At 45.3% G+C, this 72,089-nt stretch overlaps 1 protein-coding gene across 1 annotated transcript; it reads right to left on the bottom strand.

The window, feature by feature from the left end:
- Window positions 1–36,421: 36,421 nt before the first annotated feature.
- LOC119402100 (uncharacterized) lies at window positions 36,422–65,137 on the bottom strand. Its single transcript, XM_037669205.2, has 7 exons — window positions 65,062–65,137; window positions 61,817–61,960; window positions 56,759–56,775; window positions 46,787–46,854; window positions 44,069–44,161; window positions 43,860–43,919; window positions 36,422–36,645 (listed from the first exon to the last, which is right to left on the bottom strand). Exons 3-7 carry the CDS (start codon window positions 56,773–56,775, stop codon window positions 36,458–36,460), a joined length of 426 nt encoding a protein of 141 aa, XP_037525133.2. The 5' UTR covers window positions 61,817–61,960; window positions 65,062–65,137; the 3' UTR covers window positions 36,422–36,457.
- Window positions 65,138–72,089: the final 6,952 nt, after the last annotated feature.

The following is a 72,089-nucleotide window of genomic DNA, read 5'->3' as shown; positions in this document are numbered from 1 at the left end:
CCCGCCAAATTATGGCGCATTAATAGCCCAAAAGTAGCCAAACGTAGCCCATAAAAATAGCCCAAAATAGCCAAAGACAATAAATCCAGACAAAACGTTTTTATTTATTATTTACTGACACAGAACGAGTTTGTACATGAAAGAACTGAATGTACAATGTATTAAGAAAGAGATCAAGCATGTAAAACAAGTGCAAGGGAAAAAAATATAGCTTAAGAGTATACGTTGTTGGGCTAGTTGGTTCATAATCTTCAAAATTTCTGAATTTTCTGAATAAAGCTTAGTTGCGAGTAGCGCCTGTCCTGTACATCAGTGTTCCTTCTTAGTCCGTGTCGATTTTCGCGCTAGCCAATTTTGAAGGAAAAAAATATGGTTACATGAAAAACTTGTCGAGTGGCATTTAAACGTTGCTTTGGTTAGGACACCCCACCCACACGTCGAAATGGTCTCACTTCCATCCTTTCTGGGTGGCCACACATATGCAAACACTTCTTCCAAGCGCAAGAGAAAGAACCGCGTCGCTTGTGCACTACACAAATGTTTCAATATGTGCGCATGCCTCGTATGCACGCTTTCGGCTAGAAAGGTGGCGCTATCGGAAGACGGTGCGGCCATTGAGAGTCGTTTAATTACAAGCAGAGGTGGTGCGAATATGGAGGCACTTAAACGTTGCTTTAGTTAAGACCCCCCCCCCCATGTGCACACATAGAAATGGTCTCGCTTCTATCCTCTCTGGGTGGCCACACATACGCTAACACTTCTAAGCGCAAGTGAAAGAACCGTCGCTTGTGCACTACACAAATGTTCCAACATGTGTGCATGCCTCGTATGCACGCTTTCGGCTAAAAAGGTGGCGCTATCGGAAGACGGAGCGGCCATTGAGATTCGTTTAATTACAAGCAGAGGCAGACCGCCCCATACACACACATAGAAATGGTCTCGCTTCCATCCTCTGTGGGTGGCCACACATATCCTAACACTTCTTCTAAGCGCAAGTAAAAGAACCGTCGCTTGTGCACTACACAAATGTTCCAACATGTGTGCATGCCTCTAAAGTTGTATGCGTGCTGTCGGCTAGGAAGGTGGCACTTAAGTTTACCCAGCCCGCAACAGGTTGCACGGTCTTGCATTGTCGTCCTTCCGCGGCGTCGGCGATGGTCAAAAGATACAAAAGGCGTGGGCAGAGAAAAGGCGCTCTTTTGCAGTGAGCCGCCCATATGCACGCAATTACACACGCTGCTTGCTTGAGAATGCACGGGTATTCGTGTCTTGTTGTTGGTAGTGTTTGTTGATTTATTTGTTTTCTTTTAACTGGGGCCACAATGTCATAGTCAGTTTCCGGTAAAGAAAGTCCTCCCTTTTTGTTGTCCACAAAACTAGGATTTGACACTCACGCACGCTCGAAAAGGCCCTCTTGTTCCCTCCCCAGCGAGGAGGAAGCTGTGCGCTGTCCCGATGCATCGACAAAAGGACTCACGCTTCCCTCCCTTGCACCCCCACCCCCCGTAACTATATGTCGTGGGGCCGTCGCTACTATGGTTCAGTAAAGATAAGAAAAAAAAGGAAGTGCTTCTCGTTGTGGGGGCACGGCTCAGAGAGACACACAACACGACTACTGAAAGCCCGCGGGTCGCACATTTCGTTCCCGCTTCATCCTTTCCGAGAGAGGGACAAGATGCACAACGACCCCAGCACCCCCCTACCCTCGCCCTTTTCTTCCTTTTTTTCTTTAGGTGTAAAACACGCGTTGCTTTTTTTCTCGCTCTGCCCGGTCAGAAAGAAGGCGCGCGAAATGTCTATTGATGCACATTCACAACAATCTTGAAGCTAAACAACCACCAAGGGGTAGAAAAGACAATGAAATACGAGTTTTTTGAACGAAGCCAGAAAATAGCCCAAATATAGCCAAATAGCCAAAGATGAAAAATCCCGCCAACTCGAAAAAAAAGTAGCCCAATTTGGCTATTTATAGCCCAACCTGGCAACCCTGGGCGCCACAGAACACGTGGTTGCGCCGAGACGCCAGAGAGAAAAAAATGAAAAAAATGCCGCCGGCGCTGACGTCGCCTCCTCGCACCTCCGCCCTCCCCCCCTCCCTTCACGCCGCGCGCAGCTTTGCGCGCGCTCGCTGCGTTGAGTTGAGGGAGAAAGCTGCGGAACGTGATCTCTATAATTTGGTAACACCACTTAGACTTGACGGATTCGAAAAATTTTTGCGGCATATGACCCGTGAAGAGTCATACGTCAATAATGAGACTAAGAAAGGTGTTGCAGGGCCCCTTTAAAGGATGCCACTTTTCACTTAACGAAATAGCAGCCACCGTAGCACCTAGTAATGGTTTCCGGTAGGATATCGCCTTTGGTTGAGCCCGTGATTAGACTGTCATAACAGAAATACAGGAAACACGATTGCAGCAAGAAAATATAGGCAAATACGCTGTGCAGATACAAAAGTGGTAAACAATGAGGCAACTACTCCATAAACATACATATATCCTGAAGTAGAGCCATGAAGCTTACCATTTACTACTTATCATCAACGTTTTCAATGCGACCGATAAAGATATCGAAAATCATTAGCCTTGCATGGGTGCATGCAACGTAGAAAACACCATTTTAGGTAGCAAGGCAGGCATGAGTTTCGATAAAGGTAGCGATGTTCAAATGTTCGCCGAACATGAATGCGTGATTTTCGCTATAAACGGCATGACGTTTGCGAGCATAACGCACTGGGAGAGTTACAGTACGAAGGTACCTGCCATTAGGTGTCCGATGAAAGGGAAAGCTTCCATTTATACATTTTTGGTAACTGGGTAGGTGTAAATGATATTAGTTAATGTATTGGCAGTGTCGGGTTTTGTACCTATGTCCCAACGCTCTGAGAGCGAGTGTCTAATTGACGAGGCTACACATCCACGCTTGCAGAATACGAATGCATCTAAACCACATGGATGCGATGTGCCAGCGTTACAAAACCTTTGCGGAAGAACACCTTTTATGCGGGCTGCGTTGGAATGTGTGGTGCCGATGGAACAAAATTGCTAAGAAAGGAAACACAAAAGGTGAAGGTAGGGAGGTTAACCAGAAAAAATTTCGGCTGGCTACCCTACACTGGGGGATCGAGGAAGGGGAATTGAAAGATGAAAAATAGAGGGGAGAGAGGGGAAGGAGAAAAAAAGAAAAAAGAGAGGCAGAAAATTCACTGTAGCGTGCGGGATTGCATCGCTTGATTTCACCACTGCACAAGCTTGATGTGGGCGAGTTGGTGTAGGATAATTAACAATTATTATTCTGTTTAACGTCCCAAAACCTCGATATGATTAAGAGGGACACGGTAGTGGAGGGCTGCGGACATTTGGACCACCTGGACTTTTTTAATGTGCATCTAAATTTAAGTAAAATGGCGTCTAGAATATTCGTTTCCATCGAAAATGTAGCCTCTGCAGTCGGTCTAACATATTTGATAAATATTAACCGTATGTATACCAGCGTCCACTTATGCGGGCAAACATATCAGGTAAGTGGGATCAGGCTAGTCAAAGCATCGCATTAAAAATCTATTTGTATGTTGGCATTACTTCGGCATTTCATAAAAACATCTATATGTGTCCACGTCTGTGAACAAACACCGGTAAGCGTGCATAGAACAATGGCGTTCTACGCAAGTCGCCTATATATGTGTATGCCTGCATTTTTTCGTTAAGTTTACCCTAAATTCTGAAGGGTTTTTAAAATCTGCGCCTTTATTCGATAAAATGGAGGGTTTATCTTGTTTTTGTGGGAGTTTTGTTGCAGTGTGAGCGACCAAAGTTCTGCAAGTTGAAGTGTCGCTGCAGCGCCCACGTTTGTGGACGCCAGGCATACCGAGTTCGTGTAAATAGCTGACAAAATGCCATGTGATAGTAGCACCTGCTTCGTTGTCGTGCGTCTCGACACAAAGTATTATCTGTAATAAATGCAATACGCCTTTTCGAAGCTATGTCTTCAATTCATTTGCTTTATTTGGTACGTCGATTAAGCGATGAAGACATAAATGCCATATATCCGAGCTGACCAGCGGAGGCGAACTTTCCGGTTTGGCGAGCACGGACACATAGCGCGTTGAAGCAGAACCACTAACCAGCAAAGGCCTCTTGAACAATGCTGCTGATGATAATGAAATCATTCAGTTTGACTGTGACCATGAACGTATTGGTAATGATGATCAGCGCGAATGAAGACAATGACGAACACGTTGGAGTAGAGCTGCGAGGAAGCAAATTGGCCTTGAATGGTGATAATGATGGTGATGATAAAAGCGTTGAACATGAGGATTAATGCGTTGACGATGGCGATAATAAACGATGAATCAGAACCGTTGCTAACGGTTCTGAATAAATCAGAACCGTTAGCAAGCGGCCACGTGTACATTTTCGATGATGATGATAACGATGAACGCGTTGGACTGGTGATAAAGGCGTTGATTATGGCAAGTAGTGATGATGATAATGAATAATGCATTGAAACATATCCACCATGTCATGGACCTACAGTTTAAATGGTGTTCCCAGCGTCCAAATATGTGGACAGTTGTTTTCTTTTGGAACTAGCGCAAAATGTTCGAGGTTTTTGATTTATTACCACTTTCGTATGTACAGTTCTTGCGTACGCGCAAAAAAGTATTTACTTGCGCAACTAGATTGGCTGTGGCATACAAAGGGTTACACTAAGAAGGGATGTGTATGCATTTTCTTTGTATGTACAAGACTTGTGTTATTGATTCCCCTTGAAGGACTGCTCAGTGCTGTTTGGGAAAAGTTTGAATACTTTGCTGAGTGAAAGTTAAGCTGTCCCGCGGGAGTAAATTATGATCAATTTCTAGAAATTCGAGGCTTTCACAGTCCAGCGTGCTTCTTTTCGAAGGACAGAATTATGTACAATGCAAGGGTACCGCTTTTGCGCCGCCGCCCGCTCTCATTCTGTCGGACTTGTATCTCGGCATTCTTGATAAACGTGTAGATAGCGTTGCTGTTCAGTCGTACCCCGCTACGATCCTGAGGTATGTGGACGATTACCTGGTGGTTGTCAGTGAAGTTCCGCATTCAAGGCTAGAGCACACAGTAGAAGCAGTAATTAACACCGTTAGAGGCACGTCGGTTGCTCTTAACTTCACATTTGATTTGAAGCTGAGTTTCTTGAACACGCATGTGGGCTGGGAGTAGCGGCCACGGGCGACGAAGCTGGCGATTTTGCACGACAATGTTCATTTTAGGTTGGTGAAGAGGGGGAGTTGCTATGACGTGTTCAAAACACGCACTAAGTGAGTCCTATTCACCCAAAAGAGAAAGCAGCTTTCACAATCAGATGAACAGGTTCACTCAGGCGGGCTTTCCGTCTTATTTTGTTTGCAACGTTTATGATAAGCTTCTTGGAAAGCCCAAACAGAAAAGGGCGGCTGGTAGCAGATAAAAACTAGCTCATAGGAAGAGGGTGCCCATGATCCGCTATTGACATAGGGTTTCACACAATCGTAAGAATGTTGCGCAAAGACGTAACTTTATTGTTGTTTGCACTGCTTCGTGTCCACGATTAGCTCATTGTTGAACTAAGTAAAACCGGGCTCTTGCTCCAAGAAACACGCGGTCAAGCACACACAGTGCAAAAAAGATGTAGTTTATGAAGTTCCTCTAAGTTGCAACAAGTTCTGTACAGGGCAAACGGGGCGCCGCGACTGACAGGGTGCGAGAACACTAGGTAGTAAACAATATTGCGGGCGGACTAATGGCGGAATATTGTAAGCGTCCTATTCTTCCGTCCTATTCTTAATTGTGCCAAATTTTTTGACACAATGCAGGGTTAGGTTAGCGAGGGAGATACTCGAGGCTTTTTGATGCGAAGCAGCTTATGGCGGGGGCTTTGTCCCTCCCTCCCTCCTTTACGCGGCGTCCACCCGCCACAGCGCAGGCGCGTCCCCTCCTACGCTCCCCCTCTCTCCTCTAGAAATCCTCTACGGAGCGGCGGGCACGTCCACCCCCACTGCGCATGCGCGTCCCCTCCCCCTCTCTCCTGGGGGCGCCACGGTAGTTCCGCGGTAAACTATGGAGCGCGCGCACCTCATTTCCTCTCCTGTGCGCTCGCGCCGCTGCCGCGAAACGGGAACGGCGACGTGGCGATCCCGAACTTCAGGCTCGCGAAGCCTAATGGAAATGTGAACGGCGGCAAGCGGACCCTGAACTCCGGGTTTGGGAAGCCGAATCAAAACGTCAACGTCGAGAGGCGGTTCTCGAGGCGGCGTGGCAATGCGAAGCCCAATCGAAACGTCAACGTCGAGCGGCGCTGCTTCGCATCCACACATGGTTCGCTTTAGCGGGAGATGGTGTAATTTTTTTACATTGCACGCGCAGGAGACACGTGCACTAGCTGCGCGTCAGTGGCACTTGCGGAAAAAGAGATTGCCTTTATGTCGCGCTAGAGGCTTCATGACGACATGATAGGAATATGAGTATTTTCTATGTATTAGTATTCATTTTCTTTCAATAAAATTAATATCTGGACATTTACGTATAATGAGGCACCCCGAAGTGGAGGGCTTCGGAAATTTGGAAAATCTGGCGTTGTGTAAGGTGCACTGACATCACACGGTACACAGGCTTCTAACATTTCGCCTCCATTGAAATGATACCGCCACGGCCGGGATCAAAGCCGCTACTTTCAGGTTAGCATCTTCAAATCAAATTCGATTCATTCACCGGCGAACCCATATATATAGGCCCTGGATCTTCACCTGCAATGTAGTGCCGGTGGATTTCTCTTGTGCATAGATGAACAATAAAGATTGGGAGCATGCAGTTACCTGAAAGCGGACTGTGGGTCTCTGTGTCTAATCTTTCTTCTGTCCGTCATTGCCCATTAGCAGTGATAATGCTGTGGGGAACACCGGCGCACACTGCACGCTTCGCCACTCCACAAGTTCGACGTTAGTTGAACTGAAAAACACTCACCTACATGCTGCGCCTACCCCATTTTTTTATTTTTTTATGAACGTATCTGAAGCCAGCTGTCATATTTTCCGTTACGTGAGGTTCCACAAGGAACGAGACGAAGACGCAGAGTATCGGGACTCTAGGCACGCTATGTTGAGCTCCAGATTTAAGTGCCCCATAACGTCTCTTTAATAAAGCATTGAAACCGTTAATCATACATCTCTCTTTGCCTAGACGGAAGAGGCAGTCAGCTTGGGTACCTGACGGATTTAACGAGTCGACTATACCTCGAGAAGACGCCCACTTCTTCATTCATGTCGGGGCCAACTTTTTCCTTATCATCCCCATATCTAACCACCGCTCCTGGCATTTCTTGCTGTTTTGGGGAGCGGTCTGGTTCCACTAGTTAACAATCTTTAATGTCAGCGTGATCTTCCTGGGTTGCCGGAATTACATTTTATATGTTCTGAACGAGTTGCCTCTGCAGAGTACCGACTGCCCAGGATCCTGGATTGTTGTCGTTGCTTTTCACGAGTCGGTCCGTTGTGCAAGGTATTGTCACCCTTACTGGACATCCTCAGGTCATTTTGCCTCGATCACTGGCGTTGTGCCTCTGGTTGCAACTTTGGGTTTCCTTTGAATAGACGAATGGATTGATGGACTGATGTTCTGGCCTCTGGCTTGAGCTTGATATGCGACACTCCGTGCATTTCCGCTATACCGGCGAACAGATCGGGGGACTTTGCCTAGTATTTTTCTTGTGAATATTCCTTGACCTGCTGCATTAGTTTCACAAGTTATAAGCCTAAACTTGCTTGACATCCCAACAGAGCCTCTTCCAGGCCTTCTACAACATAGAGCTCTTCACGCAAGGTGCCTCCACCACACTTAAGTACTCCGTTTATCTCGCCTACTACTTTTAGTGGTTGTCCCCCTGCGCCATAGAATTTCATCGTGGTTGGAGTCACAGTTTTAATAGCAATCACCTTTGCCGCTGGCACTGCACACACATCTTCTCTAGTGTCTATCGTGAAGCTCATGGATTCTCTACCGGTGTCAATCGTTTTCCTTCGTGCCTCTGCCGCTTTGGTAGTACGCAGGGCTCCCAAAGTACTCACCCACTCGGGGGTAGCACATTCTTTAACTTCTCCGACCATTTCCGTTCGGGACATTTTTTTCAGTACCTCTTTTTTCGACAAGAACGGCATTTCACCTTAGGTTCCGGGCAATTGATTTGGTTCTTTTTCTCATGTCCACCACATATGCTACACTCATTGTGCCCTTTTCTTTGGGTCTGCCAATGCTTTTGTTTGCCCAGCTCCGGAGGAGCTCCATTACACGTCCCTCGCAAGGCGTCAACAGACGCTTCTCCGGATAAGATTTTCTGTCTTACCACAGCTTGTTGCTTTCGAACAGCTTTTGTCGGTCGGGATTTTTGTGCAGCCGTTTCCAACGTGCAATCTGGACAGCTGTGCAGCGTTTCTTGGACATGGGACCCTCCCACTTAGGGTGATCCGAGCTTACGAGCTCGGGAACGCTGTTTCGGTAAATTAAATGTGTATTTCATCATCATCATCTGACAACCTTGCATCCTGAAAGCCCACAACCAGCCTGCCGCGCACTATTTCATCTATAAGTGCTCTGTATCTGCAGTGGGATACCAAGCTGTGCAAATAAGTCACAAAAGCCTTGACTATCTTTCCAGGTTCCTGCCGCCTCTGACTGAACCTTAGCTTTTCATATATTTTATTTCTTTTACCGAGCAAATGATTTTTTAGCAGGTCAATCACTTTGTCAAGGTTCCCGTGTTCTTCTTTGGTTACGTCGACGCTGCTAAATTATCCTCCGCGTTTCGCCCCAGTCAGGAGAGCAGAGTGCCTTCTTGAGCTGCTCTGCCTTGATCTGTCAAACGCGACACTCGCCTGTAATCTACCGGTGCGTCTTGATTTCGCCGTCAATCCAGGCAATGAAACCTACTTCAGCCGGGTCTCTCCTTCGACTGCCATCGTTCCCGATTTCACCACTTGAAGGCCACTTCTGACGCCATGTAGTAACTTGCGTTACATGGGATTCAACAAGGAACGAGGCGATCTATCTATCTATCTATCTATCTATCTATCTATCTATCTATCTATCTATCTATCTATCTATCTATCTATCTATCTATCTATCTATCTATCTATCTATCTATCTATCTATCTATCTATCTATCTATCTATCTATCTATCTATCTATCTATCTATCTATCTATCTATCTATCTATCTATCTACTGAGCCGCCTACATCTGTGTGCTCTCGTGATCGCCTCCTTAACAGGGTGTGGACGAAAAATCGTATGAGAGGGTGAGAGGGCATGACAAATGTGACTGTCTGGTGCTGGCATGAATAACGTGAAAATCCTGTCGTATATGTCGTCAAACCGTTTCCTCCGGACGCGTGGGGCACATGCCCGTAGACCACGGGCCGTGGTGTACGGATAAGCGCCACAGGTGATTTACACTTTATATCTACCCCTGGGCGGGAACAAACATTGCTTATTTAAATGCGAGAGCTGTAAGAAATGTGGATATCTGCGGCGTAGACCTGACGGATGCAAAGACTAAAAATTAGGACCCCAGCAGGAATCGAACCTAAGCATTCTGCGTGGCAGTCAGGTACTTTACCGCAGGGGCACGCCAGGTCTAGAATCCGCTTTAGAAAAAAGCCCTATCCTGGTGTATTCTCGGCGTAACGTCAATTGTGGTTGTAGTGCTCGCTATCTAATTTTATAACAAAGCAATAAACACCACATATGTACTCCTATGATACAGGCGTCAAGTCGGGTGTACGTCAATTGTGGTTCCAGTGTTGGCTTCACTTTTATAGCAATCTAAGAAACATTACAATTGTGTTCCTATGATTCAGCAAGAAGCGTTGCTCGACCCCGGAGGGAGTGAGGAACAACTTTATTCTCGGCCCCGGAAGAATACGCGAGCAAAACTTATGTATAGTATTCATATCATCGCACCGTAACGTAGATTTTGTTTTGATAACACAGACGTCTACACTCTAACGTGAGTGCTGACTTAACCTCAGACCATACGTTACCATTTAAACGTCAGTGTAGTCTGCGCGCCTGGTTACCCTTACAAGTGCACAGAATACCCCATTTACAAAAACACGTCGATCTACCCAGTAACGCTTCGCTCAAAGCCAAACAATTCATCTCAGAACTATTGGCTGGCTTGTTTGCATGAAACCGATTCGCACAACGCGTGGGATCTGCCGAATTTTTATGTAGTGAGCGAGTCTTAGGTGTGAAAAAATATTATGAAGTTATCGTTTTGGAGGAGACGCGCCTTAATAAACATGAAACTTTTTAGTTGTTGCTGGCTCAGCAGCAGATAATGAGGTTTCATGCGTCGAGCGAATAGTGTTGAACATTCTTTCTAATCTAGTCGCAGATTTGGTACGGGTAATCCAAGAGGTTATGTTTTGCACATTGCGAAAGTTTGGGCAGCACAACAAACAACTCTCGACAGTGTTTGACGGCAAGTTTATGCTTTTATGTCGTACATTCACTGAACATAGCTATTTCATCGTGACGCATTGTCACTGTAATGACAGCGCGACAATTTTGTTTTTTTAGAACTTAAGAAATACCGACATTTCTATAAAAGTCCGAAGAAAACTTCCTTTCAAGTAATCACTTCACTCATATTTACGATCAAATGTTGTCAGCTAAGCTGGAAAACAAGCTCGAATTTGGCAACTGTATTGCAATGCGCGCAGGGAAATTCTAAGATAGCGTGCTGAATGAGAATACCATACTCAGTGCTATTCGATAATTATCGCCTTGTTGTTTGATTGCACCTCTGTAAATCCAGAAATACGTACCATGTTTTCCAAATGTACTAGAGGGGAAACAAATAAATTACTTCATCACTTAAATGACAACTCTACATACTTTCGCACTCTAATTTGCACGTAAAATTATGCAATAACGCGGCTGTTGATTACTACAATTATTTTGTCTCGGCAGAAACGCAGGCGCTGTATGGGAAAGGTGAAAAGAAAGTATAATTGTACTCTCTTCCTTATGTATGATGCAGCCCCGCTCAGGCTATGCAGGAAGTAGGAAAAACGTCGTGTCTCATGACCAAATTTGTACTGATTAACGACAAAGAGCAAATATCTCGAGACAATGCGGCCCGAGGTTCACTTTTTAAATTAAAATGAGCGTATACTATTGCTTGAAATGTGATAAATTTTCTTTTGAGTGCCACCATACCTAAATATTCAGAACAGCATTTTGCTTACTGTTATTAAATATATTTTAAGAAGGACAAATATTTAGATGGCGCAGGAAATTCATGTCTTTAATAGAACGACAGACTCAGAGTGGAGTCAAGCTAAACTGGAAAGGTTAGATGAAGGTAAAAAAGTTCGTTGAGGTTTAACTGTACCTTCTTCTAAGGAGAAAAATGTATGTTTGGCTTGGTTTTGCGAAATATACGCAATCCGTGTTTCATTAAGACAGAACATAAGTCTTAAAATTGAAAAAAAAAAACAGCATGAAATTTATTAGACTTACTCAGCTTTTGCTGTGGATTCGAAATATTTAGGTAGGGTTTTTAATATAGCACAACAATATGCAATTTCTGACACATACTCAAGCCTATTTATTGCCTATGTTTTGTCGAACACACAATGCATGTAGGTGAATAGATTGCCAGAAGCTGGCATACATGGTGATCCTATTTATTTTCCTAAAATGTTCTTAAGCAACTTATATTTCTCTATAATTATCAACACTCACATATACAACTTTTCACTCATATATATATATATATATATATATATATATATATATATATATATATATATATATATATATATATATATATATTGCCTTCAAATATCATTGCAAACAATAGTATTAGCGTAACCGTATAAAAAAACTCTTTGGAAGTCTTGCCGCACACATTGCTTTTGTGTTTGACGAAGCGAAATGTCCGAAAGGTTCTAAAATGTGTCATCTTTTCTTTTAATGCAGCTATTAAAAAAGTTCTTAGAGATTTGCACTGTGCGGAAAATACTGCAAAAATTAACTTTTATTCAGTTCATCCAACTAATGAAAAAGTTAAGACCCACGTAGGCACTTAAAGTACCCTTAAGCCACCAACAGACGCCCGCGTGCTGGCCTCCGTGCCTTTCCTGTTTCCCCAGCGTCCGTAGTAACGTCACCTGTCTAATTAGGTGATGTCGCGAGCCTGTTGCTCACATTACCTAATGATGTTCTTCTTCGCCCAACAGTGGGCCAAGAAGAACCTCTTTATCCGCTAGTGGTTGCGCCAGCTCCGTGCTCGTACTCCTCGCATGACGAGGAGGAGCACTCGGAGTGGTGGAGAGACGAGCTGACAAACGCAGAATAATAGGGTGTTTATATGCGCCGGCTGGCTCGTCTGCATAAAAAACTAGAAACAGCTCGAAGCACAGGACAACAGGAGAGGGATGGATCAAGCACTGAATTACAACAGAAGCTTTATTCCGTACAAGGGTGTAGACGCACATTGATCATGAAAAGATGTGATGTAGAGGACAACAGTGACAAGGTATCTGCTAAGAATTCTAAGTAATCTACAGAAAAATGAAAAACCCTAATCCAAGCAAATATATTTGTATACGAAATATTGTAATGCTATATTTGATCAATCCAAAATATTAAGGCGCTACGGTGACCAAAGAGGACGCGATATATATGACGCCTATTTCAACGACAAAAAATGTGATATGCGCTTGAATGTGCCTTTGATAGCGCTTCTGAACAAGTAAAATTCATGTATTTTCTTTCATGAGGATGATGGCTTTTCATTTTTCAATGGATTACGTACAATTGTTTACCGCCATCTTCTCACCATTGTCCTCTCCCTCATATCCTTTCATGATCCATGTGCGTATATATACTCCCTTGTACGGAATAAAGCTTTGGGTGTACGTCAGCTCTTGGTCCGTCTCGGTACTGATGTCGGGTGGTTCGAGCTGTTTCTGGGTTTCTATAAATAGAGCGTAGCAAAAAAAGAACGCAACGCGCAAGGTCCGCTATTCGACCACCAAACGTGCGAAGCTCTGCTGGCGTTGGCTGTAGACTCGTGTACAGCTGCACTGCCTCAAATAAATTGCAGCCACTGCATGTGTTGTAGGGGCCCTTTATACCTTCACGTGGTCGCGTGATACCGCAGCGGAAAAACTCCACACAAAGGCAGCTGTAACGCCTCTCCACGGCTGATCACGCGGCGTGACGTCACGCCTGCCACACTTGCGCTCCGACGCTTCAAGATCATTCGACATGATCAATGACGATGCAAAGCATTGGGTAGTCGAGATTTCGCTCTGAAATTCCTTTCTCACCTATGGACGATAAACGTACTCTTTTGTTTAGAGACTCAACAAACCAATGACATTTTCTCTTTCACAGTGGCATGCATGTTTCATGAGACGCCATCAGTGAATATAACTGTGATACGTATACTGAAATATATTTGTTACCAGAAAATTATCCGTTTACAACATACGAACACAATTATTTTAAGCACCCAAATAATGACAGTTATTTTCACAGAGTAATACTTGTGAGGTGCTGAACCGCGACCAAAAGCGCTTGTGTGTTTCATTCATGACAATAAGAATTGCTAATTATTAAATCAATCTATCCGTAAAACAAGTTGTCATATAGCACGTGAAAAAAGGAGACACTGTTTAGAGAACGAGACACACGATATGTCTCTGAGCAAAGCGATCGCTCTCTCAAAAGTATACGCCTGTCTGAGTCATTCACTACGCAAACGTACGCTAGGATACATGAATGAGAGCCCATTTAAAAGATGTACACTACGTTCGATACTAAGAATAATTATCGTGCCTCGTCTTGAAATCGACACAATACCACTACGACTATGTTTAGAGCAACGTTCAGTGCCTGCGTGCATAAATGTTTACGGAAAGTGCGACGCAAGAAACAAGAAAAACGTTTGTGGTATGACGTATTCCAGAATTCAGCAGAACACATTTGACGAACCGACAGTGCGTTGGAAACCTACCCCACGTTTCCCTTCCTAGCTCAGGATTTCACCCTAGGAGGGTAAGCATTCAAGATGCGACAAATATATGTCCTCTTAAAAAACTATTTGCCACTTCACAAAGCTACTGCATTCTACCGCGACGCTGTGGCAATACCGTACTCGTGAGCAGAACAGAACCTGTCGGGCTGTGGCTCTCAAGTTGCTGAGAACTGTTTGACCAGAATGCAATTTGCGCTGATGCGACATCAAGGTTGCTAGTGATGTACCCGTTTGTTTCTGGTGAATTGGGGACAACTTCTTTTGTAAATGTCTTCGAAATGTCGATGCAGTTTGTCATTGCTTCCGTCACCAGCTTCATTTTTCAGTCAAGCAGTGTGAACAGATTCGAAACTACCAACAGTTCCTCGTTTGCTGAGGTCATGAATCTAGCGCCTAATTTTAGTTTCTACCATTTTCCCTACTTTTCGTGTCTGTAATATTGTTTTGTGCGACACATATCAAGGGGCTTTGACTTGTTTGGAGCCATGACGATGAGTACTAATGACGCGGTGTAAATGGAAGGAATCAAAACATGACTGTCGTCTCCGTTCTACCACGAATTGTTACACTGATAGGTGGAGGCATGCTTCAGGCTGCTAAATAAGCGACTTATCTATGAATGTGAGAAGCTTTTTGGAACAATTTCAAACTTTTTTTGTGCTCGTACTATACTTAGAGTATCCTACAAAACACTTATCCCGTGCTATTGGAACTCATACTTTTCATTTGGAATGTCTTATCTTAGATTCCTGGACTGAGGGACCCTCCCACCTAGGGTGACCCCGAGCTTACGAGCTCGGGAACACTCTTTCGGCAAATTAAAAGTTTATTTCGTCTTCATCTGCTGGTATAAAACGTTATAAACCTCAAGGTAAGAGCAAAATGGTCGGATTGAGTTCAGACTTTACACAACTGGATCAACAAAAACACATCTTGCCCGCTAAGTTCTGTGGTAGCAAGATTTTAGTAACCGTTCAAGCTGGAGCCACAGTGTTAGAGTTTAAAATGTCCCCGGATTGTGTACAAGGAAGGAAGGAATACAAAATGAGGAAGGCAGGGAGTGTAACAACCATGCCAAACTTGGGCACGGGCTTGGCGGGCAGTCTCGGCTTCAAGTGCACGTCCACCGAGGCATCCTCCGGAACGCTGCGTGGGAGAAAGTGTAGATTTTGTTGCATATCGATGGGTACGTCGATCACCTTCCCCGTATCCGATACTGCCCGTAGCAGTGTGTGAGCCGTCGGATGTTCATGAACGGTATCCACGGCGAAACCCTTCGCTATTCCGCCTCGTTTAGTCGCGGTAGCGATGCGGGCTTGTCGGTATACTTGAAATCGTTGGTGACGCTAAATTACGGAACGGCACCGCGCACGGCCGTGACGCGGCACGTCCTGCACAACTTCAGTTCACCGTGGTCGTTCGCTTCCGGCAACATTTCTCGTAGAACTCGATAGCCACTGACGCGCTTTTCGTGGCAACGCACGGAGCTGCTTGAAGTTAACTTTGCATTAAACCAAAGCCAATCGCACGCCTCACACGGCTGTCCAATCTTGAACGCCAGAATCTCACGAGCAAATCTGGCGTTGGCTCCATCGGTCCTCAAAGGGACTTTTCGAGGTTCGTAATCAACTCGACGGACTCGTCGTTGACTGCGCATGGCTCGTTTCCTCGCCGCTTTCCGCTCATTCTCGCACCGAGCGTAGTCTGGATCTGCCCGCTGTCGCCGTTTCTCCGCTGCTTCGTTCGTCATAAAGAATATAAGTTTGTCGCCGACGGCTACGTTCTCGATCGGCGACAAGTTGAGCCTCTGGATAAGCAGCCTCTCCTTCGGGTGGATGGATATTTTTCGGGGGGCCCATGGCCATAACTGCCTCGCCACGACTAGGCACGGCTCCTCTGTAGTGATTTAGAAGACACGCACATGCGCAGTAATTCTATTTAGGACGCATTTTATGACGCAAACGGTTGCTACGCGACATCAGTGTTAATATTGGGGCGCTTTCTACACAGAGTCTTCACGGCGCATGCGCAACTCGGCGTGACGTCCCCCCAGCGGTGGCGGTATTCGTGCGCGGCGGCTCCTCCGTCGGCTTGGCGGCGGCGTGGCTACGGCGCATGCGCGGCTTGGCGTGACTTCACGGTGGCGAGGCGCGGCGAGGCCAGGTAGTGCGCAGCTGTGGCGGCTCCTATGGCAATGACGTGGCGAGGTTTTCTCAGGACGACAGTCGTTTTAATGATTTCACTAACGGCTTCGTTCTTAATATAATGAATACTGAAGATATTTCTTGAACGCTTTTAAGGCTATAGTTTTAGGGGCATCGCATTCCTAATGCCGAATAGGAGACGTTCACGTTAGCAATATTGATGAAAAAAAACGCAATAAACATGGCTAGATAAAGGGTAAAAATACAATTTCTTTTCAACAGTCATGAAAACAATTCAAGCCATTTTTTCTCCTAGAAGTATTTAGCACAGTGTATGAAGTTTGTAAACAAGGCATTAATTCAAACTTGGAACTCACATTTTCAAGCTTTCTGTAGAATACAGTACGTACGGCTTTGTCGCCGTCTTTTTTCACAAATGTGCAGGTGAAGCACCTAAAATAGTGCTCCAAGAACGACACATTTGGCATCAACCCAAGAATGAGAGTCGTCTCATTTTGCATCAGCTGCGGGAAAAAATGTCGGGGCCTTTATTAACATCTGCAGTTGAATAAAACTGAGTTAGATCAATATATATGTTTGTGCTGCAGTAGTTACCTCTCACTCGCGCAAAAGTTAGAGGTGAACTTGTTTCGTAGGTGCATTGAATGCAACAGCAGGGCTCACCGCACAGAGGTATTTCATCTGTGTCCTTCGGCCTGGCGACTGTTGTAGCCGGTGAAGCTGCCACATGTGGGGACGTGTCGACGATGTAGACGTCCATGCTACTTCAAAATTTCACGTCATCACGCTGTCATGCGAGTTTGCAACTTAAGGTAACGTGGCTTTGCCACATGATTTCATGGTTTAACCATGTGATCGAATTGTGCAGTCAGTTTTCAAGCTTGACCGCCGGAATTTTGGCTTTGTAACAAGATAATTTTGCTAGTTGGAGAGCGGCTTGGAAAGCATGTTAACTGAGTTTTGGAAATGGCCAACGTCAGCTTTGGGGTTGGGCCAAGTTGTTCTTGAACGTGGGGAAATCCAATTTTCGAATTTGGCAGTGAATGTTTCACGGTTAACTACCAGAATTTTGGGGGAGGGCCATGCCAGTGGTGCACGTCAACACGATTTTTCAATCGGGCGAAGTGAATTTTGTGGTTGGGCCAAGTCACGTTTGGGAGTCGACCTGGTGGGTCTTTAACCTAGCTCAGCACGGTTTTTGAGCCTGGCGGCCAAACGACCGTGACGTCACCACTTGTTCATTTGAGTTCTCTTGCCATCGCATGCCATAACTTGAGGGGTCCTTAATGCTTTGCCTTAAATGTTACGTATCTCGCCACTACGTTACATGAGGCACATATACCTTCACGATAGGTTCAGTGAAAGCTGCTCTCTGGGTTCCAACGCAGCATTACAAGTTCTAAAGAAATTATGTCGAATACTGACTCTTCGAAGATGTGCAGAAGTACATCAACACAGAAAATATTCAGGAATACATGTTTTGTCGTAATATGGAGGCTAATGTAAATCATCAGTTACAATAATGATTGAACGACGACAAATAACTAGTTAGGGATAAGATGGATGTAGACAAACTGCCACAAAATGGGCAGGGCTCGCAATGCCTCCTATTGGCTAAATTACGTGGACATGAGAACAGCATAATGAATACTTCTTACGAAAGATGTGGTATGTATTGGAGCAGGAAAATCTGTACACTCTAAGCAAAAATCGAGTATTTGGGGACTATATATGTTACACAGCAACAGTCGTCATCCATCGCGCCTATCTTCCTCGCGCTATCACCGCGGTCCCGCCACTTCGCGAGCACGAACGGCGCGCGTGTTAGCAGTGTGACATGGCGTTCTTGATAGGAAAGTGACGAGAGCCGGGTCTTGAAGAAATGAAACACGAGCAAGCCCCATGACGACTATTCTGATGTAGCGGAAATACTCCCCAAATACTCGACTTTTTCTTGTAGTGTAAGGCCTAGTGAAAGTGGGTGCATACCGCGCAACTAAAGCGCTCTTTTTTATACGCCTCATCAATGCACATAACAGCCAGGGTGATAATATTTCGCAGCGTTGATTTAGTAGGTACTTTATGGTGACCATAAATGCGGGGTTCTATTATTTTCATGGAATTTATTATTTCAAGACTTTCTCTTTCACCTCATAACTAGTTTAACGCAGTATATACTGTTCACGCTTATTCATTCTTTGTTAGAAATGTTATCATGATATTAATACAACTCAGTTGACGTTAGCAGTAGCTGGTAATAATCGGGCATTCTATTTATCGTTCCGATATTTTGCTTGTTCTGGAGGTATCGAAAGCGTAAATATTTTTGGTTTGTGCTTTCGCTTCCCTTGAAAAACTTAGCGAGACTGAAGGAGTAGCAATGCTCATTTGTGCAATGCAATGCTCAACACTCGAGCGCGTGGCAGATAGCCTCGTACCCCACATGTGGCGCGGCGAAGTGGCGAAATGTGAAAATAAAAGGAGAGAGTGGTGTCGTTTCTTCTACTGTCTATACTCCCGTCACGAGTGTGTGTTTTTTTTTATTTTACGCCTCCTTCTTAATATCTATGTTATGTTGGGACATATCAGCGAACAATGATTAGGATAAGCATTGTTGCTGTCACAGCTTTGGAACATTTGGAAGAACAGAAAAGCATAACAAATGTTTTGCACAGATCAGACTTGTTTTTACCATTCCACGTGTTTTGATACAAGCACGAGTCATATAATACGAGCGCGCCTTATCCGACGCGAAGCTAACTTTGCTTAGTAGATAAGCATGCCGGCGAGGGGTGTGGCGTCCCCGTAACAGGGAGGCATATAAAAAGAATGTTGCGCTGTTTTCTTCCCTATTTTGCTTCGCTGACATTTAGTCTGACGCTCCGCTTCTTGATCTGTCGTCTGCGTTGAACGACACCACCTTTTGCCAGTTTAACAGTGAAGCATAATAGCCAGAGTTCCTCATGATGAGAGGATGAAAATAGTTGAAAAAACTTTCATTGAAGGGTTAGAGCCAGAGAAGGATTGCAGTTGAAGTGCACGTCCACTCAAGACTGTCAATAGGATCATTCAAGCCTGTCGAGATGAAGGCCGCTATAAAGATGCTCCTCACAGAAGGCGACCCCGGGCAACATCGGCAAGTGAGGATTTATTGATCGTAGCGGTTGCTAACATTGAACCCTCCATGAGTCAATTATGGTACCGCGCTACATCAACAGCAACGGAGGGAAGCTGCCCCACGAACTAGAACTGCACGTTTTTTGCGATGCAAGTCCGTTAGCATACGGCGCAGTGGTCTACATCGTGTCTGACAGAGCAAGACGACCTCACTTACTAATCGCAAAGTCACGTGTTGCTCCTATCAAGACGGTAACTTTGCCTCGTTTAGAACTTCTAGGAGCATTGATTGGTGCAAGGTTGCTGAGCTTCATATCCAGCGCACTTACGGGCTTTCAGCTACGCTACACGATGTGGACGGATTCGACAATAACGTTATCATGGCTTAAAGGCGATGCACAGAAGTGGAAACAGTTCGTTCGCAACAGAGTCACTGAGATACAAGGGCGAACCGAGCCTTCCGCTTGGAAGTATTGCCCGGGTAGTGACAATCCGGCAGACCTGTTGACACGAGGCGTATCTTTAGACCAGGTAGCTCCGAGCATATTGTGGTGGCATGGACCTCGCTGGCTTCAGGAACCTGAGAACCTGTGGGCATCACAACCAATAGAAACAGCGGATAACGACAAACTTGCCTATTGTGAAAGGGTCGACGTTCAAGTGTCCCTTACCACTCACGTCTCGCTTCCGCTACTTGAAGTGGAGCGTTACAGCGGAGTTGACAAGCTGTTGAGAGTTACAGCATGGGTGCAGAGGTTCGTCAATCGCTGCAAACATCATGACAGCGATAAAGAAATTGGTCCCCTCACGGCAGAGGAGCTATCGAGTGCGGAGCAGTACTGGATTCGACATGTACAGGACGCATTTTTCAGCGCAGAAATCAAAGCTATTGCAGAAGAGCGTTCTGTCGACATAACATCACCCATCGCAGGCCTCAACCCAGTCCAGGATGAAGATCGGATACTTCGGGTTGGAGGGCGCTTAATGCAGATGGAATCTCCTGAAGGTGTCAAGCACCCAATTATATTGACAAGCGACCATCACTTTTCAAGGCTACTTGCTATTTACGAGAGGAGCTATTTACACGCTCCAATAGCTCCTCTCGCGAAACATAGGGTGACACCAGCGCACGCACTTGAAGTGGTTGGAGTGGATTTCGTGGGACCTCTCTTCGTGAAGACGCCGTTAGGAGAGGCGAAAAACTACATCTCTCTATTCACATGTGCAGCTTCAAGAGCGATCCACCTAGAACTTGTGTCCAGCATGACATCTGAGGCATTCTTGATGGCCTTACGTCGATTCTGTGCCACAAGAGGACTTCCCCAAGTCATTTATTCAGACAATGCGAGAGCCTTTAAGAAAACGTCAGGGGATTTGCGAAAGCTTTTCAGCATGCCGTCACAAGATGATGTCGCCGGACACCTGAGCAGTAAAGGCATCAAATGGAAGTTTATTGTGCCCAACGCTCCATGATGGGGCGGATGGTGGGAGCGGCTGGTAAGAACTGTGAAGACACCGCTTCGCAAGATTCTCCGACGAGCCTCCCTCAATTCCGAAGAACTTATGACGGTGATTGCAGAAGTTGAAGCCGTCGTCAATTCAAGACATCTCACATTTATTGAGTCGGAAGACGGCGAACCATGCACTTTGACTGCGGCTGATCTGTTAATTGGCAGAAGATTCACGGCAATACCACAAGGCAGCATTGTGGAAATGGACATCTCGACGCGTAAGGAGGCCACCCGGAGACTTCTAAACAGAAGGTGCCTGACAGAACACTTTTGGAAACGATGGACCAAAGAGTACTTGCTCCAACTGAGCTCAGCACACTTCTGCGACAACGGGGACAAGAAGAAAGTTAAGGAAGGCGATGTTGCACTTGCACATGCTGAAAACCTTCCACGTCAAGTGTGGCAACTCGCAAGGGTGATTGAAGTCTACGAAGGAGATGATGGTCACGTTCGCTGGTGCAAGATAAAACGGCAAGACGGCCTTGTGACTACAAGATCCATACAAAGACTGTAGCCCCTAGAACTTCAGGAGTGACTACTGCGCGGCCGGGAATGTTGAATTTCCCGCGCTCATCCCACAAGAAGAAGAAAAACAGCATGCGCCTGGGCTCGTGAGCGCGTTCTACCAGGAACGAAGGAGCCATCTTGACGTTCTGGGCTCATGCGGACGCTAATAAACGTCTGTTTGAGCTTGTAAGTCCGCGTCGGCTGGGTTTTGTGCCACATATTTTACACCCTCCTCACCCACAACAAAGCCTACCCACCTACAGCTGGCGAGCACCAAAGAAAGATTTGCCGAGTGTCATGGAAGACATGGAGATAGTACAGCTAGACAAAAATTACCGAAGCTTCCACAAAGCCGTGCAATGCTTAATACAGCTAAACCGGACGATTGTCAGAATAATCTGGTTGCTTCTAGGTTGTTTCCAGACCTTAGCTAGGTGATGAGTATTCTTTCTAGGTTGCTTCTCGGTCGTTGCTAGGCTTTAACTAGGTGATCCTCGGTTGTTTCTACGTTGCTTCTCAGCTTAGAGAGGTTCGAGTTAATCCATAGACAGTCACAGACATAACACAGACGTCCAAACTCCAGAGAGAGAAACTCGTGCTGAAAACAAGCCTTCGTACCTCTCAGATCTACCGGCATGTCGTCGTGGGCATAGATCTTCCATGGCTTCGGGTTCTCCTCGAATGAGCCATTGCCCTTCCTGTTCCCTCGTGTTGTGCTGTTCCTTTTTTTTTCTTTTTAGTGGTACAGTGGCGAGTAGTGGGGTTCACCCGATTTCTGTGGCACATACCCGTTTATGATGATAGTGTGCCGATAGGCCGCACAAATTTCTTTGGCACATACCCGTTTGTTCGTCTAACAGTTGTCTTCATTTTTGGGAATCAGTAATGAGTAATGCGATTTATCCAATACCTGTGGCACATAGATCACAGGCCACTCAGGGCAGGCCACAAAGGATAGGCCACACAAATTACGGCTGCCTTGAAACGCTTCGTTGTTGAAACGTGGCCGCCATCCGGCCTGCAAACGTGAATGTCCAGCGAGGCTGTATCAAACACCAAACATGCTGATGGGGAGGACGGGGGGTTGTTTTATTATTACTGTGGAGTAATAGTAGTGATAATCTCTTTGCGGTCGCGGTAGTTGACAGGGATTGGTTTCGCCACCATATCCAGCAAGACAAATTTGTTACTTTCGTCGAGCATTGTATTCACGCTGTTCTCCTGGTGTCATAAATTTCCATGGTCTGTCCATGACAGTCTTAGAGTGAACTGAATGATTTGCTAGAGAGGTATTCCTTTTATATATGAAAGCGGTAATCACACGCAGGGATATATATGAAAGCGGTAACCATAAGCGTGCGCAGGGTTCCCCTTCAGGGGGGGGCGAAGGTTCGTCGCAGCGCCCCCCCTCCCTATTATGTCAATGTATGCGGCTGCCTTTGCGCCCCTCTTCTCGCCCCCCCTACAATGTATAGGGCTGACTTTGCGCCCGCCCTTCTCGCCCCCCTTGCCCCCCCCTGCGCACGCCTATGGCGGTAACCACACGCAGAGCCGTTTGGCGTCATTCGAAGCCCTCTTGTGAAGTGCAAAGCAGCTGCAACCTAATCTTTACGAGGAACGCATGCTAGGGTGTTCCCATTGTACACAGGCACCTTATTATCCATCATGTGGTTTTGATGCTTGTTTCGTGTTTTTCTTTGCTGAAACGAATACTGAGCTCTATACTGAATGACTGATCGCAAAGAAAGATGTCTCGTTTGTCGTCAATCGTTAATGTGCCCCTAAACCACCCAGTGGTCGAAATTTGTTGTGGCGTTTCAGTTGTGCACGAGTTTACAGTGAACCCTAGCAGAGTTACACGCGTTTGTTCGTTTCGCTCTTTCCTTCGCTACGCTGCGTTCATCAGCTCGTCTGTACACCTCTCGGAATGCCCCTCCTCAGCGTCGGAGGTGAAAACACAAGGAGCGCGTGCATCTGCTGGCAGAGGAGCACGCGCGAGTCTGTGAGGAGTAGTGGAATTGCCCAATATCTGTGCCACATACGTGCTATAGGAGATTTGTGCTGGGGCCACGAAATATTCAGACCAAGAAGAGCTCTACAGATTCGCTGTAAAAAGAAAGTTTCCTTTGCCCAACAAAACGCAGTTAAAGCCATTGCGGTCAATGTTACTGAACAGCTCTAGATTAATGCACCCCCCCCCCCAGCAGACTACACGCTTAGCTTTTGGGCTTAGCTATAGAGAACCTCTCTTCCTGGACGGTCATAGCTACATGAGGGGGGAGAGGGGGACTGAGCAGGGTTATGAATTAACGGAAATGAGGCGGGGTTGCTCCTGAACTGTTCACTAATGAAACCACAAATCACTTTTTTGGTTCATTCACGCTACTATACCCACTTGACTTGGCAGTGACACCGCCGCCAGCGCCGCTGCATAAAGTTATCTTTGAATTACGCCTGTAAAGACGGCCCTGAAGTTCATCACTGTGAATATTTCAAATGCTCGCGTGACGTCGACGCAGATAGCTGGCATGTAGGCCAGCACAAACAAGGGCAGCATTTATTTGTTTATTCTTTGAGAATGCCATTGACGATAACATCGGTGTGCTTGGGTGGCATTTCTGTACTCTGCTAAGTATTAAAGGGATGAGTACATAGCAAAGCACGCGTTCATGTTTGCCTAGCGTTGGTTATTAGCGCTTCTCTTTGACCTTACATGGCGCTACGCAAATTTTTCACCTCAACTCATTATAAATGCGGAATTTCAAGTGTGTTAGTAATTTCCTAAAGTTCGAAGCAATGCTGGGGCTACTGCCTTTCCTCCTCATTAGTGCTTGCCAATTCGAATGTTGCCGTTGCTGCTGGAAATAACTTAAGTTACGGAGCTGCTGAATGAAAAAAAAAATCATATGACAAGTAAATAAGGCAAGTAAATACCAGGCACACATTTAGACTACATGGATGACCAATTTAAATTGAGCGATTTAGCTCACTATGTAGCAATTGCTACATGGGAACTTAAAAAAGCAGTTTATATCAAGCCTGAAATACTTCTTTGAACTTGCACATGTCCTGCCTCATAAGCGAGAAATGTGCACATTAGAAAACGGGACACTAAAATATACACCCAGTTCTATAGTGCTGTAGTCATTCAGGCATATGAAAGCTTTGCGAGTGGGCGCATATTTCTACTGAAAAATGCCACTTGCTTGGATTTATTTTAAAGGACTGCCTCTAATGTTCTATATACGAACGCACTGTAGCCCAGGGAATTTTACGCAGAAATGAAATAACCGTATAGATCGATGCGAATTACACGCTAGCCTTTTGTTTGCATTCGCGATCTCAATTTGCCAGCTGGTCCTGATGATTCAATAATTTATTCGCTCTCATAGTATAGAGTACAACTTGAGAGCAGCGAATTCCTTAGGTCTTGTCGCGCATGTACTTGTGAAGCGCAAGCGTACGTCATATTCAGCTGAGTGGCGCATCTTTTATAAAGTTTGCAGATTTGACAGCAAGAAGAATGTTGTATTGCCATCACTACTTTATGCAGTTGAATATTATTTTAACTACAACATCGTTTACAGTTGTGAAAGCCTTTGTACTCGTCGTAAGTAATATTGAATATAGAAGTATTTCTAACACGGCGTGAAAATTTCACAAAAATATTAACACGAAAGTGTTTTATGCCAGGGTCCACCACGGCTCCACTGGCGCATTTCCGTCACCGTATATGTCGTTGGGAAACATAAATACGAACTATGACACAGAAAAACTAGAAGAGAAATTTCAATCACTGGGAGTCAAACTTACGTCCCCTCGGTCCCCAGCACGCAGCGCGAAACCACTCCGCCACAGAAGGCATGTTCTTCGTCGTACTAACGGCGTGCTATTTATAGACACCATTTGCCGGTGGCCGTACTGAGAGGTCGGGGTACATCAGCGTGTTTGCGTTATCACGAGCGAGATTGCGCGAAGGGCTCGAAGGGCGCGCTTTAAAGGTCGTCGCCCCACGCGGTGAGATGAGCGTGCGCCTTTACAGGGAGTGGTCGCTCGTGTGCGCGCGCTTATCTTGTACATCTTGCGCTCTCACCGCAAGTTTGCGTTGAAGTTACAGAGAGCACGAAGGTCACTTCGCTGACTGCAGCGGCCGCTTTTGCGAAAGGAGCAAGCTGCTCACAAACAAATAAGTTACAACTGTGACAGTTCACGCACATCTGGTGTGTACTTGTGCGTTCGTTTCGTGCGTCCTTTTGCATTTGACCAGCGCCTTTTAACTGTGTGCAGCTATCACGCTAATAAAGCAAGTGTGTAAATTTTTGCGTCTCGTTTTTTTATTCGTCAATGTTTAACAGCGGGAAATACATTTCAAATGTCCACGCGTTGGCCTTGATATTTATATTCATGGCCTACACATTAAATGAAGTTCAAGCAGCTGCATTAACACTTTAATTAGGTTTTTGACCTGCCTGCAAAGAAAGTCGTGAAGTACCAGAAGTGCCGATACTCATACTGCGGCTGCTAAAAATATTTCGCCTGAATGATTTCAGAAGCTGATTCTTCATGTTTAGTTGGTGTGAAGTCTCCTGTCATAGCCTCATAACCTTCCAGTGCATCGAATTAATTATGGATTTTTATTACAATTATTTTGGTCCCCTTTCTGTTGGGTTTCCTTTAGATCCGAAGTTGCTGAGGGCTGTAATGCATCTTTGAATGCAATGAACCTTTTGCATCCTCATCATTAAGAGCCAATTTTATGTTCTCAACAACACGAAGGCAATGACCTACGTTTACCTTATCTTGGGCCAGCTGATTTCATTGCATTTCTGCTACCATACTAACATTGTCGCTCAATCTAATTCACTGCCACCATCAGCTTCTTTACCCTTCACTTGGTATTCATTCCTCTACTCTACCTGACCATCGGCTGTCTGTCCCACCCATTACATGGCCTGCCGAGCTCCATTTCCGTCACGTAATGTCCACTCTAATGTGCTCTACCCATGTGTGTTGCCGCATTCTCTCTGCTGTTTTCGGACCTGTTTACGTTACGTCTATCATTTTCTGTTTATTTGCGCGCTGTGTTGTCGTTGACGTTTCGTGGCATTGTTATGTTATCTTACAAGTTTGCGCCTGATACTTTAGAAGTAGCAGTATGCATTATTTCGGTATTTTTCGCTTTAATGATAGGGGCAGAAAGCGTGTAATGATTTGTAAACGCCTGCCGTACGTGCTCCAGCCCATCTTTATTCCTTGGCGAATTGCCATTTCATGAGTGGGCTTTCTTAAATTACCTCGTATTGTAAGGTAAAATAATTTACCTTAGTATCCATACACTTATATAGGCTCCAATGCTTCGTTGGCAATCGTGAACTGTTATTGCGAGCTACTTTCTATAGACAGACGCATCGAAGATTCGATTACTTGATCAATCGGACCTTATCCGACGAGAAACCAACAAAGCAACCGCCTGTCGAGTTCAAAAACTAAGTCCTATAGTTCGATTCCTCGTTTAGTTAGGGATCGATCAAGTTCCTATTTGCCAAAGAAGTAGCCAGACCAGCAACGGTCACAGAAGACTATGGAGGTTAGACAAAGGAAGCCCTTTGCTTGAAATCCAAAAACATTGTTCGAGAAACCACATTATTAGTAAAACACGGGTGCGCAGAATGCCAAAGACTTCCAAATGTTTTCAGTTTTAATTTGATCTCTGTGCTGCCACATAGTCAAGGTTAATGGCATTTGCCGTAATGTCATTCGAATATAATGCGCTCTCCAGAACTCATGGACTGCGAAATACTTACTCTCCTCGTCATGGCTTGCGCAGAGTAGATGAATTTAGACATTTTAAGAGCAAATATTATATGAAAACTTTTTCATGCTTGACTTTTAGCAACACTGACGTGAGGAGTCGGGCGTGGCGAACTTCTTAAGGCCGGCATATGAGTGGCTTCCACAGGGCTGGCGTCACAGTGTTCCTAAGCCTCGGTGTCAATATACAATGGCAAAAGTTGCTATGGAAGACAGAGCACCATACCCAAGTTGAGTCACAGTATGCTTATTTCAACATTTTACTAAAATTGAATGCAGAATGCAGAATAAAGTTGTAAAGTTGTAAATTTTTATGGTCCTAGGATATCTTGGGGTCAGTGCCCGCTAGAGTAAAAAAAAACGTTTATTTGAAAGCTTCAGCTGCGTTCAGTCTTTTTTAAATGCTGAAATACTCACAGTATGGCACAGTTCAAGACTTCATTGGTGGGAGAGCGAGGAAGGTAATGGCGACGTCTGCACACGCTCTAAAACATAACAAAACCAAGTTGGTTCCTTAATCACAGATTGTGCCATCAAGAGGAGACTAGCAATTGAAGCATGTGTGTTGATACCGGGATGGAAGTGCAGTAGACTTGTTTTAAGCTGCGGAGGTTACGATGTCCTGTTCGCTCATCTATCTATAGTCGGTTACACCCTAAGAATAAATGTTAGCGCAGCCCCCTACTGTCGCCTTTTTCTACAATGCGTAGATATCCAAATTCCATTTGTTCATTTCGGTGACGTCAAACATATTTCGGGGAGGTCGTTTTCTTATGGAGACGCGTGGTCGCCTCACGGGTTTTCGGTTGAACAATTTGAACTTCCAGGCAAATTGCAGCAGAGATTCCGACATCACTTCTCAGGAGGACGCAACATTCTAAATAGGCATGACGAAGTTTTCATTATTAGCATGCGTAGTATCTGTTCATTAGCAACGCATAGCTACGCATGGTTACAGCAGAAACCACATAGCCTGACCATCTTGCACATATGAATGGCAGGCACGCCTATGTTCTTAGGTGGTGCTTGCATTTATTCGTAGGTTGCAAATGACTGTAGTTATTTCATAACTAGTGTCATAGCATGGATGGCACAATGTGCACGCAAGCACGTGCACTAGAAATTATATACACAATAAAAAAGGTCACAGTTTCGCCGCAAGGGCGAAGCAATGAATGCGATAGCACGAAATGCTGCCCGTGATGGACGCGCTGCTACGCTGCTGAAACACCACGGGCCCCGGCCGCAACTATCACGTGAGCAGTGAGCGGAAGGGCAAGGTTCTCCCTGCGCAAATATTAGATGAAGCTAGCGAGCTGGCCGACGCCTTTAAGAGCGCCCGTGCGCCATCTCCCTGGTAATGAAGAAACGCTTATAAGCGCCTGCCGTCTCCGAGTACTGCGGTAAAGAGTGTGTATGTAACGCTCGCCGTTAGCTACCTGAAGGATCGGCGTTTTGTGGCGTAGTGGTTAGCGCCTCGCGCTGCGGAGCGAGAGGTCACTGGTTCGATTCCGAGCTTCGGAAGCATTTTTCTCAATTACTTTTCTTTGGGACTTTCATATATGTATATATATATATATATATATATATATATATATATATATATATATATATATATACTTATACAAATACGGTGCGTGACGGCGGCGGCAAAAACCAGCCGAGACTGTCCATATAATTTCTATCGCAATAAAAACTCTTAGACGCTGTTACAGTGACGGCCCTTTAATATAAACTTCCCAAATTATTCATTTCTAATTCACGAAAGGTTGTACGGGCAGGTGGCCTTCACTGATGCCTAATTAGTGTTCGGTGATCTCCATTTATATGAATAACCTACACTTCAGTAGCATTTGTCGTCTTAATCTCACCTCAAAACATTCGGTAGATCCCACGCAGTGGAGAAATTGGTTTCATGCGAATCAGTCAGCGCGTAGCAGTCTATGCTGCATTTTTCGGCTTTGTATCAAACGTTACAAGGTGCATAGACCAATTTTTGTAAATGGAGTAATCGTGTGGGCGCCCTGCGCTTACCAGAACGCCGACTACACTGACGTTTAAATAGCAATTTATGGTCTGACGTAACGTCAGCACCACGGAGTAAGATATATAGTGGTCGCCACTCATGTTAGAGCTCAGACGTCAAAGAGTAATTTATGGTTTTACGTGGCGTGAACGCTCATATTAGAGCACAGACAGACAGAAAAATTTTATTAGCAAGTGTGTTTGAACCCTCCGGGTCCATGGACCACCGCGTGGTCCTACGCCACGTCTACACGGTCATGCCTCTCACCGCGATGACATCGGCAGCCCGAGTCACCGCAGCAAGTTGAACGCCGGGTCCGCAGACGAGAGCAGGCCCTCACAGTCCAACCAGCTGGAGATGGCAGCCTGTCCCCGCGGGGGAGGATCATCAGGGCAGCCGAAAAGAATATGGGAAAGGGTGGTGTGAGGTGCGCCACACAGGAACATCCAGGGAAAGTGCCACAGTAGTGGGACAACAGCTGAGGCGAAGGAAAAATGCAGGTCTGGAGACGTCTCCATAGGATTTGTTGGGAGTGGGTAAGGGAGGGATTTGGAAGAGGGTATGTCCGACGGTTCAAACGGGGTATTTGTGTGAGCTCTCCAAAGTGTGCGGTCGCTCCTTCGAGAAGCCCGAATCGAGACTGTCCTGAGCCCGGCATATTAATCCTCGGGCTAATTTATCAGCAGCCTCGTTTCCGGGGTTCCACGATTGAGCCGGCACCCACTAGAGCTATACCGTGCGTGGTAAATTTTGCATGGAGGTGTTCGGCAACTGCCAGGCAGGGGGGTGTATCCTGACCTTGGCGTAGTTGTACAGAGCAGTTTTTCAGTCAGTGAAGATGTATTGTGCGTCTGTTTGCGCAAGGGCTAGGTCAATGGCCACCTCCTCTGCCTCCTCAGCTGTAGAGCCTAAAGGAAGGCGATGATTCAGGGGATGTGTTAGAGTAGGGTTGCAGGCAACTGCTACAGCGTCTGATGCTGTACAAGCAGCGTCTGCCTAAATGGCATCCTGAGCTTGTGCGTAATTCTGTTGAAGGGTATTTGCGCGAGCTTCGCGGCGCGCGATGGGATGCTGAGGATGCACATTGCGAGGCATGGGTTTAATTACGAGAGAGGTATGAATGTGTCGAGGAATGGGTATAAAGGTTGTCTGTTTAGTGGGTATGTTTATGCGAATGGAAGCGAGATACTGGCGGCCAGTGGCGCTCGCGGAAAGTCTTAAATATTGCGCCTGGAGATGTGCCTCAACTATCTCAGAAAGGGTATTATGCACGCCCAGTTCAAGGAGTTTGGCTGTGCCTGTGCTGCGAGGAAGGTTCAGGGATGCTTTAGTTGCGAGGCGGATCATGGCGTGCACGCGTTCAGTTCCACGCGCGGAAAGCTCGGCGGCGCTCTCGGGCGATCCGCGCGTGGAGCCAGTGGTGACGTCCGAGGAGTAGGACACGATCAGCGTACTCACTGAGGAGAGACCCTTGTCCGAGGGAGCTTGGACAGCACCCCTAAGCGGCTCGGGTGCCGATGTAGTGCCGATGTAGTGCTGAGTAGTGCCGTTGTCGCTGCGGGAAGCGTGGAGGGCATTCCCGGGCAAAGGTAGGCTGTGTGCTGTCTTGGCGGCGCCGGGGTAAGCCTGCCCTTGAGCCACCGAGGAGGCCTGGACGCCGTCCTTGAATGGTGGCACAGGTGCTTCCGGCCGTAGTAGCGAGACGGGCTGCATAATCGCTCCTTCGAGCGAAGGTCCGCAGCGCCGATGAGCCACGAGGACGCACTTACGGTTCATAGTTCTAGACTGCGCCATGTGCGGTTCCGCTTGAGATATGGGGTAGCGTATAAAATTCGGCTAAGCGTGAAAGCATGTACAACTTTCATGTTGTCTGTTTCGTCTACACCCTTGTACATGGAGGATACGCGGCGTAAAATGTGCAGCACATATAGCGTGGAAGCCTTGAGTGTTTTTAGGTTGTGGTCATTTCGTCCGGAATCCTGTAAGCAGAGGCCAAGGATGCGCAGTGTGTGTGTATGAGGGGGTGAGCGGGATAGCGGTTCCTTCTAAAGTGATTTCAATAGGCGAGTTAGCGGCTGATTCTCGTCTCATGAGAGGGAGCGCGGATTTAGAGGCGAAGCATTTGAGCCCAATAGATGACGCGTGAGATGAGATGGTGTCGGCTGCTAGTTTAAGAATTTCCTCAATTTCCTCGTCAGAACCACGAGTAGTCCATCTGGTAATATCATCGGCGTTAGTGGAGTTTGTGGGCTAAGGGGATGAGAGCAATATTAAAGAGAAAAGGAGAGAGGACCGCGCCTTCAGAAGTTCCGACCTCGCCGAGCGTATAAGGGGTGTTGCTCAGGTAATCAATGTGCACGGAGGCAGTGCATCCTGAGAGAAAGGCACGAACGTAGTTATAAGTTTTGGGCCCTACCTGCAGTGCCTGCAGTTGCCTTAAGATGGCATCTTGTCGAATTCTGTCAAATGCCTTAGTGAGGTCTACCGCCAGGATAGCTTTAGTGAGGTGGGGTATGGTATCGCCTTGCACGTCGTGCGTAATTTGGAGCAGGGCATCCTGCGCAGAAAGATGCGCACGAAATCAAATCATACTGTGGGGGAAAAGGTGACTGTCTTCCACGTACGTGGTCAGGCGAGCAAGAATTATGTGCGTGATGACCTTGGCAAGACAGGTTGTCAGTGAAATGGGGCGAATATTGTCGATGTTTATGGGCTTGTGAGGTTTAGGGATAAATATTTTTTGCGTGCTTCCAGGAGGCAGGGAAGGTAGCAGCTTCCCAACATTCGTTAAAGTAGTTAACTAGATAAGATATGCAAGCATCATCAAGATTGCGGATGGTAGCATTGGTAATTTTTTCTTCACTGGGTGCTGGTGCTCTTAATTCACCGGTGGTCTTCAGCGGGTAATTTCAATAGGGCCGCACGAAATTCTGATTCTGTATTAAGGGCATCAAGCTCGGGTACAGACGCCAGTTTTACCTAAACGAAGCACACACTATAGTGCGATTCACATTTCGCGTGCGATGCTCTGAACATAACACGTAGTAATCGTTCGTGTATTCCTCCGGGGTCGAGCAACGCTTTGATATGGCTTGATGAGTCATAGGAATAAATATGTAATGTTTATTCGACTCTTATAAAAGCGGAGCTAACACTGGAACCAAAAGTGACGTTAAGCCGAGGTTACGTCTAGATCATAGGAGTACATAAGTAATGTGTATTACCTTGTTATGAGATTAAATAGCGAGAACTGCAAACACCATTGACTTATTTGCATTCGCGTGTCAACGCGGCTGATGGTGCATTATCTTGACGCTCACCCGTTTCAATTACCAATGTCTCCTCTCGCCATTCCTGACCCGGTGCAGCTAGTAGCCTGGTTGACCGAGCCCGGACGGCAGCAAGAGCCAATGGTGTCCCGGTCCAGCACGTCCAAAAACTAGCGGCAAAACTTGTTAGAAAATTTTCGGCAGATACTATGCACTGCGGGAATCGGTTTCATGCGAAGCAGTCAGACAGTAGCCGTCCATGCTGCATTTCTTGTTGCTTTGAGCCAAGCGTTATGAGGTGGACTGACGTCTTTTTGAAAGCGTAGCAGTTGTGTATACATTGTCAGCTTACCAGGCACGTCGACATCACTGGGGTGGAAAGGGTAACATGCACTGGCGTAACGCCAGCACTCACGTTAGAGCGTACACATCAGTCTTATCGAAACGAAGTGCACTTCACGATGCGAAGATGTGAATATTATGCGAAAATTTCGTTAGCGTTTTCCCCTGGGGTCGAGCAACACCTGAATATATCTTGCTGAATCATCGGAATAGAAATGTAAAGCTTATTAGACTGCTCTGAAAGCGAAGCCAACACTGCACCACAGTTGACAACCCCACATGACGCCTGCATCATAGGAGTACATACATAATCTTTATCTCCTTGGTAGAAAATTATATAGCCAGCACTGCAACCGCAATTGACTTTTCACCGTCATGCCTGCTTAGGGCATTTTTCCAAAGCAGTTTCAAGAGCTGGCGTGGCACTAGGGTAGAATACCTGACTGCCACGAGGAATGCTTGGGTTCGACTCCTGCTGGGATCATGATTTTTATTGTTTCATTTGTAGGGTCAACGCTGACGATGTCGGTTTTTCTTAGCGCACTCACATTTCAATTACCAATGCCTGTTCTCGCCGTTCCTGGGAAGATATAAACTGTCAGTCACTTGTGGCGCATACCCGCTTACCGTGGCCCGTGGCATACGGGCATGTGCCACACGTGTCTAGAGCAAAGTGTTTGACGACGTACGCGACAGGATTTCCACGTTACTCATGCCATGACGAGACAGTCATATTCGTCAAATCAACTTACCCTGCCATGCCAATTTTGGTCTACACCAAGTGAAGGAGGCGATCACGGGAGCACCCAGATGTAGGTGGCAAGATAGATAGATAGATAGATAGATAGATAGATAGATAGATAGATAGATAGATAGATAGATAGATAGATAGATAGATAGATACATACGCTGAAAGTGCGAAAGGTTCCCTAAGAAATGCTTTGCATTTAATGACGCGGTCGTTCGTTGTATTTTGTGAGGTTTTTAGAGGTCATTTATTGCAAAACGCTTATATGGCTTATGATTCCAAAAATCTGACGTCCGGTGGCGTCGTGAACACGAAGCGAGAAGTGTGCCGATTTTTTAGGTAGTGCGAGATCGGATGAGGTGCATAAATCATTAAAGAGAGGGGAGGGGCGAGTCGTAATTTATTCTAATAAGGGTATGGCACGTGACGGAAAGCAACAATGCGGGACTCTCTCAGAGAGGGATCCGAATAGAGGTCAAAGCAACCATTACCTAAAGTCCTTTATTAGTGCGGGTGAGGGCGTATGCTTGCCGTCATAAGTGTGAACCGTAGAGCGGCCTAGTCGAAAGGACAACAGTTTCAACGTGGTGATGGTAAACAACACAAGCAAAGGTCAGCCCATGGGGCAACATTTTGAGCACAACAGTGATACTTTGGTTTAAGCAAGACGCCGATCAAGTAACGAAGGGGTGGCTTGAACGTAGCCAAGTCTGCAAGTGCTGGCCTACGTTCCAACGCGAGTTCCTTGACATTAAAGAGACATAGTACTGCGGCCTCTGAGAACTCTCACGCTGTTGAACTTGCCTACAGGTCGGTGTTTTAGATCAAGCCCAACATGTCACCCTCGCTTCAACCAAGTACAACTTATCCATTAAGCTGACGGCTACAGGTGCGCAGTATGTGTAAAGATGGCTGGTACAGCATGACAGCATGGTTTGCTGCCAGTGCCGCTCCGAAATTGCCTTGAATGAGCACGGAAGGAGGCGTTATGCGGTGATACGAGCGCTCCTGCGCGGAAAAAATGTGGAGGAGTCGGGGGCACGAAAGGTATCCTCCAAAAGGTATGAGGATGCACGTTACACTGCACTTTTAGATGCATGCTCATGGAGTGCTGGCAACAGTAAGCAGAAGTTAGTAACGACTTGTGTTAGTACATAATAGTGAGTTAACTCTTACTAGTTAATTAGCAACACTACAGCTCTATATCCGATTGAGGCGAACTTGCACAGGCTACAACCTCAATTTCATAGTTTTACTTTGAGCTGAAGACGGTAACCTCTGCCCAAACTAAATAGAGCATTCATTTTATTCCTTTGGATTAAAAGTTGCAGTCAATGGTTTCACATCACTCCTTTTATCTATGGGAAAAGCTTTTGGAGTTATTACCAGAGGGAGCCAGTTGTTGAAGCTTTTTCTCGCGCGGGGTAGTGCGAACAGAAACCATCATCATCATCATGAATGGCACGCGCTCTCTTCGTCCTCTTCTTCATCTTCTGTTTCGCTGGCAAAAGACGTTCACCCATTTGTCCGGCCGGGGAATGTAATAACTATGATGGGCGAATATGTTAAGTGACTGCAAATTACGTAACATCACGAAACTCATGCTACAAAATGTCCCGTAACATCTAGTCACGTGACGTAAATCACGTCACATTTATTTGAGGAGCTAGATCAGTGTAGCGTCGGCTCACAACTAGTCAGACGACTAAACATCAGTTAACGTGACGCAACAACTAGTCAAGTGACAAAAATCCCCTGACATCACACAGCAGCTATTACGTCACACACGTTCCAGCCATAAAGCCAAGTAGTCACGTAAAATCACGTAACATCCCATAACATCTAGTCACGTGACACGTTCCCGCTAAGACCACGTCACGGCTATACACGTCACATGTTCCCGCCATAAACCACGTAACAGCTAGTTACGTCGCTGAAAACACATAACATTTAGTCACGTCACTAAAATCATGTAACCCCACGTAACAACTAACCGCGTGAGTAAAATCAGATAACATCACGTAACAGCTCGTCACTTGACATGTCCCTCCCAAAACCAAACAGCACGTAGTGACGTGACTAAAATCATGTAACATCACGTAACATCCAGTCACGACTATAATCAGAACACATAATGGCTACTCCCGTGACTTTCTCGACAAGAGCACGTAAGAGCTATATTCTCGTGACTAAAATCACGGGCCTTTAAAATCACGTAACAATTAGTCACATAGCTAAAATCATGTAACATCACGCAACAACTGGTCATGTGACTGAAATCACATCACGTAAAATTTCTCCAAATCAAGAAGGGAGCCGACAGATGGATACACGGAGTGGTATAGGATGTCAACCAGGAGAAAGTGTCTCAGACAGGCTGGCCGACGTTTCGATAGGAGGACCTATCTTTGTCAAAGGCGCCTTGTCATCCTTGGCGTGTTAGTTTTAAAGGGTTAGTGTTGACGTCATGTCCAGCGGTGGCGCGTATCGCTTATGGTAATTGCTGCCTGGAAAGAGAAAACTAGAAAACAGAGGAGTGTAGCCATTGAAATGATGTGGCAAGGGCTACACTCCTCTGATTTCTAGTTTTCACTTCATGCAACCTTCAGTAGAAAGGCGATGGTTCGAAAAGCTCTATCACGTTGATGCGACAACCACGAGGAGCCACTTCTCTCCAAGCACAAATGAGCTGCGCATGGCAGGGTGTTTAGAAGATTCAAACGAATGAGGTGGGTCTGTGGTTTGGCAACCCACCTAGCTGATTCAGGCAAGACGCTCTCGGGTGGAAATAATCTTTACCTTAGGCATGCGCTAATAAGATTTTCATGTTTTTAATGCATCTGGAAATGGATCACACAAGTCGAAAGACCATTCGTTAAAGTGAGATCTGTCGTGATAACTAATTTTCAATTACGCATCCTTTGGAAACATTTCCCATATATTCAGTCACGTTAACGCACACTTTCTTGTTGTCTTCGTCGTAATCATATGATGGGCGATCGCAATAGTCATCGAACTGTAACTTGCAATTTTCACGCTCCTCGGTTGTAGACAAGTCAGTCACCCATAACATGCAAATCGGATGATCTGAAATAGGAGATCAGTCTGCGTTACATGATGGCAGGCAAGAAATTTATTAGCGGGCTTGCCGTTGGGTGGACTTGAAAAGGAGGCAGTACTTTTGGCAAACGTAACCAAAGTAGCCACGGAATTTAATAGTATCGCCAAATTTGTAGCCAACTAGAACAAAAAGCGGTATTATGAGTAGAGTATGTAGTATTGATCAATAAATATTACCATTTTTAATAAGCGAGACCTTAGATACCAGAGCATATTTATTCCGCTGTTGCTCGGTCTTCAAGCAACGGATAAGTTGCCTATCAACGAGCAAATTATAATACATTTATTGCGCGTGCATGTAGTTTATGTAGAAGATAGAGTTCTTGCCATATACAGAGTAATTTTCGAACATTCCAGCCAGCAAAAGAGTAGGAACATTAAACATTCAAATAGTTTTTTCCTTGAAGCTGCAGACCGAATTCGATTAGTGGAGTTTATACAGCACAAGTGCAGCTTCAGATATTGAAAACTCCTTTAAGATGAATATACAAACTTCATTTTGTTCCGTATCCCACTTCTGGTATGTTTACTGAAGAACACGCACTGCCCATCAGAATTACTCGTAGAAATATGCCTGCAGCATGACCATAGATGGCGGGCACATTGAGCAGCGTGCAGGCCACGCGTTCGCCAACATGCACACAACTTCGCAACTCTGCATTTCCAGGCGCACGAAGAGTTGCGTAAGAGTTACTCGATGCTCACCATCGTGCTCGTGAGGGGAGGATACGTGCGTGCATTGGCTAAAACGACAGGGAAACTTAAACACAATGTATTTTATCTTCAAAAATGAAAAAAAAAACATTTCTCCTAATAAGCAAATTCAAAAGTTTCAAAGTAACCAGAAAGTCGCCATGGAGCCAACAGCAAATTTATGTTGCCAAACGGGGTAGGAAAGTAGCCACTTTGGCGTAAAGTAGAGATAACAAATATAAAAAAAACACAATGAAGACTTCATACGATCAAATCTACTAAGGTTTGTAATGGCGTCACTCAAACTTGAGAGGAAGAAGTGATCATAGAGAACAGCTTCAGTTTCAACCTCTGAGTTTTTAAATATTTTGCATTTATTTTGGAATCAACGAGAACTCTGAGGAACGTTGTCCGTTGTAAGTGGGGGACCAAGACCCCACCCAGGAACAGGGCCTGCAAGACCACAACATTGTGCTTCCGATACGAGTCACCGCTTCGACCCAAGCGTGGTCTACATTGATACTTCTTATGGCTCTTCCGCAGAAGATATAGTCACGGGGTCAATATGGCCTCGGACAGAGACTACAGCGTCGTTTATAGTTGCCGCCCGAAGAGGAAAATCAGAAGGACATTGCCTTCCGGTCGACAGGCACCGAAGAAAGGCGAGTATGCTGGCGTACATGATCTCGTATGTGCCGACATCGACGACAGACGTCTTGAACTCTCTGAACAGGCAAAGCACGCCGGAGTTCTTCGAGCTTGCCGCCGATGGCCAAGTTGCAGAAATCCACATAAATGCTCGAAAGAACATACTGTCTGTGGTGGTCACTATGAAGACCATACTGGGCACACTGAAAGCTGATGTTCAGTTGGGAAAGATCACCTTTCGCGCATTCTCGGCGTACAAGAGGGAAACGACAACTGGACTTATCTACGATGTGCAAGAAGAGATCAGAGACTCCAGCCTCGAGAAACTGCTCTCATCGTCGGCTCCCGTCCTTGGTTTTCATCGCTTTGGACGATCCCGATCTGTGAAAGTCGGAGACATTGCCTTCACATGGAAAGGTGGGTGCGTGAACAACTCTGTGCGTCCTTAAGTACCGAGGCCTCTGCAATGTCATAAATGCCCAAAATTGAGGCATGTCAGTGCAGTTTGCAAAAGAGCAACAACCTGCAAACATTGCGGTGGACCTCATGATGGTGATAACTGCAACGCTCCAGCAAAATGTCGAAACTGCTCGGGCGCCCACGACGCAACGTCAAAGGAATGTCCCCGAATGAGGAATGAAATATTGATTTTGAAGATGGTTCAAGACCGTTCTACTCACAGAAAAGCTGCGAGGGCTCTGCGGCTCCATAGACACTCCGACGCAAGCGAACCAGCAGAGCTCATCGCGTGGAAGAATCGACATACAAAGCGGTGCCTTCACCACCTCCTCGCCTGATTTTGCGGCCGAAAGGACGACACAAACGCTTCAGTACCATCACAGTCCACGCAAGTGCAAGGCAACCAGTCATTGGCTCAGAGCATTTCGGAGATTGAGCGGCCTTCGCTACCATCAAGAGCCGCTTGTACGCCATCACCGCATAGTGCTGCTGCACGCAATGAAGGAAACAAAAAGGCGGAAAACGCAAACGTCAAGAGTATGCTGAAGAATTTGTTCGGTTCAAAGCACAACATCCTTGGTGGCCTAAACAACCCCCGCTATGGCTACCGTACAGACACTTGAGGTTCCCGACCCACTTCTAGTTGTTCTTGAATAAGCGAATATGACATTGATGTTCGCAGAACGCATACGCCAGTCGCTTGTTATGCAATAAAATGCTCGAGGTCTTCGTGGCCGACTGTCAGATTACAGACAATGGGTTCATACTTACGTTTTAAAATGCATTAGCTTGACGGTGCAGTTTCTGTTTCTCGGCGCTCATCGGCACCAGGACCTGGCGGAATCACGTATGCTGCACTGCGCCATCTTGCGACAAAAGCATGACATATCCTGTTGTCCCAACACACCTCGTGGGTGCCGGGTAATGCCCCAGCTAATTGGAAATGCCGTTGCCTAATTACGTTGCTTAAATCGGGAAAATATCCTCATGCACTTTCCTCCTACAGGTCAATTGTCTTAGCTAGCTGCGTCGGGAAAGTAATGCGAAGGATGGTACTGTCAAGATTTGAGTGGCTTCTAGATAGCAATAACTCTTTCCCGACATTTATTAACGGCCTTAGAAAAGGCCGATCTGCCATTGCCGGTGTGGACGTCTTGATCGCCAACGCCGAAGAGGAAAGAAACCGACGCAGACTAGTGGCGGCCACCCCCCTAGACATTAGATTGCTACGATAATGTGCTGCTTTACGCGATCCTTGACGCACTGGAAAACTTAGACATCGGCGGACGACTGTGCGCCTGCATCGTCAGTTACCTTAGTGGCCGTACCATATACATGGCGACAAGCGACAGAGAGACCGATCGATATAATTATCACCGCGGTGTTACGCAAGGGTGAGTTCTCAGCGCGATTTTATTCAACGTTTCGATGACTGGACTACCAGCAGAACTTTCCAGCAGCGGAAAGGTCAGCGCACATGCGGATGACATGCCTATGGGCAGCCGGAGTTACTCGTCCGCTATTTCGTGCTCAAATACAACGTGCAGTGACGATCACAGCCAAATATCTACGACGTCAGGGGTGCACTCTTCCAATCGACAAATGGGCAGTGATTACACTCACGCACAAACATATGTCAAGATACCCCATATTTATGAAAGGAATATCGATACCACCTGTAATGCACCACAAGTTCTTGGCGTAATCAAGACATTGTAATACTTGGTGTAATCGTGGTAAAAACACGTCGCAGCGCTTAAATGAAAATTGAAGAGCTCTGTTCTAGTTATACAGACTGGTGCAGGAGCAAGATGGGGCCCGTCAGAATCGTCCCTTCTTCAATTGTACAATGTTCTATTCGTTGGATACACACGTCAAACCATGCCCGTGCTATCAAACATGATACCTAGCTGTATGAAAACGCTAGAGAGCAAAAATCCCAAGGAAAGCGAACGTGCTTGGCATACCACGCTGCACGTCAACGAAGTGAACTATCGGGGAAGCTCGGCCTTGTTCCATCAGCGTATGCATGGTCTGCGAGCCACTTCGATTGCATCTTCGCTTCTTGACCCAAAATATGCAGCCTGCTCTGTCAGTACTCTCCGCCACATAACCATACTGCAGTTCTTCAAAAGCAATACCACGGCATGCAAATGTTATACCATAAAGGTTTTCTTCACCGAGTGATTCTGGAATACCCCCGTGGGTCCTGACTAAACCATCTGTTGTTGTTACGATTCGTGGGATTACGAAGAAATCCCTCGTTTCATCAACTGGCATCAAACAAATGACCGTACATCACATTTTCACAACCTACGGCGGTACTGTGCACGTGTACACAAATGAATCTGCCACGCTGTATACCTGCGCTTGCAGCATTTGTCATCCCACAAATGGGTAGCGCTCGACGGTTCTGCCGTAGAGCTCGCAGCTGTCTGGAGGTAATTAAGACTCTTTTTGGAGAGCAACATCATGCATGGACGATATTCTGCGATGCCAAACGAGCTGTGAAAACCGTTAATTGCGCCATGAGACAAGGTCGGTATAATATTTTAGCTAAGCAAATCGCACAGCTTCCACGCGTTCATTCAACAAAATGCCACCTTGTCACCTTTCAGTGGATTCCTGCGAATGGCGGAGTGATAGGAAATGAGGAAGACGCTGAGCCCAAAAGCGCCTTAAACAGTGCCTCTGATGTGCGCATTGCGTTTTCACGACCAGACATGAACGCCTTGCCTGGCTGAGTAACGCGCAGCTTCACACTGGACCACTGGACAAAACCGGAACGACGCCACCGTCGATTGCACAAATGGGACCCGGAAATTAGGTTTTGCATGCCTCCTAAATTAATGCAACACATCGCAAGTGGGATTCACCGGATTCGTCTTGGTGTGGCGTTCACAAGACGTTACGCACATATCATCGGCTGCAGTGACACCGGTACCAATTGTGATAACTGTCTAGTGCCAGAAACACTCGAGCACATATTTCGTAGCTGCCCGGCATATGCAACCGAACGAGAGAAGGTGATTTCCTGTACTGAAGGACGCATAACAGGCCAAAGGCAGATGAGGCGGGCTCTTGGACTGAGACCAACAGTGCAACTGTGGTCGTAAGATCGGTCGTAAACTTGCTGCAAGCAAGTGGATTTGATAAACGGTTACAGCGTTTTGTCAACTTCGCGGGGCTCTATGTACTCACCTCTGTAACTCACCATCATCGTTCATTATTCCTTTTCTTCCCATTTCATATCTTCAGGTGTAGAGTGGCAGGCTAGAGCATACTAACGCTCAGGCCAACCTCTCTGCATTTCTGTAAATAAACCTCTCTCTCTTTGATGCACCTAAATATTTTTACAGGAATCTGTCACGAATATTTCCCATAAGCTTTGCATGAAAAATACTTCCTCCACAAAAAATTTCTCATCGCCTCAACATATATTGGAACGGTTTCTTTGCGTTTATATTTTCCGCTTACTTTACTCTGTTGTCTGAAATATTGTTATTTTGTTGTACTGTTTGAACAACTGGTACAAATGAAGGTATGCAGTCTTTTGTGAAAAATTGCGGGCAGTTTGCACAAAGTCGTGCAGTGCTTGGCACAGCGAAGTACGATCCCGTCGCCACTCGTACTACCCGTCGACCAACCCGTCTAGCTTCGAGATGCATGTCTTCCTCCTCGGGAGTACGTAGCCAGGCATTGCACTATAGAGCGGAGGTTGCTCGCGATGTCTGTTGGTGAGCGGGGCTTAATTACTGCGCATACGTGGATTGGCCAGGTGGTGGGGCATCTCGCGGCTAGACGACGCAATCCTTGTTTCGTCTTTCTTTCTATCTTTTTACAGCGAGAGCTGTTATGAGATTACAACAACGGCCGTTTTTGGAGCCGTAGTTGTCCGCCGCCGCCGCCGGTATCCGTAAACCCTATCGCTCGAAATGGGAACAAAAACAAAAAAAGAAAAATATCCGGGATGGAAGGAGGTTCGAACCTGGGCCCTCTGCGTGGGTGCCCAGTGTTCTACCTCCGAGCCAAGCCGGTACTTGAAAATGCTTTGCTAATTGACCCTTTACAGGCTTGATGTCGGGAAGGAACCACATTAACATAGGTAATGTAGTGTGGTAGAAGAGTAAAATAACAACCAGGAGTCACACAACGCGAATTCTGTAACCAGGCGTGACACATATCGAATCGCGCAACGATAGCGTTATTGAATTCTTCCAATAATGTCTTAGAGGTATTTAGCGGGTACCACGGTTCTCTGCAGAATGACGAAAAATTGCATAATGGCTGCTTCCCTTCTTCACAAAAATTGTGATTTATGGCGTAGTGGGTTCCTCGCAGTGCACTTCTATTGGTTGCCAAGGAAGCCCATAAGGCTCCCATGATCAATTTCCTCAAGGTCTCAATAAAGTTAATTCCCTTTCTCTTAACTTTTCTCTCTTTAACGTATGTTATAAAGCGTGGTGGGAGAGTTCAATAACGACCGGGCGTCACACAACGCAAATTACGTAACTAGTGGGTCTTTTAAAGCTTCCAATCCATTACGAAGGGCTCAGCCATACTTCTGCATCCTTATCAACGGTCACCCCAACAAAGTGCACATGATGCCTTACAGATGGTACCTCGCTTCTCCGCAGAATGACGAATAATATCGTGGTGGGTGCTTCCCAACTTCACAAAAATTATGATTTGTGACGTAGTAGGTACGTTGCTAGTGTACTTGTATTAATAGCCACAAGAGAGTTTATAATGGGGTCTAGAAATGCCGCTCTTTCAGCTTTCGCTGTGACTGTACTGCGCTAGTTGAGCAGGCCTGGCGTTTTTGTCTCTCTCTCTACTTCTTTCTCTTTTTTCGTGGATGTTTCCTCCGTATCCCTTTCTTTTTCTTCCTGCATTTCTTTCTCTCTTTTTCTCTCTGTCATTTTTTCTGTGCTACGCTTTATTCTCTCCCCTCTTTCTTTTCCTCCTCGCCAGCACAGCTCTCTCATGTATTGTAGTAATATCTATTCTAGTATTAATAGCAGACTTTACTTTTGTCCGAGGGGGAGTTCAGGAAGGAGGGGCGTAATTGTAGCATAGCTTTATTTCTTACGCTTTTGGTTTTATGGGACTGTTATGCAATCATGCGTATTTCTTGCATATGTTTATAATATGCGGCCGCTTGAGCAAAATTTGTTCTTTAAGAACAGAGCATTGGTTTTTTTTTTTGGTGTCACGTCACTTTCGTTCGAGCATTAACAGACTCTTATGTTATAACTATGGCTATAGTTGCTCAAGCGCGTACCCCAGAAAGGCAGGTTTCTGTCGTCTTGAAATACACTATTTAAGTTCATCAACACTGTGCCACCACGTAATACTTCCACAAAAATGAAAATGCTTACCGTTTCGATTCCACACAGTGCCATTGGACTGTTCTCTGATTCTGGCAGTTTTCTTACTTTCTGTGAAAAGAAATAAAAATTATGCAATTACGCGTGGCATTTGTATTTTTACTTCAACAAGCTCCCTATTTATTCACGTAAGGAAACACAACATAGCATCCCGAAATCGCCGTATTAATTGCGATATACATAAAAATGCAGAAACTAACCAGTGGCATTGCCCTCGTCAAGCAATATCATGCATGACTTATCTGCATAAAGTATGGAGTATTTTTTCTCTACGCCAAAAGGGAGGGACTCCCCTGCAACGAAACATAGTTAAAGCCTTCAGCTGCAAATAGAACAAATGTACACACATATTATCCAGAACAGATCGCTTTCGTTATTATGTATTAAAATACAAACTTAAATTTTGCAGAATCACTTTCCAAGAGAATAATGTGCGGTGCGCATTCGTTCACAGACACGGTGCATAGAATTAGAACCCTTAGCAATACGTGTACGTCAAGGAAGCACTAATCGCGCATGGGTCGCGGGAAAAGCTTGCCATCTAGGTAGGAGGTGAGACGCTTGCACGACTGCGGCATATCTCAAGATGCTTTGTATGCGTATAGTGGCCGATACGCTCAAAGTGATCCGGTTTACCAGGAAAACAGGCAACATACGTTATACGTTATTACGATTGTAATTAGATACTCTCGGCTGGTTTTTGCCGTCGGCGTCGGTGTCACCGTTATATCCTGTATATATATATATATATATATATATATATATATATATATATATATATATATATACCACCAAGAAAACTATTTCAGAAAAATATTTTCCGAAGCGCGCACACGAACCTGCGTCCCGGCGCTCCGCAGCGCGCGCCGTTCGACGGCTCGGCCAGGCAGCGTACTACGTCCTTCAGTGTACTAACGGCGAGCTATTTATATACACCACTCACGGCGCACGCAAAGCTCGGGGTTACTACAGCGTGTTCTCTGCATTACCAGTGAGACCGCGCGAAGGCCGCGCTTTAAAGGTGGTCGCCCCGCTCGTTGCGATGAGCGCGCTCCTCTATACATTGCTCGAGAGGGCCTGGTCGGCAGCGCGCCAATTTCGTGATGTGGGCAGTTTGTACTTCTTGTGCTTTCACCGAAAAGTTTGCCTTGAAGTTACAGAGTGCGCGAACGTCACTTCGCTCGATGCAGTGGCCGCGTTTCCGAAAGGAGCGTGCTGCTCGAACACAAAGAACAACTGCGACAGTTGTTAGTTCGCGCTCGTCCTGTGTATACCTGTGCGTTCGTTTCGTGCGTCCTTCTTTGCGTTTGAGCAGCGCGCCTTAAGTGTCAAGCTGTGAACGTTGTTAGTCCGTGCTCATCCTGTGTGTGTTCTTCTCGCGCGTCCTTTGTGCTTGAGCAGTGCGCTGCATGTTTCCAAGTGCTTGCCGTTCTTCGCGTGAGATTCAAGTGTTTTTCTAGCGGATTCATTGCATCGCCCTTGCGGTGAAGCTGTGACTTCTCATGCTCGGTGAACATCACAGATTTGCCATAAGCACCGAATATTAGGTGTATTAGGATCTTTCAATGAACAGCCTACACTGCACTAAATATATTGCCGAAACAACAAAGACAGCCTGGAGTCCTTGTCTGTCCAAAAAAACAGGCCAGAAAAAGTCCATTTCTTTCATCTCCAAGCGTGTGCATGCCCCCGCGGATTGCTGATACGATGGCATATGACAATATCTTAATTGTAATTCATTCCATTCTTACTGGTAGTGTCAATGTGTTCTAGGGTACATAGCTGCTTTTAGTGCCGAGGAAGCGCTTGCATGATTCGTCTGAATTTTTATCAAGAATTATTCTATTTTGTTTAGATGTAAAACACTGGCGCACGTTCATTAAAAAAAAATCCGGCATCTCGTTCCACTTGACTGAAAGGTCAGCTGTATTATTCGATGATACATTCTCGACTATATTACTGCCTACTATACTAATCTGTTAATTTTAAGGGCTCGTTTTTCTTTGCTATACACAATATTAATGAGCACTAGAGACAATAATGCTAAGGAGAGTATAGGGGATAATATTAGTAGTAAATGTAAGGTAAATGTGAAGAAAGAAGAGTGGACGAAAAGATAACTTGCCCTGGGCAGGGACCGAACCTGCGACCTACTAATCTGAGGCACTACAAGTAAAACAAACTTATGTAGGCTGACAGTCCTTCAAAAGCAAGCTGTCCGACACATAGAAAACCTTGGATGGCTTAACCACACAGCACCATTCTTCTCAAAATATGTGAGATTAAAAGTCGGCAGCTTTAAAACCTCGGACTTCCTACACATACAGAGAGAAATACGAAAAAATAAATCAACTCTTCTTCACACATGTTCCTAACTACACGCGAGCAATATCATCTAAGATATAGCCACTTTGAACTTCCGCTTTGTAAAACCAAATACGGAACTAATCAACTTAAATACCCGATACCTACTTTCTAAATCAACATACACAAGTTCTAAAAATATGAATGAATCCAGGACAACATCTGTGTTTAAGCGTGTCGTTAAGTCATATTTGTTGTTCTATGTGCCTTTATAGCATGAGCAAGCCCTCAAGCACCATGTGGTTTACGACCTTCGTATCAAAAAGAAAAATAATTTGTGATTACATTGTTTTATGTGACGTCAACTGTTGCTTATAGTACTATGCCATGTTTTCTCTCATATTGCTTTCACTTTTTATTGTATAATTTCTTGATATGTTCAAAACCATGTTAAAGAGTGCTTGGGTGGTATGGCCATTGTCAGGCAGTTAATCTGCCTTTATCCATACCATTCCTTGACATCTAACATGTTGAAAATAAGAAAATACTTAAAAAATAAAATAATAGACTCAGATAATGCCTACGAGACACAAGATGTACTTATGCGTACTCACCTGGGGGGTTTATAATCAGAAAAATATCCCCATGTTCTTCCTTGAGATCAAAGTACAGCCCATACACGCTAAAAATCAGGTGCAAATATCACTGTGAGTATTTTTTTTCTAAATCTGAACCACAAAATGACCATAACTCACATGTAATACTAGTTGCAAATACATGGTCGCTATATGGAAGGCTTCAATATGAGCACATAGGAATGAATACGGAAGTTCGGAGTAGTATAATCCATAATTCCTATACTATGGTCCATAGGAACAAAAAGGCAACTTCGAACTAGTGATGTCAAGCCTGAAGGAAGCGCGGAGCTGGCGGCTTTCTTTGTCTCTCTTAGGCTTTTTCTTTGACTGCGATAGCAATTATATGGGCAGAAATGGCCGGTTTTTGCCGTCGCCGATGCCAACATGTCCCTTATATGTATACCTATATTGTGATGTAGCAATCAACATGCCTTTAGTATGCGAACGGATCTCATCGGAGGCACAGAACAATCACAAGATATGTCCGCACAAGCGAAAATGATAAAACACCATGCGATGATGTTAATGTTTGGATGATGAGATGCGTAATAAATGTTCAATATATATACGTCATCGCATCATGAGGTAATGCTGATAAGTATTACCCCATGATAAGATTACGTAGCTGACATGAGAATGCAGAAAAGTGAAGTAAACAGAGAAATGTGGGCGATGAGAACAAAATATGTGCGAGCATTAAGCAATACATGACTACGCAATCTTCCTTTTCTTATGTGAGCAGTACGGCTGGCAACTTTAAGTTGAGCATTGATGTGATTGCAATGGCATGATGCACTATCACTGATACTAATGAAATACGAGTCGTAAGTTTTTCTTAAGTAACATATAGACACCCAACGTAGCAATGCTAGAAACAGCCATTTTGAATGCATTACCATGTATGATCATGTTGGATGCTATTACATTTACTCATGTATAAGCGCTCTTGCAATTTATTTATATATATATACACATGGCCGGTTTTGCTGTCGCCGACGCCGTTCCCAACACGTCCCTTATATGTATACATATATTGTGATGTAGCAGTCGAAACGCCGGTAGTATGCCTTAAAGACATATATATATATATATATATATATATATATATATATATATATATATATATATATATATATATTGAATGAACTTGCAGGTAGCACGTTTTGAAAAGGAAAAAAATGCCTTTACTAACGTTTCGGCCGTGGCACGGCCTTCGTCAGAGTAAGTAGGTCTGTTACAATGCAGCCGCTTTTATGGGCTCACGTGTTGAACTATCGGTACAGCATCAAGGAAAGTCGAAAAAAATAATAATGATAAACAACTGGTAATCTGTCAAAAAGATTGTGTTAACATGACTGACATGCGATGGGTACATGAACATACAAGTTTCAAATTTTCCTTGTGCATCACACGTGGGACACAGTGTGGTCAGCAGGACATGTAAAAAGAGCTCTGAAGCAAAGAAACCAGAAATGACTAATACATACATACTTTAAAACATTTTACTAATCTAAGAAGCCGTTTTGTTAGAGTGCGAGACAGGTGAGCTTACCTACGTTTTCATTGATGCCTGAACGAATGGTGTTAAATTTGTGGATTAAGAAGGATTCCCTCACTTCCCTATCGTGATTTGTCTTGAAACCGGACTGAATAATGGTGGCCCTAATTTTGTCGAAACCGTGGCCAGGCGTACTGACGTGCTTCGACAGTGGTAGATTGGGGAGGCTTACGGCGTGTGCACGATGATTATTAAAGCGAATTCTGAAGCTTGTCTCTGTTTGACCTATGTATTGAGCTTTACATGTTGAACACTCGAGAAGATAGACAACGTTGGTACTGTCACATGTGTAGTCACCATTTATTTTTAATGAAAAGCTGGAGGAGCTGCTTGAAACCGTTTTAGATGTCGTCATGTGCGCGCACACTTTGCAACGTGGTTTGTTGCAGGGATGACAGCCTTCATGAGGTAAACACGTGGTTTTAGATGAGGTTAGTAGATCACGAAGGTTCCGCGATCGTCGGTAAACCACGCGTGGTTGTTCTGTAAAGATTCCTTTGAGCCGCTCCCTCTGTATTAAAATGTTTATTGTTTCTTTAAAATATGGTTGACATTTGGAGCTGAGGCCGCATGTGTCAAAATTAGGTTAGTCCGCGAACTATCTTTGGATCTTTTGTTAGCACTCAGCAGATCTGAACGATCGAGCTCTTCTGCGCGTTTGATGGCGTCTGTGATTATGCTGGACGGATAGCTCTGTTTTTTGAGCGCGCTCCGAAGTTGTTTGCAGTTGCGGGAAAATTCGCTGCTATCAGAGCATATTCTTTTATATCGGACTGCTTGGCTGTAGGGAATACTAGTTTTATTGTGCTTCACGTGACTACTACTAAAGTGAAGATATTGCTGCCTATCCGTGGGTTTCCTGTAAAGATTAGTTATCAGCTTCCCATTACGTAGAGTAACCATGACATCAAGGAAGCTTATGTTCACAGGTGAATACGAGTACGAAAAAGAAATCGTTGGATGAGCGTTGTTAAAATCTGCTATGAAAGAAAGAAGTTGCGATTCACTGTGGTGCCAGATTAGGAAAATGTCGTCGATGTACCTCTTATAGTAAAATGGCTTATATTCATGGTTTGCAAGAAATTGGTTTTCAAGGAGCCCCATAAATATATTTGCATAGTTTGGTCCGATTCTTGTGCCCATAGCTGTACCGCTAACTTGCACATAATGTGTCCCATCAAATTCGAAATTATTAAGTTCTAGAATGAGCTTGAGCAACGTAGCTAATGTAGATGCGGAAACTGGTTTGTCGGCGTCGCAATCGTTGTACGCGCAGATAACTGCCTCGATGCCGTCTGAGTGAGGGATATTAGTATATAGTGACGTGACATCTAACGTAACGAGAAACGAATTTTGAGGAACCTCTAGGTCAAGAATATCGGTTAGAAAGTGATTCGTATCTTTAATGTAAGAACAAAATCTGGACGGAATGGTGTTAATGAGGCTATCTACATAACGGGAAAGGTTCTCAGTCACTGTTCCAATTCCAGAAATTATTGGTCTACCGGGATTACCTTTCTTATGAATTTTGGGAAGAAGGTAAAAACCTGCCAGCTACTGGGCTTAACGGTATTAAAGATTTTAGAGTACTGTAGCTAATTTCTTTATCATGAAAGAGGGCAGTCAGAGTATCACGGACAACAGCTTCGAACTCGTTTGTTGGGTCATGATCTTGTCGCTTGTAATATGATGCATCACTGAGCTGCCTCTGGCCTTCGCTGATATAAGTGCTCCTGTCCATCACAACAATGGCGCCTCCTTTATCGGCAGGTTTAATAATTATGTCATTTCGACTAGCGAGGGATTCAATTGCTTTTTGCTCCCTGCCAGTGAGGTTGCGGTGCAATGGTGTACGTTCTTTATATGCCTGCATGACATCGCGTTGCACAGCTCTGATATATAGGTCCAGACATTTATCTCTTTGGGAGGGTGGCGTCCAATGCTTATAAGATGGCAATGATGAGCTATTGGTATTATGAGCCGAGGACCGATCATGAAAATATTCACGGAGGCGCATACTACGTTCGAAATTGTGAAGATCCTTCACCAACTGAAATTCACTATAGCCTCCAGTTGCAGGGCAAAAATTAAGTCCTCGAGATAAGACACTACGTTCATCAATTGATAGATCGTAGCATGACAGATTTACAATGTTATCCTGTCCCGAAGATTTGCTTTCCAGCTCGGCCGGCGCATTATTAGCTGTAGTTGAAATGCTGCTCGCAGTGAGCATTCCTTTTTACGTATGTTGTCACGGGCGATCTTCTTCGACTTTTTAGCATCCAGCTCGGCTAACTTCTGTGACCGGTATAATTCGAGATTTTTTAATTCTTCAGTCGTAAACTGAGAAGATTGCACAAGCTGTTTTTCCTGATTGCGCAGGCCTTTTTCTGATGATTCATAATGGCTAATAAGTATGCTGGTTAGTTCAACAGACGCCCGATTTAAGGTATTATTCCACCTTGACAAGTTTTGTTGGACACCTGCGATGTGGCCGGCTGCAGCTTTAGTTGCAAACCTTTAGGAGCACTTGTTGCCGCGACATACGTTCTAAGCATAGAAATGTGCGATTCACAACGAGTCCGTTTTTCTATAACCTTCCTTGTCCTTAAAAAGTTCATTGAGCCGTTAGACAAAGTACTCTCACCCAGCTGGCGTTGTGGTAGTCACTTCGTTCCTCTCGTGGTTGTGCCCCTGTTCCGGAGTCCGTACCGTGGTTGAGACGGCGAAAGTGACGCAACGACCGCAGGCGGCGAAAGGCTAGACGTAGGCTGTGTAGGTTGCGACTTGTTCATGGGGGCACGCGATGGTTTTGAGACGACGTTCTGTCTTACGGAAGGCTTACTCGTTAGGGTGCGGGATGCTGTCGGTGAGGTGTTGTTTCTTGAGTTAGGCTGTGCTGTAGGATGACTACGTGCTGAGGTTGCCATGCTCGACCTACTCGATGCGGAGCGTCATTCGTGATGAATCGCACCAGGCAGTTGATGTCGCATCCGCTGGTCTTCTGAGCATAGATGGCGGATGTGACTTGCAAGCAACGACACACCCTCAAAGCTCAAATGAAGCCCGTCTGCTGCGAGGACGCGTGCGGGCGGTAACCACTCGATTTCATGATCGAGGTAGCGAACTAGCCGGGAGTAGCGGCAAAAATTTCGAAGCATGTCATTGAAGACGGATGCTTCCTTGTTGCAAGCGTCGGACGAATGTCAGGTTACGGTTCCTTTGTCGACGGTTTCCACTTCTAGGCAGTATCAATGTGGCGTAAATTCGCCGAATTTCTGGGCGGTCCTTCGCAATGCTTTCCAGTAGATCGCGGTATTTCGCAAACGCCTCGTGTCCCGAACTTGAAGCCACATCGGTCGTCCCAACGTGAAGAATAAGACAGGACGCTGAGCGGGGTACTAAGTCCAGCAGGTCACGCACATCACCGATTGTAGCACCACTCTGCGAGATGAAGGCTGGTGCGCCATTGCAGAGGGGGTCGAAGTATTGATGTATATACTTTGTTTGTGAATCTCCCACAACTGCTGTGGTTGGAGTGTTCATATATATACATATATATATATATATATATATATATATATCATATATATATATATATATATATATATATATATGTGTGTGTGTGTGTGTGTGTGTGTGTGTGTGTGTGTGTGTAGCCACAACGAGAAATTAATGAAAAAAATTTCATTGTGAAGCTCGGTTTCGAACGTGTGGCGCTCCGCAGCGCGCGGCGTTCGAAACTTCGCTCCGTAGCGCGCGGCGTTAAACGACTCGGCCACGGACAGTACGTCCTTCAGCATAGTAACGGCGAACTATTTATATAGACCATTTACCGCTGGCGGCACGCGGATCTCCGAAGCGATTCAGCGTGTTCTCTTGATTACTAGCGAGGGGCGGGATGGACGCGAAAGGCGTGCCCCGCTCGCCGCGACACGCGCGCGCCTGCTACCTCTACCAGCTGCACTTTGCCCTACAGGGCGTGGTCGCCCGTGCGCTCGCGCTTATCCCGTAATGGGGGCGGTTATTACGTCTTGTGCTTTCACCGCAATGTTGAAGTTACAGAGCGTGCGAAGGTCACTTCGCGCGCTCCAGCGGTCGCGTTTCCTTGAGAAGCGAGCTGCTTAGAGACGAAGAAGTAACAACTGTGACACTTGATATTTCGGGTTCGTCCTTTGTATACCTGTGCGTTTATTTCGTGCGTCCTTCTTCGTGTTTCGGCAGCGCGCTTGAAATATCGATCTGTGACAGTTCTTAGTTGGCGCTCGTGCTGTGTGTGTCCTTTTCATGCGTTCTCTGTGCTTGAGCAGCGGGCTGCAAGTTTCCACCTGCTTGCCGTTCTTCGCGTTGTTCCAGCCGCATTCATTGCTTCACTGTTGTGGCGAAGCAGTGATTTTCTTCCTCCTCTCTTTCTTTTTCTCTCTTGTAGTTTTTTTCTTACTTTATTTCTATTTATTTCTACATTTCTTCCTTTTTTGTCTTCCTTTCTCTCTCTTTCAATTCCTCGCTTGTTTCCTCTTTTTTTTTCTATTTTACACGTGGTTATGCCTGCGTTACGCCAAGCTACGACAGCATACGACAACGCGGGTCCCTAAAGTGCTCCGCACTTAATATCATCATCAAGGCGCTCGACGAACAAGAGGAAGAAGACTTCTGGCGTGAGCGCGTGCTCAATATGCTACAGATGGCTATGCTATATGTGGTTTTGCCTGCGTTACGCCAAGGGATGACAGCATACGACAGATACAGCAGCCCGGGCTCCTAAAGTGCTCCGCACTTAAAAAATACAGCGCTTGTATCCCAGACAGAATTTAAGTCATTGATGTGTAAATCGCCTGATAGAACAGCGCGACATATTGATTTCGGATGGTCTGGTTCATTCCACGATAAACATTGCTCCTGAAGAAGACTTCTTCCTGAAGAAGATGGTTCCCACTGCATTTCAGACTGTGTTGCTAGCATCAAGGGCTCTAATATGCATCTCAAGTGTTCTGATCCTATCCGGCCTTTGGTTGATTCCTCTGTCGAGAAGAAACTGAGGCCAGTAATTTCAGATAAGGAAGGGTATTTTGTAATTATGCCGGACAGTTTGTTCTCAGAAAAAGCATTAACAGCCTTAGAAAAGAATTTTAGGACGGTAAAACTTAAGCCATTGGTAGTTAGGCAACGTGCTGTCGACCTTTTGTTAAGACATAATCTGGAGAGAATAGCTTGTAATGTCAAGAACGCTAAATCACTTACTTTAGAATTGTTTTTTTTTCAGCCAAAACACATAAGCACGAGATCCTATTTCGAGCAATCGTTTCAGAGCAAGGCACCTGGCAAGTCGCTGTATCTGGTTATTTGCAGAACTGCTTAGCCTCTTTGAGGTTTTCAGACCCTTTTCGTATGCGTAATTCTCAGGCGCTAGTTCAGTTCCTCTCAGAGGAGAACCCCGGCTATTGTAAAGCTTTTAGTATGGATATTGAAGACCTGTATTATTCTTTGCCGCATGAGGACTTGTTAAATTGTGTTAATGAATGTATTAACGAACAAGCGCACCAGACGGTTTTCACCGATAAATGTGGTGTTTCTACCGGGGCATTTCTAGAAATCCTTTCCATGTATTAAAAGTCGACGCTTGTAGGTTGGAAGGATGGCGTTTATGTGCAGAAATCAGGGATATGTATTGGTTCTAAGGTTGCTCCGGTTCTTAGTGATATATACCTTAACAAGATTGACAATCTTTCGGAAGGCGCCTTAGGTAATTCGGTTATTAAGGTTTTTCGGTATGTGGACGATTACTTGATCTTTTGTAGTGGCGAGGACATTCAAAAGGTGGTAACATCCGTGAGCGAAAAATTTGAATTAAATGGAGGTGGGCTGAGCTTTACTAAAGAGGTGCCTCAGAATAATGGAATACAATTTCTAGACATTTCCTTAACGTTCCAGAAGAACCACGTGTGCTGGCAGTATTCTCCTAGATCTTCGAAACCGCTGTTAAATGTTTCGTCGAAGCACTCGAAGGTTGTAAAAAATTACACCATCTCCCGCTAAAGGGGACCATGAGGCGATGCGAAGCCGGAGCACTTGCACGATCGCGTTCCGTTGGCGTTCGTTGGGCATGCTACCGACCTCGCGTCGTGGAACGCGAAGAGGGACGCTACGCGCGTCGTATCTTCCATCTAGCCTGGCCGTTAATTCTCACAGGGCGAGCGGGGAACGCGGTCGACAGGCGGGTGAGAGGGGGGCAGCGTAGGGGAGGAGAGAGAGGGGGAGGGGACGCGCATGCGCTCGAGCTCATCGCGGCGTATCGCAGCAGAGAATTTCAGCATATCTAGCCCGTTTTTCAGAGGAAGAGAGGAAAGGGGGAGGGGAGAGGGGGAGGGGGAGGGGAGAGGGAAAGTGGAGAGGTGAAGGAGAAAGGGGGAGGGGAGAGGGGGAGGGAAAGTGGAGAGGTGAAGGAGAAAGCGGGAAGGGGAGAGGGGGAAGGCGAGAGAGAAAGTGGACAGGGGAAGGGGAGAGGGAAAGTGGAGAAGAGGTGTGTGGAGAGGTTGTGGAGATGATTGAAGCATGACATATCGAGAATAGTGGTAGCGCATGCGTGAGCCAACCGTTGATTAACTTGCATAAAGATGAAATGAAATGCCTTAACAGTTATCTTCCACGTAGACCGCCACGCGTGCCGGATTGATATGTTTGCCTGTTGCATGGGCATGCGCAGTTAAGTTTTCGTGCTTTCTTTCTTTTCAGCCGTTCTGCGTCTCTTCAGTTGTTTAGTCGGCGTTTGTGGTGTCCTGACTTATTTCATGTGTCCGTGTTTGCACGCCCTGTCTTTTTAAAATAAATACTTACCAACTAGCTCAGGTCTCTGTTATTCTAAGATTCCTAAAATGTACATTCTCATTTACTCACCACCTCTGAATAATTATGATTGGGGCGAATAATAAAATTCAAGTGTAAATCGAAATCGCGTGAAGTGAATGTGTGGCAAAAGAGCAGGGCAGATGAATAAAATAAAAGTAGAAAAAGTGAGAGATATAAAAGCACGCAGTGGTCCGACTGACCGAGTTGAGCATGTTCTGACACTTCTAACATGTGTTAGCTTGAACATATAATCTATGCTTAGTGGCACTCCACTTACGTGACTGACGCAATAATTAACGTACGTTAGAAAATAAACACATAAAGCACATGCCAAGTTGCTCCTTTCGAGCTCGAAAATATACAATACAGTAAACCGCGATAAAACGAACTCTAATTGTTGATGACAGAAAAGATTGATGAGAGAAACACTAAGCAGGTGGTTGTTAGAATTCATTGTGGGGTACTTTATTATGAGCAAGTACACCATGGTTGCACAGCTACCTAAAAGAGCCGCTGTAGAATGCGCGAAATACTTACCCATTATAAATGAGAATAGGTATTCAGGCAACATGGTAGAGGGTGGAAAAAGGGAGGCTTGAAGCGATGAGAAATTGTTTAATTGGGAACGTAGCTGGAGCCAATGTTTCGACCAGTGGACTTGTCTTCGTCAAGACAGCATGCCTTGCTCAGCAGCTTGTTTATGTACGCTTTGCTCACTAACCACCCACCTTGAAGTTAAGAGAGTAGGTGAAGAGAACGCATATGCGCAAAGGTGTGAATAGACAGAAAGGGCAGTAGAGGGCTATGAAGACTGAATATAGCATATGGCAAGTCACTTTTCCGAACATCCTTCTTTGAAGTGTGGTCGACAAGCAAGCCTTTAAAATCACGGTACAGGTTTGATAACACATCATCCATGATGTCTCATTCCAGTCCAATTTGACATACGGTACACCAAATTTAAGGCATCGAGACTTTAGGTTACTCACGCTTAAACTTGAATGAATGTTTAATATGTAAACCATCCTGCCTCAACAACCTTATTCATGTTTATACAGCTTTTACCTCAAGGCGTATTTGTATCTGTTGGTCCTAAGTGTTTTCGTTTCATCATCCTTACCGTAATGTGTTTTGTAAAGAGTATTTTGTAATGTGTTTTGTACAGGGTACAGAGTATTCACACCAAATATTGACGTCTTTCAAAATCATTTCGAACGTCTTCAGAAATACTAAAACATCTACTTTTCACTGCGAATGTAGAATTCAAGAGGTAATCGCTTTGCGCTATATTTATGAACTCCTATTTTAATGAAAGCATCGACGCAACGGTTGCAGGTCTGTAAAAGTACACAGACCCTAGCCTACTGCATAAATGGTTTCATTATATGAACGTAAGTGAAACGACTACCTCATGCAGACACTATCCACATACGAACATTACCGAGCTCAGAATGATTTGTTTCAACAATTTAAGAATTTTTTTCGCCAGATGTATTTGTAAATTCGGTTAACACGAGGAATAAGTGTAATTTCTTAATACATACCATGTTTTCCAAGCCATCTACAAAAATAATTTGAAAAAATGTTTAGATACAAGCACGTTTTCTGATATTCGGCGTCCACAAAAAGTGAAAAATGATGCAATAGTCTAACGAAATTTACACGTGCTACAAAAGTGAAACCGAGAAACTTGTGGAATCTGTGTAACACACTATGCCAAACAGCAGTGTCAAATCATTCCCATATTTTAGGGTAATACTTTGCCTACATAACAGACGCTTGCAGATGTGTCGTCTTGCGGTGGTAAATGAACAACGTTTGTACTTACAAGAGGGACAACCGGCACAGCGATGCACTGAACGCGCTAACTGACAACACAATCGTTGTTAAGTGTTATTCAGTATATTTGTAAGGACGAAGGGTTCAATATAGAAATCTGGTCGAAAATGCACGTCCCATACGCCAAACATTTGTCAGTTCTGTGTCAATTACGAGACATTGACTCAAATAGAAAAGCAGAGCGTCGCACTTAGGCTCTTTTCATCATCAGCATCACCATCAACTTGATTAAACCCTTCGGAGGACAAAGGCCGCTGCCGTGCCTCTCCAATTACATCAGCGTTGTGCTTGCTGTGGCCCCATTGTGCCCCCAAACTTCTTATTCTGATGTACTTACCTAACCTCTTGTCCCCCCCATGCACGCTGGCCTTCTTTTGAAATATTGTCTGCTACTCTCAATGACCAGTGTTTATCTCTCCTCGCTGCATGAACTACCCATGCCCATTTTTTCAGCATTTCGAGTAAGATGTCCATAAAACGCGTTTCTTTCCTGATCCATTCTCCTCTCTTTTTGTCTTTTAATGCAAGACATATCATTGTCATTTTCATGGCTCGCAGCGTCGCCCTCAATTTAGGTTGAACGCTTTTCGTAAACCCCAGTTTCTGCCCCGTAGGTAAGTACCAGTAAGATGCACCTGTTATATATTTTCCATTGAGGCTTACTCTTAATCTACCATTCATATTGCGAAAATACCTGCAAGATGCTATCCACCCCATACTTATTATTTATAGTTACTGCAGTCTCATGGTAGGGCTCTGCGGTCATTACCTGCCCAAAAGAGACGAAATGTTTTGCCACTTCCAGTCCGTTGCCGCCTATGGCAAATCGTTGTTCGCTTCTGAGACAGCGGGAAATAGGCTTAGTTTTCTGCATAATAATTTTAGCCCCACTGTTCTACTCTGTCTGCGCTATTAATCTATTCATGCCTTACAATTCGTGGCCTTAGTTACTCAGCATGAATGTCAACGACGAATAGCGAGTTATTCAGTTTTCCATCGACTCGTATCGCCAGTTGTTGTCAAGCCCGGGCTCGGAAAGCCTTATGTGAACTCTCGATGAATGGCATTAGAAAAATCGTATTTCCTGGTTTACTCCCTCTCTATCGGATTTTTCATGGCTTTTTTATGAAGGGCTATTCCGCCTCCATCGCATTTCGATGGAGGCGGAATGCAGCCCGTGTACTTACATTAGGTGCACGTTACAGAACACCAGATGGTGAAAATTTCCGGATCCCTCCAATCCGGCGTCCCTAATAATCATATCGTGGTTTTGGGACGTAGAACCCCAACAATGATTAGTGATGCCGCTGTGGCGCCACTGTTTATTAAATGCGAATGCATTTCTTAGTCGGGCTATGTAAGGCATCCGTCGTTGTCCGCGCGCCTCTCCGCCCTCACTCCCTTTCCCATAGCAACGGCTGCGGGCGCGCGCGCTTATCCTCGCCCCTAGCAACCGGAGCAGGTGGTGCGGGTGGAGTAGCGGAGAGTGAGTGGAGAGGAGGAGCGCGCTCTGGCGTGTGAGGGCGCTCGCATCGCGGGAGCTCGGCCAGCGCAATTTTTTTTCTAGGTGGCATTGGCTCGGCGGAGCTCCCGCGTGTGTGGAGAGGGCAGGTGCAGTGCTTCGCCGCTCCTTCTCCGACGTTCGCTCTCTCTCCTCCCTGCGCCACCGCCTTAATGCAGTGCGCATGAAACGCGTTTGTAGCGTTTGTGCTGCCTTGGCACAGCCTGAAAACAGCGCGTTCTAAACGTGTTTGTGCTGCATTGAAGGCGGTGGCAACAACCCTGAGGTGATTACGAACGCACGTAGGAAGCATTCGTTGAAAGAGGCGCCGAAAAGGGATACACTTGAGCGCGTCGATGTGTCCAGCTTTACGCCAATAAAATTACTACGCCGTGTACTCTCGGCGCAAGAAATGCATTCGCATTTCCTCACGATTCCCTTCGGGGAGGTGGGGGCAATTTTTTCTTGTGGTATCTTTATGTACACTTCGTCTACACGCTGATTCGATAATGCCTGCATGGCTGCTGAGGCTTTGACCGAAGAAAATGATTTCTGGTAATTTATGAAGGCTATATATAAAAATTCGTTAGGTTCTGTGCATTTGGTTAGGTTCTGTGCATACCACCTAATTAATTGTCCGAATATCCTCGCCAGCAGAAGATTTCGCCAGTTGCTCTGCTTCTTCCCATTCCCTCCATGGCTTTGTTTTGCTTCCGCTGTCGTACTGGCGGTATGCGTGAATTCTCTGGACTGCAACTACTTCCATTATAATCCTGCTTGTCTCGGCTACTTAAGAGATGTTAGAGCTCATCTGATATTTTAACCATCGCATACAGTTTGGTCGTAACATTACCTTACTTGTCTACTAATGCATACATCCGATTTTCGGCTGTGTCTAGTCTCCTTCTCACCGCATTTGGACTTCGTCCTTGTCAAAAGCGGGTTCAATTTTTCATAATATAACGTCCTATGCCGCTTGCCTTACGCCTGTGCTTTGAACTTTGAAATGTGTGCCTGTTCTATTCTGTCTGTTGGATTAGAGGTTTTCATCCTTTGGCTTCTCTCTTGGCGGGATTGGCCCGTGCCCTGTTTAGCGACTGGACCTCCAACTTCTGTTGCACACCTTAAAATGATGCTGGTAGGAGTATCGTGCTTTGCATGAACGCTGAGTTGGCTTTTCCGGTAAGACCCCAATATTGATTCTGCAGCGAGATCCTTAATTATTATACTTTTGGTCATAGCAATTACTCATTGATGCGCTTCTTCCGTAGCAGTTCGTTCTATTCCATCCTTTGATCTAGGTGAATTTGAGATCTCACCATCTTATGGTCTCTACATCACACCTTTCCGAGCATCTCCACATCCTGCACGCACAGTATGCAGCCTATCCCATTCGTAGTCTTGCCACAAGGGCTGCTCTATGTACGCTTCCCGTTCGCTCGTCTTCGGCAGAATGTATTCAAGATCCGTAAATTATTGCACTCTGCGAACTCTACCAATAACTGCCCTCTGCTATTCTTAAAACCAATGCCATATTCCCCAACTGCCTAGTATTCCCCTCCTCCTTGCTTACCTTCACATTGAAGTCTCCTGTCACTGTATTTATATTTTAATCATTGCCGATCCCACGTCTTCATAGAAGCTTCGACTGATTGGTCGTCATGAATATAAGTAGGCATGTAGGCCTCTAACACCTTCAGTTTGTACTTACTTATTAAGCTTAAACTTCTCATTTCTGCTGCAGTTTTCTTTTATGTCACCAGCGGTATTCTTATTGACAAGGAAACGCACCTAGATCACTTCTATCCACTAAGCCACGAAAGCATAGGACGTGCCTGTTCTTTAGCACTGCCTAGGCTTCACGTGTTCAATAACCTCCCTGAGCCAAATTACATCTTATTTAACAACCTCTAGTTCGTCGAACAGCACAGCTAGACTCACCTCACTGTATAACGTTCTAGCGTTAAAGGTTGCCAGGTTCACATTAAAGTGGACGCCTGTCCGCACCCAGAAATCCTGAGCAACCCCCGCTGAGTCAATTGTCTCTCCGCCGCTTTGGTCAGCTGCTTTGCAGCTGCTGGGGACTGGGGGCTAGGGCTTAGTGTATTAATATAAACGGTATGCGCCAGGTACTGCGCCTGGGTAGCCACCCTTCTCTGGCAGTCAATAGAAACACCGGGGGTCGATATAATAATGTGACAAAACAAGTGAGGGATCTCCTGCGAAGTGCAACTGGGCTGGGGTTCTCTAAGAACCAACTGTACGCGGGCTGTCTATTTGAGCGCAGGATGATTGCAGAATACTAAATGTCCCCGAAGCCCCTGTTTAAGTTGCGAGCTCGTATTGTTAAGTATCATGAATAGCGAACTCGCCCAATCAGCCATTTTACCTAAAAGGTCAGTGGTGACGATTATCAGCCGGCTCGCCAGCTGTAGAGCTCTCCTAAATGAACACGCGCTCATTATGTGAAGCTTCTTAGTCTTAGTGCATTCTTGTAAAGTACCAAGGCTCATTGCAATTGTCCTCACTCACTTTGCACAGACTCAAAATTCTCTCAGTGATTCCTGGACCACACTTTGTGGTGCGGAATAAACAAAACAAGTCATTGATGTGGCCGCTTCCTGTTTCGTATTCTTCAAAACAAATTGTAATAATAAAATCAATCTTTAATTTACTTGCTGGGTGAGGTATGTGTCAGTTTTCTGTCACGAAAATATAAGATGCCAGTGTAATTTGTTGCATGGCAGCATATAACGAAAAAAAACATGACAATATTTTCATGTGCCATTTGAGTTCCATTTTTGTTCTGCAGGTACACTAAGTGGTTGCTTCAGTAGTTACGCACCCGGCTTATTTTTGTGGGTAACAGTACCACGGTGTGCCTAAACTTTGTAAAGCTGATTCATGTGATGTTTTGTATCTGTTTATAGTTTGACTTTTCAACTTTCCCAAGTGACGGTGGATGGCTGCAATACTGTAGCGCTAAGCAATTGCTAAAATGAAGCAGCAGCAAGGCGTTTTTAAGGTTATTACCTGCCAATGCCTGAAGAATGTTGTGCAACCCGTTTTTTATTTGAAGTCGCAAAATATAGCCAGTAAATTTAGATGTAGCTTCTGCACATTTTGCATCGCTGCTTTGACGAGAAAGAACTGCGAGACCAGCAGTTCTACGTGAAAGAACATATCAATATAGAATATATATGAATGAAGAAAGTTACTTTTCATTGCTGCTCCGCATTATACCTGAAGTGAAAACACTTACCTGAAACAGGATTCGAAAATAGACTTGCCGGTATATTTTCTTTATTGAAGGAGCGAATGACGTCGAATATAGGCATTTGACGCTCAGGTATTTGTAAGGGTCGACCGGGGCCCACTTGAGCAGGAGACTGCTCTCCCGAAGCAACTGCATAAATATCAAAGAAACTCCTACGATTCACGCTTCGGAAAGACACGTAAGCGTTTGGTCAACTCTCGTTTTCCAACTGAAGTTTATACTGTGCTCATCTAGTAAGACATCAGCGCTAGACTCGTGAGCTTGCATATTGAAACGTATGTGTTCTTTCCTGCTACTGCACCTAATATCGAATTTTTTGCTCAATAAAAATAGTGACTTTCCAAAACTACCAGTGGGTTATAAGAGGCACATGACGGTAGCAAAATGTTAGCCCACTATATCTATCAACAGCGCACAGTATTTGGTTCTCAGGTATTTTTCGAAGTTCTCTACATCATCAGCAGGCTATCACACTAGCTGAAAATCGAACACGGTGAGCTAGTATGATCATAATTTCATTACAGCGCAATCCTCTGAGGTTTGTAACACACAGTCTAGTATGAGCATCAGTGCATAATCCACCAATACTCTGAGGTTCATAGCTATGTGCACTAACATAAATTACTGACTTCAATTTAACAACGAGTCATTTGTATGATCAGGAAAACGGTTTTTTCGTAACTTCATTCAATTTATGCAACATCTTTCCTTACAAATGTAAGTCCTTCAGTGTTTGTGATATAGAAGCTGAATCACTTTCGAAATGAAAAGTGCAATACAAGCTGGGGCTGTGCAAAGAATAAAGTACGTAAACAACTTATTAAGGCGAAATCCTTAAATGCCTCATCAAGCGCGAAAATTGACCATCGGCGCCGGCGTCCCGAGGAGTCGGGAACAGCACGAGCGTCATTTTTTTATTCCGCAATATTTTTCGACATTTATGAGATCATTGCTCTGTTATGTTTTGTGATAGTGTCTAGTCTACATCAGAATGGGTCAATAAATATATGGAATGGAAACAGTAAACTAGCGAAAAGAAATGTGCAAAAATATTGCCACGATCCAAGTGAGAACACTAAGACACTTGTCGTTGTTCTTCTGCGATACGCAGAAAAAGCTTCGCCTTTCCTGAAACTACCAGGTTCCAGCTACGGCAAAGAAACGGTTACTTCACAAACACAAAAAAGTTGAATAATTTACCTGTTCGTGTTAAAGCTTGATTTACATCACCATTGTTGTAGCGTTCACAAGAGTATAGGCTACTTTTTCGAAAGCTGCATCTATTCGTCGGTGTGATTTTCTTCTTTTCTTGGACACCAAGTTTTGCTTGCTCTAGTATATATCGCTTAAACACGTTCAAATTGCTTAAACGTTTTCCGTCCATGTGTAATCGTAATCGACAACTTTTAGTTATCCATTATAATGAAAATGACCGCTAAAAGTACCGCTGCAATTTCTAGAAATTGGACGTCCCTGTATATATGTATCCCTCGATCAAAGTTAACGAGGAGGGTTGGGGGGGGGGAGGCATATAAAAATGCGCGTCTGAGCAAATAGGTTAAAGTGGCGAGTTGGGCTTGTTGGTACATAATTTTGGCGACATAAAGCTGCAAGTTCAGAGCTCGTCGTCATGGTTTGTGTTCCGTCCGTGGGTTCTTGCTCTGCAGTGTGTCAAAATAGGTGTGTCAAATAGGTTGAATGTAAATGCAGTCACTCTTTTTCTAGATATTGTTATCATGAATACTAAGATAAATAAACACTAGACTTTCAAACGAAGTTCCACATTTCGAAGAGGGTATTTCGGCGTTCTCGCTAATTCCTGCAAGCACGGGTGCGCTTAGGGGGTTGGCAAAGGGGGGCGGCCGTCTACCCTAACCATCTCAGGAGGGCACAAACCTATATGAAGCTTTTCGTTTTAGATATAACAATGGCAATCTAAACACGACCGTGGTAGAAATAAGTAACACACAGCTTGAATATTGGTGGCAAGAAAGTAGAGAGAGAGAAAGGACAAAAATAAATGCTGGGAAAGGGAAAGATAAGTCATTCTGCCGCTAGGTACAGACAGCTGGGCTGTGAATTTAAGCTCTTTTTTCTGTAGTCAGGTCGAATTATTCGAAGTACACTAGGCAGTAAGTCAACTTCAAAAAGGAGTCTTTTTTTCTTAAATCAAGCCTGGTGGCGCACGTCACTGCCTCGTTACAAAGGGGCGCTCTTAGCATACATCTATTCATCCACATTTTCTGAGGGGGACCTGTCTCGTCATTGCCGAATGTGCAGCATGACGGCCCTGCAGGTTTTTTTTGCTTTATTTTGAACCGAGGACCCATCATGTTGCATTGCAAAAGCTGTTTACTTTGCGCCTTTACCCCCGAAATGCTGGGACCAAAAGCAGACCGCTCTGAGAAGCACGTCATCGCTTAATTTTCATTTTCGCATCACTTGCGAACTCGACCAATTTGTGGGGAAGGGGGGACAGTTGCTACACCGAAACAGGGATGCCCCTAATGGAGAACCCTGCGCAGGCCTTTGTTCATATCATAGTTTTGAAAAGTCAGAAGTATTCTGCTGTCGGGACGCAGTGACGTCCAGTTTTAAGTAGGAATATTTTTATTTAATGCAACTGAATTTTACCTAATTCATTTATCCTCTGGTTCCATAAACACTTCCATGGAGTGCAGCAGGTGAATCGTCAGCTGAAGCTAAATTGGCCGCCAGTTTTTACTCCGCGCAATTTCGCCCCAATGCTAGCGTCATTATCTAGTTAGATATACACAGCCTAATTAGTTCATAACGATTTTGCGGTAGGCGAATAAAGGAGTCCTAAATGCGTAATTCATATAAAGCCATAACCGGTAACATTGAATGGCGTAATATATCTACATAGAATGCTTCGGGACGGTGATTTTTCCGCGGGTTCTGTTATCTTTAAAGGAACACTCAAAGCGTAACAAAAGCCTCTAAAATTAAAGCTTCAAAAAGTGAAACCTGAGCATATAAAAATAACACTCGTGGGGTAGATAGCGTGCTGTATGCCTATGCAAGAAGCAAACTCACTAATAAACGATCGCTAAAGACCTTTCTTGCGTTCCATGTCGCCCAGTTTATACACAGGCATACAAGTGTTCCTAGTGACTAAACCACCACTGAAGAATTTCTCTACTTGCGCTGCTTATGCATGTTTTGGTGTGCCCTTTAAACGTGCTTTAGAAGAGCATCACTGTACTTACTTTTTCAGCGTTCTCTATTGTGTGGTCCTTTTCTTGTATGTCTTCTAAATTGAAATTGCTGTTCTCGGGGGGCGTTTGCCCTGCACAGTATATATTTTCAACAAAAGGGGAGTAAAATGTGCTCAAATGGTGTCGTTTACCTTTAAGTAACGTGGCACTTTACATAAGTGGTGAGCATGCTGCAAGGATTACTAAACTGTAATTACAATATCACCTAAGAGAACTTCTCCGTTGCGTATCATAGCTTTAAAAAGCTAACCGCAGTTTTAAGCATTCCCTGAAGCTAGGCTAAACGTATGGAAAAATGTCATGTGGACTCTATTCATTATGGAGAAGACTTCCTTGAATGCTGGCCGCTTGAAATAGTATTCTCGTACTGACATGTAATGCCTGATGACATGCAAGTCCTCTGTTCACTGTTCATACCTGCTTCTCATACCCCTCATACCTGCTTCAATACGCAAACGGCCAGGTGTTTACGGACATCATTTAGAGCTACCGTTGCGCCAGCGTCTCTGAGTTACTTCAGCGTCGCAAAGGCTTCTTCACTAACTACCCCCAAAATGACACAAAGCGCATAGGCATGGCCAATTTTGCTTTACAATACAAGTATTTAAACTTCAGCCCTTTCACACTTCTGTATTTGTGAAGTGCAGGTATAAGACAAATGGCAAGAAGTATCAAATCCGAAAAAAAGAACGAAAATGTCATGAAGCATCCTTGGAAGTGCACGACAAGATCTAAGCACTTAAAGTAAACACGTCGGAAAGAACACATTCAGGAGCATTGTATAGAATATAAGAAAAAAATCATTTCTGCGTAGATATTTTTTCCTCTCGTTTTTAATTTTTTTACTATTAAGCATGTATGTTGCCTGCCCCAGTAGTCTCTAGTGAGACAGGCGTCATGCTTCATATAAAAGACGTAAGTATACATACAGAACATTCATACAGCTGCGGTAGCTACAGGTAGGCAATTTAAAATTAAAAGGTACGTACCTGCGATGTAACCAAGCAGCAAATAAATTAAAAAGAGCACGAAGAGTGTGTGCAAGATGATGTGTGCCATATTCTAGAAATAATGACACCATAGAATTTAGATTTCAATGCAAAATTTTGCCACATTAAATCTATACCTGCTACATTTGCAGGGCACAGTAGCCAAATGGTTGCTCATGTCTAACGTCAAAATCTTTTCATCAGGATTCTATTTTAGTAAAGCATTGTATAGGTACAAAACTCACGGAAGCGAAAATACGTATGCAGAGGCGACAGGAGATATTGCAATGAAAATTATAGAAAATTACTAAACAAATACATAACGCACACTTATCTCACAAAAAGGCAGACAATAAATACATCGGTATAAAAATCAGAAAAATTGTGCATAAAAATTTGCCTGCAATGTTTCAGACATCAATTGTTTTTGATAATATTACGAAACATCCATTAAAAACGACGTTATCAAAAAACTAATATAGCGCTTCGGAATACTCAGCAAAGACGTTTCACTACAAATATTGTGCTCTTATTAGGAATAATATAACGCTATAACGGCACACAGGCTGAAAATAGGGCTTCCTTTTAAATATCGCTTAACTTACAGTCCGCTAGTTCCCTCCAAAAGGTAATTTTGTTTATCAGCTCAATAGTACCATAGCTTGAGAAATAAGAACGTCTTGCTACTTACATACAGACTCTGGCAGAGGCATTTCGTAGTGAGCACACAATATGTTACTCGACTGGCTACACGTCCTTCACCGGCACTATAAATTCCAGCAGTTCCACTGAATGCTTACTGTTTGTCTTACTACAGGTAATTGAGCCCTTAGCTCTTGAAAGCCTGTACTTAGAGATCCCAAGCATTTCAACTGAAACGCAATATCGCGCTTGAGTAGGCATGCACGCGAGAGACTACTAGAGCACCTTAGGCACAAAGTTAGGTAATTTGTCAAAAAGCGTATAGTATACATCTAAACATGACAAATAGAAAAAAGCTAGCACACAAATACTAGCATATGATTTACTTCGCAGCCACAGTATTCCACATGAAAGAATGAACAAATATTTGATATAACGAGGAGACGCACGCCGAGGATCGCTTTGAAAAGCGAAAAAAAGAAGCATGGGCTCTTAAAATGAAACGGTACTCGCCTTGATCTAACGATCAATCCTTTAGATGAAATATTTGTTGATGAAAGTGGATTTATAAGTGTCGTTTAGAGATATTGGATATATCCTGCAGCACTGTTGAGTAGAAATACTATTGCATTGAATTACGGAACATTTTATGTTACAGAGATAAGCATTGTTGCCGCACCCAGAAGTAACAGGAGTGCACAAGGGATCCAGGAAGATGTTTTTAGCGGTACAATTATTTTTTCCGCACACGAGGTAGGAACATCTGCGACAGATATTGTCGACTGTATGTACTACATAACTTAAAAACATGTGAGGACGTCATTCGAGATACCCATTGTGAACAATTTCAGTCCACTCGACTTCGTATATTCGCTACATGCGTTGTTCAAGAGTTGTTGCAGCTTGTTTCTCAAAGAGATCCGTGTATAACAATAGGGGACAGTTCTAAAAGTGTGTCGTCTGCAGCACTTTACACACGGCAATTTTTTGTAACGTGTACCGCAAAAATATTGTATGATATGCAGGTTAAGTGGTGGCTAAAACAATTTATTATTTGCGTTTACTTCCCCCCCACCCCTCCACCGCAGGTTGACATATACACAAGCAGTATCGTGTCATAATGAAGGCTACCGCATCTCAAAATGCCATTGACCTTTGGAATGTAGCTTGTGAAAGCGTTGCGCCTCATACATTAGGAGATCAATCCGATAGATTGCAAGTTTCTTATCAATATTTCGCATCACGGTCGGGATTTAACGCTTTCGGCATGCCCGATCAGGGACAGAGGTATTTTGAACTTACGTAATGTCGTAGTGACACCCTGTTGCTTCAAGGTGTCACAAGGAAGTTAAAGGCTTGCGCGAAGGCACGTTCAAGTCTGCTTTGAGCATTTGAGGAACCATTTTCCACACAAGAAATGCGCGCTTACAACATAAATTCGCGCTGATCGTAATAGCGCAATCTTGGGGGGGGGGGATTAAAGTGCCAGGCCATCTGGCCGAAAGGCGCTTGAATGGCGTTCAGAGTACGTTTTAAGGACATCAAATAATAACGGTATGTTTTCGTTTGTTGGTTGTAACTGCAATTCCTCTCACAATAATATAATGTAGCCATGTTCGTCCGATTGTTTGCCACTCACACAACAGTTTTCAGCCATGGCGCTCAGCATTCTGGATTATTTATTCTGTAACCCCCGCTCCATTACCTCTGACTGCGGAACCATCGTAACGATGCAGCTGAGGACAATATGCCACGCAGTCTTACACTTTGGCTTAAGGATATTTTAGCATTGCATAAATTCCAGCCAACGTCCCAAGTAGGACAGCGGTTGTGGACGTTGTTAGCGTGGTTGATATGTCTTTCAAAGTTTCAGGGTCATTCTATGCCAAGTGTCCCAGCCGCTGCGCTCGAAAATCGCTGGTATTTCTGATAAAATGAGCAGCTTATTGCTGCAACACAGCAAAGATTGTGGCAGAAACATTTACATTTCTTGAGGTATTTATTTGACGGTTGTCGGCGACGATATGCAATGGCAACAGTCAAGGCAGAACACGGACTCAAAGCGCGAGCGCGAAGACCCAGAGAGGTCGACCCACTAGAAGGCTATAAAGAGCGCAACCCATTACTCCTCACAAAGGCTTCGCTACAATTACCCCGGGTACGAAAAGGGAGCCGTCCGGCGAACTAGCAGCTCGCGACTATGAGTGGGTCATAGTAGGCCTTGAGGCGCTCCACGTTGACTATGTCGCGCCCTCGACGGCGCATGTCCGAAGATAGTTCGATGGGTTCGATCACGTAGTTGACCGGGGATGTGCGCTCGACGACCCGGTAGGGGCCTTCGTATTTCGGCAGCAGTTTTGTAGAGAGGCCAGTTGCACTGGTAGGGACCGAGAGCCACACAAGCGCTCCAGGGAGAAACGTGGACACAGAAGTGGTGGTGTCACCGCGAATGCTCTTCTGCCGCTCTTATTCTTGCGTTGTAAAAGTCTTGGAAAGCTCGCGACCCTCTTCCGCAAGCCTGGCCGTGTCAGAAATTGGCGCACACTCAGTTGAATTCGGCTTGTATGGGAGTATAGTGTCGATGGTGTGCGACGGGTGCCTTCCGTACAATAAGAAGAAGGGTGAAAGACCAGTAGTGCTCTGAGGGGCGGTGTTACAGGCGTAGGTGAGGAAGGGCAGAATAGCACCGCAATCGGCGGCGACGTATATTGAGAGCATGTCGCCGAGCGTGGGGTTAGGCCATTCGTCTGCGGGTAGTAAGCAGTAGTTTTGCGGTGAACAGCATGGCACTCTTTGAGAATGGCTTCGACGACTTCCGACAAGAAGACACGGCCTCGATCGCTGAGAAGCTCCTGGGGTGGACCGTGACGCAGCACGAATCGGTGTAGCAGGAAGGAGGCAACATCACGCGCTGTAGCCGCTAGGAGGGCAGCGGTTTTGGCGTATCGCGTTAGATGGTCAACGGCGACGATGGCCCAGCGGTTACCAGCCGATGTCAGAGGAAGTGGTCCGTACAAGTCGATGCCCACGTGCCCGAACGGACGGTTAGGGCAAGGTAATGGTTGTAGACCGGCGGGTGACACGTGCGTTGAAGGTTTTCGGTGTTGGCAATCGAGTCAGGAGCGAACGAACTTCTGCACGTAGCGGTACATCCCTCGCCAGAAGTATCGTTGTCGAATGCGGTGGTAAGTTTTGGATACCCCAGAGTGCGCGCATTGTGGATCAGAGTGGAAGCACTCGCATATTCCAGAACGCAGACTGCGGGGTATCACAGGTAGCCACAGGCGGCCGTCGGCGTTGTAATTACGTCGGTGCAGTAGGTCGTCACGAATGGCAAAATGGTGGGCTTGACGACGCAACGCGCGAGTGGTTGGTGTTGCCGAAGGATCAGTGAGCAAGCCTATCAGCGAGGCGATCCATTTATCCTTGCGCTGTTCGGCAGCGATGAAACGGCATTGTCAGGTACCGAGCAGGGGGCATCATCGTCAGGCAAGGGGGAGCGCGAGAGGGCGTCGGTGTCAGCATGCTGGCGTCCGTTGCGGTACAGCACGCGAATATCGTAGTCCTGTAGGCGAAGTGCCCAGCGGTTGAGGCGGCCTGAGGGATCCTTCAATGACGACAACCAGCGTAGTGCATGACAGTCGGTGATGACATATAATGGGCGACCGTATAAATAGGGTCGGAACTTCGTAAGGGCCCATATGATCGCCAGGCATTCTTTTTCGGTGACGGTGTAGTTGGTCTCGGCTTTAGTAAGCGTACGACTTGCATATGCCACGACATATGCAGGGAACCCTGGTTTGCGCTGCGCAAGGACAGCGCCAAGGCCAACACCGCTGGCGTCTGTGTGCACCACTGTAGGGGCCGTAGGGTCGTAGTGGCGTAGTATGGGAGGCGACGTTAACAAACGACGGAGCCTTGCGAAAGCGTCGTCGCACTCTGACGACCACGAATGGAGCGGCCCGTTACTTCCGAGGAGCTTTGTCAGCGGTGATATGATAGTCGCGAAGTTTCGAATGAAGCGGCGAAAGTAGGAACACAGTCCTACGAAACCGCGCAGTTCTTTGACGGATGTAGGTTTCGGGAACTCGGTCACGGCCCGAAGTTTGGCTGGATCGGGGAGAATTCCGTCCTTGGACACGACGTAGCCGAGTATTGTCAGCTGCCGTGCTGCAAATCGGCACTTCTTTAGATTCAGTTGCAGACCAGCCTTGCTCAAACGCGTCAACACATGCCGGAGGCGTTGAAGATGCGTGGAGAAGTACACATGAAACAATTTTTCAGTCCCGTGGGATCCTCTAAAATTACGCTCGCTTTATTAAACAGAGCGTAATACAAACCCTCCTGCATATCCCACATAATATGTCAATTGTTCTTGTGCGAAGCAATCAGCAAGTGGCTGCCTATGCGGAATTTTTCGCTTTGTGCTAAGCGTAACGAGATGTGGATCGAAGTCCTTCTGCAAATTGAGTAGCTTTGTCGACTACCCGGCACGTCGACTACCATGGTGCCTAAAGGGTAGCTTATGCTCCGACGTAACGTCTCCACTCACGTTACAGCACAGAAGCCAATATTTATTAAAACAAACTGAGCGCTACCGTGCGCGGATGTGCATATCATAAGCAGCGTTCTTTGTAATATTCCTGCGGTGACGAAAAACGCTTGACTATAGCTCGCGGTGTCCAAAAAAACGCATATGCAATGTTTATTACCGTGTTATCACAACGGATATGCAACACTGTAGTCACAATAAGGGATATTCATAAATATTGCTTTGTGCTCCGGCAACACTGGGCGCGTCCGCCATTTTTTGTTGGGCGCCACCGCGAAATTGTCTGCTAGCACAAGCCGCTACCTAAACACAATTCACAGTTTTGCCTCAATGGCGAAGCAATGAATGAGATAGCAAGAAATTGGAATGTGACAGGAAGAACGGCAAGCAGTTAGAAACTTGCTGCGCGCTGCTCAAGCACAAAAGCCGCAGAAAAGAAAGCACACAAGGCGAGTGTGAACTAACAACTGTCACAGCTCAACAATTGCAGCGTGCTGCTTAAACACAAAGAAGGACGCACGAAAGGAATGTACAGGTATACATTGGACGAGCGCGAACTGTCACAGTTCTTACTTGAACTAACCCCTCCTTTGGCTCTTCTAGTTATCCGAAGATAACTACGCGGCAAACGCGTCCGCTGCAGCGAGCAAATGACCTTCGTGTGGTCTATATGGTGTTAAATTTTTGCTTTGGCCGGCACAGTGCGTCGGGTTTTACACCTTCAGCATGCATGACCGCGACCTGACGGGCTTACGTCAAACTTTAAGCTTCTTCTGTGTGTTGATCGTAACTTCAAACCTTGCCATAAATATATGCTGCAGCCATCTTCGTTCCAT

This window comes from Rhipicephalus sanguineus, chromosome 8, assembly GCF_013339695.2.
Source record: "Rhipicephalus sanguineus isolate Rsan-2018 chromosome 8, BIME_Rsan_1.4, whole genome shotgun sequence".
Taxonomy (NCBI): domain Eukaryota; kingdom Metazoa; phylum Arthropoda; class Arachnida; order Ixodida; family Ixodidae; genus Rhipicephalus; species Rhipicephalus sanguineus.
The sequence above is the reverse complement of the archived record's forward strand: the minus strand, read 5'-3'. Positions and strand labels throughout refer to the sequence as shown.

Coding starts and splice junctions, on each gene's coding strand:
- LOC119402100 (XM_037669205.2), bottom strand. Junction 44,162..46,786: donor TCTGATTATAAACCCCCCAG/GTGAGTACGCAT, acceptor GTTTCGTTGCAG/GGGAGTCCCTCCCTTTTGGC. Junction 36,646..43,859: donor CACTGTGTGGAATCGAAACG/GTAAGCATTTTC, acceptor CTCCTATTTCAG/ATCATCCGATTTGCATGTTA.